The 72,089-nt window shown below is 38.9% G+C and overlaps 3 protein-coding genes across 3 annotated transcripts; all 3 read right to left on the bottom strand.

Annotated features, from left to right (window-relative positions):
- Nucleotides 1–13,936: 13,936 nt before the first annotated feature.
- LOC128736502 (nose resistant to fluoxetine protein 6-like) lies at nt 13,937–29,463 on the bottom strand. Its single transcript, XM_053830986.1, has 10 exons — nt 29,305–29,463; nt 26,728–27,027; nt 17,446–17,589; nt 15,758–15,932; nt 15,584–15,685; nt 15,327–15,520; nt 14,726–15,270; nt 14,519–14,663; nt 14,275–14,449; nt 13,937–14,211 (listed from the first exon to the last, which is right to left on the bottom strand). Exons 1-10 carry the CDS (start codon nt 29,461–29,463, stop codon nt 13,937–13,939), a joined length of 2,214 nt encoding a protein of 737 aa, XP_053686961.1.
- Nucleotides 29,464–51,346: 21,883 nt separating this feature from the next.
- LOC128736501 (zinc finger protein 391-like) lies at nt 51,347–54,215 on the bottom strand. Its single transcript, XM_053830985.1, has 6 exons — nt 54,115–54,215; nt 53,850–53,976; nt 52,352–53,239; nt 51,770–51,866; nt 51,549–51,716; nt 51,347–51,486 (listed from the first exon to the last, which is right to left on the bottom strand). The coding sequence occupies exons 1-6, from the start codon at nt 54,138–54,140 to the stop codon at nt 51,347–51,349; spliced, it is 1,446 nt and encodes a 481-aa protein (XP_053686960.1). The 5' UTR covers nt 54,141–54,215.
- A 2,831-nt stretch (nt 54,216–57,046) lies between these two features.
- On the bottom strand, nt 57,047–59,183 carry LOC128736499 (nose resistant to fluoxetine protein 6-like). The gene is made up of 6 exons (XM_053830984.1): nt 59,058–59,183; nt 58,848–58,991; nt 58,114–58,784; nt 57,886–58,054; nt 57,639–57,832; nt 57,047–57,572 (listed from the first exon to the last, which is right to left on the bottom strand). The coding sequence occupies exons 1-6, from the start codon at nt 59,181–59,183 to the stop codon at nt 57,047–57,049; spliced, it is 1,830 nt and encodes a 609-aa protein (XP_053686959.1).
- Nucleotides 59,184–72,089: the final 12,906 nt, after the last annotated feature.

Raw genomic sequence — 72,089 nt, 5'->3', positions numbered from 1 at the left:
TTCGGAGTTCGAAAACAGACACTGAGGAAGCCTGCAAGAATAAAGAATAAATATACGTAGTAGAATTAAATTCATAACGCCCACCCAGTACTGCCCTACGAATTCTTGCAATTGTAGAAAGACGGCGCAATAAAATCTGGAAGAGCACCTTGAAGGTGGCGTTGCCCAGCGTAATGCCGTGGTAATTATAGCAATCAGACCGATTGTCCTTTTTGTAGATGGGACAAAACGCGCTTTCCATCCACTCCTTCGGTAGTTTCTCCTCCTCCCAAATCCTTGAAATTATACAGTGAAGTGCCGTTGCTGGCGGTTCTTGGCCATTTTTGTAGAGTTCTGCCAGGAATAGGCCCTTTCCGCCGGCTCTATTATACTTCAGCTGATCGATTTCTCGCCGGATCTCTTCGAGATCGTGACCCGGCACACTATTATCGTTTGTTGTAACCCCTTCCGTTGTGTTTTCTTCTATAATATCGCCGTTGAGATGCTTATTGAAGAACTACTTCCACCTGTTGACCACCTCGTGCTCGTTTGTAACCAGGTTTTCCTCCTTCACCCTGCACATATCGGGCTGCGGTGTGTATCCCTTACAAGAGCAGTTCACCTACGCATAGAATTTACGCGTCTCATTAGCCCGGAACAGTTGTTCTAGGTCTTCACGATATCTATCTTCCACCAAGCATATTTATGCAAATTTTAATTTTGACCAGTTCCACGTGAAACAGATTTTTCTGTTTTACTTGTCTTCGACTCTGTCGCGGTCCAACGTAAATAATTTTTTATTAAAGGTGGAGAAGCGTTTGGTGAGGAAGAATGGTAGACTGGACGATATTGGGAAACTTCGATGTGGGACCAAAAATATTAGAGTAGGGTTGGAGTCCCACTCAGTAATTGACATACGCAATATAGTTTTGGCCCCACATCGAAGTTTCACCATATTATCCAGTTTACAATTATTCCTCACCGCACCTCTCTGCGCACCACCAAATGTGAACTGGGAGTGTGCCGTTAATACTTAAGATAGAGCAATACTTAGTTAAGCCATCTTATGGGTAATAATTGACTTTATAAATGCCCCATACATAATATTTTCGAATTTCGCTTGGTTGAGGTGTTACAGTTAAGGGGGCATAGTACTTTTTCAATTTAAAAAAATCGAAATTTTTTTTATTGATTATTTCGAAAGATTAACATTTTGACCATATGTGTTTCAAGTCATTTCGATGAATTCCAAAAATTGACAAAGTTACAGCTATTTGTACCGCGCATGTCTGGAGCGATTACACAGCGAATAAAAACTTCAACGTCGTTTTTCTCGAAACCAGGTTTTGAAAGTCGGTACCATAAATATCTCAAGAACGGCTGAAGCAATTCTCATGATTCTTTTTTTGTTTCAAAGCTAACAAAATTATCTAGTGTTTGACCCATCCTTTTTTCGATATTACAATTTTTGTATTTTTAAGAAATGTTTAAAGTCAATTTTTTCAGCTAAAAACCTTACTTTTATGTTTGAATGTCCGCCATTTTGTTATGCGTTCGAATTTTAAAAAAAGAATGGGTCAAACACGAGATAATTTAATATTCTTTCATGTCGTTTTGGAATTTTTCAATTCGGATAAGCCCCCCAGCGCCAATCCATGGTACCGCAAATCATGTTTTTTTCGAATGATCATGTTCAAGGAGCCGTAAGGGAGAGGGGAAGAGGTTCACATATGCAAAAAAAACTGCAAATATTAGTATAAAGTGCAATGTTTAGCAAGCAATAAACCCGAATCGATTCGCTTTTCGCGTTATCGAGAAAAAAATATTTGAAATAAGGCAAAAAATATGGTGTAAAAAGTACTATGCCCCCTTAAATAAGCTAAATAGGTGCACTGAGTGCCGGACAGCCCTGGCTTTGAATATGGAGAACAATTTCTTACATATTCTAGAACAAAAAAGTTTCTAATATTAATTAGCTTTCTACATTCAGCTGTTATTAGAGATATTTGAAATAGAGCCCTTCTTCATATATTATCCACGTGGTTATGAAATTTTCAATAACTAAAATACATTTGTCATTATTTGTCCGAATACACTTTATTGATTCTACCATTTGCTGATTGTCAAAAAATGGTGGATTTTTTCCGTGGAAAATGGTGGAATTTTTCAGTGAAATTTTTTTTCATTACTCAAAACTTATCCTTAGACAATACTTTGGAGCAATCTATACTTTTCGAGATACGATTTTTCAAACACAATTTCCACGAAAGTAAGTACCGTAAAACGGAGTAACATGGATCATCGGGGTAACATTGATCAGTTAGATCAGTCTCATAAAGAAGTGAAATAAATAACTTCTGCCAACTTTCCTGAAGCGATCAATGTAATTCCCGATGATAAAAGTGAATCTTAATATAGTATTGTGCCAATATCTGTGGAAGGTGCATGTTTCTTCCTATCAAAACCGTAGGCAACGTTCTGTATAAATAGTTCAAATTTTGTTATCACGTGGAATTGCTCAAATTTAAAAATTGCAGAAATGAGAGATAACCGTCGATCTTCTATGCGGCAGAAACTAGAGCAATCACACAAAAAACTATATTATCACTGAGTAAGTGTGTGGAATGCTAAAATCTGAAGAGCATAACAAAACTAGATACTCGCATTTTTATGTGCTAGATCGCAATATTAGTTTTGGTTAGATATTTAACGCATTAGTCGATAGTTTAAACAAAAAACGAAAGTGTACAATAATAGTTAAATAGTGGCTCTCACTTTTATTTAATCGAAACAAAACAAAATTTGAAAAATATTTCAACTGCTATATTTCTTTGGCATTTTTACCTTTGTTATACTATATAACAAAGGTTTAACAATTGGTCGAAAAACACGAAATTGATCCAAGGCCCGGAGGGCCGAGTCACATGTACCAATCGATAGGGTTCGACGAACTGAGCAATGTCTGTGTGTGTGTGTGTGTATGTATGTGTGTATGTGTGTATGTGTGTTCGCTCCGAATTTTCTATCGCCTGTTACTCGGAGATGGCTGAACCGATTCGACCGCTATTACTTTTGTTTGAAAGGTATTATTGCCTAGTATATCACTATTAAATGGTTTCGTGGTCTGACTTTTCGTTTGAAAGTTATAAGCAAAAATGTGAAAACTACGTGACACGGTTTTCTCCGGAACCACGCAACCAATTTTAACGATATTAGTACCAAACGAAAGCTCTTACTATTACTAAACATTTTGCTAAGTTTTATTGAATACGGACAAGCAGTTTAAAAGTTAGCCTTGAAAAACTTTTTTTGACTAGGTACAAATGAACGCCTGTTTCTCAGAGATGGCCAAACCTATTTACACGCTATTAGTTTCATTTGGCAGGTAATAGAGCCGAATAGATCACTATTGAATGGTTTTCTGATTGGACGTTTAATTTGAAAGTTATGAGCAATCGAATACACCACACCAAAATTAACAATAATTTATAATGATTTTAACCAAGATAATTTACCTAATTTCAATTATTTTAATATCAAACGAGAGGTTTTCACACTACGAATGTATATGCAAAATTACATAAGAATTGGTTTTACCGGTCAAAAGATATTGTTATTTGTAAATATTAACCCTCGAACACTCGCGCCAACTTTTATAACACGGTTACTTGCGCGCACAATAGCCCAAAACCAAAGAAAACGTGCGCACTAGAGTTTTGACTAGGAAAACTTGGTTTTAAGTTTATCAAACTTTTGGAAGAGTTTCTTAAAATTGAAAGCTCTATCGACTGGTAGAATTTGAATTTTGATTAATCCCCCTAAAAGTGAAATAAAAAAAATATTTTCCTTCAGTTTCAATACAACACATTGATGTGTTCTACAAACTTTTAGAGCATATTATTACAAGAAATTTTGCTGAAAACAGTAGCCTTCTATCTCTTCAGTGAAGGTAAAAAAATCTTATTTATTGTATATGAATTTGTGAAATCAGTTTTTCTATTCTAACTCTTCTTGTAATTGTTGTAGGACTTTTTCATGTATTACAAAGTTGTACAAATAATAAAAATACACAATTTTGCTGAATTTAGTATACCTCTATGTTTGCTTGTTTAGGAACTGCAGAACTTTAATTGTAAAAAATAACCTGATTTTGACCCCGAGTTACTCGATTACCAACAGACGGATACATCTTAAACATTTTACATTTGCTGGTAGTTTTGCTGCATACAGACACCATTTTTCCATATGAAGAAACGAGAGAAAATTCCAGTTGGGGTCAATTGCGGTACACCTCACATGCTACTTGCTTCGTTTCGGTCGGTTGTCGGTTTATGCTAATCTTGTTTCCTAACAATTTAAAGTATTAATGCATTGAATATTTCTGACATTTTGCTCATAACAAGTTTACTGAAGAATATACGTTAGTATATACGTAGTATACGATTTGTAACCTTATAACAATATGGCATTCAAAAACCTACACATGTTGTACAAAATACAACAGCGTGAGTAACCGAAAGTTAATAAAAATTGATGAAATTTATTCAAGAAAACTTTATTGTTGTGAATCAAATAGAATGGCATTACAGGAAATTATGCATAGTTCAAAAACTTATAAACTAGACCTTTACTACGCAATGCATATATTAACGAATAATATTTCGTCTTACAACTTACTTTTACTTGGACTTACCCTCATTAGTAACAACTTACTCAGCAATTTCATGAGAAAAGGAACTATCAAAATTTATAAGTGCTTCTATTTGGTTCAAATTTTGTAAACTTATTCAATTTCCAAAAATTTCATGTAAGCCAAACGTGTCGATTTCTATCTCAAATAGCAAGTAAGATCGTATAGCAAAGGTTCCTTTCACCACTAGGTGGATTAAATCAGGTTTTTCTAATAATATAGGATATGGGAGGGTATTTTCAGTACATTAAGCGATGGCATCTATTTTTTCGGCATATGGCCTAGTGCTAGTGGAAGAACAGGTGGTTTTGACGTTCTTTGAATAAAAAATTCTAGATTACTTACAGTCTTGAGGAAATAGTTATAACATATTAAAAATGTATGTCGGAAAAGTATTTTTATTGACGAAAGAAAAGGCAAATAGGCTGAATTTAGAAACCTGCTGAAAATACCCTCCCCTATCCTATAAACCGTTTATTTTACAACCTTTGCAGATTTGCGCATAAAGATTCTCCATTGTTTTGGTTACTCAAATCAACGTCCTAATTTTTTTATGAAAGTAGAAGCTAAGATTAAGCTATCTTAAGCCTGCTTCGAAGTTTTTCTCCTATCAAAGTACCAATGCTTCAGCAGTAGTCGACAAGGTTGTTCTATTACAAGGTAGGTAATCAACCCCAACATATAGGATGAAATCACAATACCGGTACAGAGTACTGCTATTCTCGGATAAGTAACTGTTACTGGCGTTGGTAGATAGTTAATCAAAAATCGAAACAAGGGAACATGAAGAACGTAGACGCTATACGATAGCTTGCCCAAAGTCACCATCAGTTGAGAACTCAAGATTCGCCGGAAGACACCTAAAATAGCACACAAAAAATAAGTTAACAATTTCTTGTATCATATACACTAGGTACCCACCTGGAGGGTTCAGAAAGCAATAGATGAAACAGAGACTGCCGGCAAGTATACCATGGTTGTTGTACAAAATGAAATACGCTGTGTTACGTAGTGAAGGAAGTGGTAAATCGTGTTGATAGAAATGGTTGGTTGTCCCAAGAACAAACATAACCAACAGTATTGTGCTTTGCTTCATCAGATGATAAAACTGCAATTAAAATCCAGTCAATCCCTTGTTCAATTTAAGATAGGAATAAGATTTCTTGCCTTTGAATCGTGAAGGTTGATTTGTTTGTTTTTAGATTGATGGTATAAATATCCAACAATAATTCCAGCTATTGCTCCGTTCATGTTGGTGTATCCAGTTGTATATATATGATTGAACCAGGCTTGGTAGTACATCATTAATCGAAAATCTCTGTAAAAATGTTTTAATTTTTTTTAAATAGTGACTTAAATATGTTTTAAGTGTTTTACGATAGCCTTATTGGGATCATTGATTCCAACTTTAAACGGTGAACAATTATTGCGGGAATAATTACGGCTACTATCGCCACCGTCCACAGAATGACATGAGTTTTCTTCGGATACTTCCAGATCGCTGCCAGCAACACCAGTGAGCCCAGGAACAACTGCTGATCGGCTGCCAGGTACCATCCGTGTAGAAAGCACGCTTCGGTCTCCGTATCGGGTAGGTTGTTCACGAAGAGCATATTCTTCCACCCGTGGCGTCGGCAAATGTATCGTTCGCCAGTCAGAATCAAATACCCCACGGGACTTAAAACTAGCCCTGGAAGACTATCGCTAACAATGGTGAGTAGCAAGTAAAAGTAGTAAACCGGAAGCAGTCGAATTAATCGGTTGACAATTTTTGAACGAAAATAGTCAGTATCGAATGCGGGCGTTTTTTGGAGGTCCTTAAGAAAATTGGCCATCTGCAACATACCGGTGATGACAAGGAAATTTTGAACACTAACGGGGGTTAGTGAAATAAGGATGCGTATGAACGGATTTTGTGCCATCTGAAATTAAAGTTAGGTTTGAAATAAATTTTAATTTTCAAAATAGACATTATAATAACCTCCTCGAGCCGGTCTGGGTTTCTTTGCGGTAGGACTGCACTTACCAAAAGGCAGTGAATGATTAAAGTGTAGAAGTTGATTAAAAACCGTAATCCATCGATGTAACTGAAATCTTGGTAGATTTCATTTTTTGGTTGTTCCAGGAGACGAACCCAATTTCGACGAACAGCAAAGGATGATACAACTAGGTTAACTGTTTTATATATAAAATTAAATAAATCGGTTGATTAAAAAAAAACTATTGAAGATTACCCTTTAAATCAGCATCTGTTGTTAACAGGTCAATCACACTAGAAACAAGCACGATAGCAATTAGTATGCAAACAATAGCAAGAAATGCAATCGTCCACCAGTCTAGGAAAATAAAAACTTTCAGCTGAAATTCAACGACCCGTGATTCCAATTAAAACACAATACCTCTGCTAACTGGTTGTTCCGATAAATCATCGTCAATGCAGTACTGAATACTGGAGTAGCCACGCTGTGTCAGGTTGTAATCACGCTGCAATCGATTGTTTACGCAAACGTTCATTAACGTAGCGTATTTCTTGTTCAGTTGCTCGATTCTGCTTTTCCAATAGTAAGCCGGATAGTTTTGCTACTCGATTTAGGATCAAAAATAAAAATAAAAATCATTTAATGATATTTCAATGTAGTATTCTTAGGAAATTTTGGGTATTGCCGTACTGGTTTAAGCGAAGAGATCTTGGAATTTCACTAAATTTTGTAATGGGTCATAGTTTATGGACTGATGAACGAAAACATTATTTTAAAAAAAATGAGGTCTCTTACTTCCTAAAAAGCTCCGAGGAAAATTTTCTGATTAATGAAAAATTTATAGCCTATTAACGAACATTTTTTCTTGTGAAAATGTAAATAAATTGTCGTAGTAATTCCAAAAAAAAACATTATTTATAAAAGTTTTTCACAAAAACTTTGTTTCTTAAACAATTTTATACATTGGGAAAATAAAAACATATGGTTAGATACTATATACTATGTATCTAACTATATGCATCCTTATTTCAAGCATACTATATTCAGATACTTCAAATTTAAAGGATTTCTCATGAACCTGGCTCCCTTCGACACACAGCAGCAGCGTACTTACCGGATAGTCAATCTCGAGCTTTGGTTGATATAACAGTCGTCGACTTTGTTTGCTTAATCCGGTAAATTCAAGCTCACAGTTTGCTATGCAAATACCCCAGTCCAGCTGACTGCGTCGGAAACCTGCCGCAATACGATTAAGATTCTGCCGGATTTTAGGTGCGGCGTTAATTGCTGTTAGTCTAACAGATTCCACTTCCCACACTGGCAAACACTTACTGCTAGGTCAGCTGCCTCGGGTTCTAAATGAACTCTTACACTGCAAAACGCCGTTTGACATTGCTCGTAACTGTCATACCGGAACAACGGAGGGATGATTGCAGAGTTGGATGTGTCGGATGAAGCAAATATCCATTTGGTTAATCCGACGGAAAATAGAAACACTACCAGTCGTAAGCGAATCATATTCAACCTTTCCCGGGGACTAGTTTGAATGTAACTGGGACTTTTCGATCAGTTCCACCAATCGCCTTAGAGCTGGTGTTAACTACTCTGTGCACCCTTTAATTAGTTGTTAAGTGGCTAAATACTTATCTCATGTAAAGGTACAGGTCGTTCAGTTGAGACTTAAATAATCTGAGATGTGAAGAGTTTATTAACATGTTTTCTAAAATAAGTTTCAATAATTTTATAAAATGCTAAAATAAATGCTAACATAAAACAACATCAATAAGTAGCTTATATTTCTAAGCAAGACTAGTTTGCCCGTATTACCGCTATTGACTGTCGTAGTTACAGTTGTGCACATTTCTATTGGCACTAGGGAATTACCATACACCTTGTTCGATATTCTATGGCTATGTCAGAGCACTATAAGTTGAGGGTTGGACTATCGAAACATGTTTCAATAGGTAGGTATTTGCATCTACGGGAGTAAAATTCATTCATTTTGTCACTTTTCAAGCTCAAATTTTAGCTGAATGACTTTTGCAGACCTCTGCACTGTTTAATGGCATAGAATGACGTGTGCTTAAGCCGTCTCTGTCATGTTCAATTAGTCGATCGGTCAGCTTGCTCATGTGCGAATTTCATATTTCCCTCGACTAAATTATACATTGTGCTTGGTATGCTAATCGTCGAACAGCACTTAGTAAAGCCCACGTTGTGCATAAGGTACTGCGTGATTTGATTTGATCATCAAGATTTAGTCGATATCGTTGAATTGATGCGAAAGCGCTTTTTTCACGTAATAGCAATCAATGAAAATTTTTTCTGTAGAAGAATAAAGTGATTGTACATTAGTCTTCATTCGTCTGATGAAAAAGAAACGACAGGATTGAGTCTTAATATGATAACAAATCACAGTGTTTTTGTAGAAATTGGTTATGTTTGGTACGCATCTGTTTGATGAGAAGACCATTGTTTTTTCTATCTCGCATAGCTTTTCAAAATGTCTAATGTAAGAATGAGAGACTTGCTTCAAAGTGCCTTTCTTCCGATTATTACGACGACGAAAACGCATTTCAATGCAAGATTTGTTAAGTATTCAAGTGTATTTGCATCTAGAGATAATAAGTTAAAGTGAGCAGAGGCGAGGAAAATCTCTTATTGTTACTTGGGACCTTTTGAAAACTTACCCGAGAAATATAGTAGGGCGTGACACACGACTAGATGAACGACCGTCGCGCCGTGCCATTAAATGGGTCACTTCCAAGGAAACAAGCGAACGGCTCCCGAAGAAGAACAATGCGATACCGAATGTACCAAGCAATGCACAGTAATACAAAAGGGTGAAAAGTGGAACTTTTTTTCTAGTGTATTTCGCATTCATTTTATCATTCATCGTTAGTTAGTCATCGCTTATTATCAGTGGTTGGAGAATTCGCGAAAAAGTGATCATTTGAATCGATTAACATCCCTCATGAACATATACTATTCGCCTGCCTCGCCGATAATGCACGCATCAGCTTTGAATTTTATCACGAACAGAACCTCAATGTGAACATCAGAATTCGTTCAAAAATTGAATATTGAACATTGAGTGTGTTCGATTTTTTGGATATAGAATGCACGGGGACGTCGGAAATTATTCAAAATAATATTACCACGAAAAGGGAATAGTTTAAAGTAGTGTTAGTGGCTTTACAAGCAGCAGAAAGCGTCAATTTGCACTTTTGCGTTGCTCACGATATTCGTATATTCAGCGATGCTACGAAGCGTGAGTGTATATTGCTCATTGTTATAGGCGAATTGAACCACTCGCGTAGCTGTTTTATCATGATAAAAACCGTTTGCCGATGCTCGGCGTATCTATTCATTTTGCGAGTTTTCCAACCTCTGTTTATTATAATAAGAATAAAAAATAACTTTTTGTGAAATTAGACATAGTTTCATAGTTGTAAATAATGCAAAAACAAGCAACTTTGCTGAAGAAATGACATTTTTATCACTATCGAGTACAGAGTTATAGAGCATTTTCTTTGAAACTTCTTTAAAAATTAGTTTTTCATATTAAGCTTATGTTAATTGCATTTTACAAGAATACATTGTTCTAGGCAATTATCGAAACAGTCAAAACAAACGCGTTTTAGAAAAAGGACGCAAATCTCTCGCAAAGTTATCGCATAATGAAGCTTTAAATTTCCATAGCTTCTCGAGCCTGTGAGGCAAAATGGGGAAAGTGGGTTATGAAATCAGTGCTTCACCATAAAGCTTAGGTCGAGTACTACAAACTTGTATATAGGTGCCCCTTGTCCCAACCACCAAAATGAGAGTACGGCAAGCATACGTTTTATGTGTTTGGCGTTCGCTGCAGGTTCGATATATGTCCACTTTTTTGTGTTAGTAGATAGATACATAGTTTCTTCGGCAAAGTTATAGAAAATATAAAGGCAAATAACTTTGCCAAAGAAACGACATTTCTATCTCTATCAACTGCAGAGCTATGGAACGTATTGTTTGAAAATTCCCCAAAAATAAGTTTTTCATACCTAGCATATGTAGTTTGCATTTTACAAAAATGTATGGTTCTAAACGATTAAGGCTTGTTCGCGACAAAATCTGGACACTTCAATTTTGCAATAAAACAAATTTGCTAGAAGTTTAATCCATGAAACAATTTTATATCATTTATGTGTGTATCGTTAATAATTATCAAACAAATTAACATTACTTATTTGGTCTGCATGAAAAATTGGCGAACTTTGGAGTTTGCTCTTGCCATGAGGGTCAGTACAGACTTGTTGGCAACCAATTTAGCTGCGTTTGTCCAAGATTTTCGAAATTTATCTATAGTTGTTGCTTGTTGTTTGTGCTGGGACAGCTCTCTCTCCCTTCTCCAAATCCGAATATCGCTCGATGGGGTGTAACTCTGGACAGTTAGGTGGATTCGCCTACTTCGGTACAATATGGACTCCATTAGCATCATACCATTCCAAAACAACTTTGGTATAGTGACAGGATGCCAAATCAGGCCAAAACAGCGAGGGTAATCATGGCTGTGTAGAAACGGTAACAATCGTTTCTGCAGGCATTCTTCACGGTATATTTCCTTGTTAACTGATCCCGTAGTGATGTAACTTTTGCTTGCTCGACCACAGCTGCATACTAAATATTTTTTGGGGAACTTGGCTTTCTTCTTTGTTCTAAAATGCTCTGCAACGCCATTCCGTTTCATGTCAATGTAAATAGATTTAGCCGGAAACTGTTTAAAGTTTTCTAGGACTTACGTTTCATGGTCCATTATAACGCATGGAAACTTCGTTAAATATTCGCGATAAAGCTTACGGGCGCGTGTTTTGGCCGTCGTATTTTGCTTGTCATTACGGTTTGGCACAGTCCTCACCTTGAAAGACTTCATGCCTTGTCGAATGTTGGCGACATTTTTATTTTACGAGCAATGGTACGTACAGAAAGATCTGGTCTCCTCCGTAATATTTGTTTTACCATCGCATCTTTGTGGTGGTTCCTCAGATCCGTTTTTGTTCCACTTGCTTTCTTCCTAGCTGTTGTCAAGCGAGTATCGATCGATTTTAAAACACTGTGAACAGTGTTTGGAGGAAATCCATGCTTTTTGGCAAGTTTTCTTAACGAGAGATCCGGATTTTCATTGCGACGGTACACAATTGCTTTTCGCACCTGCTCTTCTTTCGACGCCATTTTACGCTGAGCGCTTGTAATATAAACAAGTGTTATATTTTCAGAAAGAACAGACATACGTCTACCACTCTGAAAAATATTTCACTCATTGTTGATGTTTTTTCGAAGCTGTGTGTGTTTAGGGGTGTCAAATTTTGTCGCAAACAAGCCTTATTGAAGGGACTCAAAAAGTCAAAACACACATTTTTGCAGAAGATTGCAAATAGCTAGGGCCTTTCCTTTCTAAGTTAAACGACTCATTCAAGCTGAAAGTCGAGCCTGTTTTCCCTCCGCAAGATGCTTGTATCAAGGAGCATACGATACCGCACAAAGCTGATGATGTACAAAGCGCTAATCAGAACTATAACTTTGCTTACGGACACATGCCGAAAGGTGGTGCGGAACGGATTATTATTTTTGGCGGAGTACAAATGGAAAGCGGATAGGGGCGGAGGTGTATGAACTACGAGCTGCAGGCCCAACTTGGAGAGATTCCTATTGTACACAAAGTTGGGAGACTGCGGTGGGCTACCCACGTTGCAAGGATGCCAGACGACTATGCAGTGAAATCCGTTTTCTTCAAGAACCTCACCGGGACGGGGCGCAGAGTACTAGATAGCACGAGCAGGTCGCAGTCGATTTGCATATGCCGAGGCTTAACTCAATGAATTGGCGACGTGTAGCCCAGGACCGAGTACAGTGAAGCGGAATGCGGTAAGAACCACCTCGCCTCTATGTGGCTAGAAGAACAAAAAGTCCGTTTAAGTCCAATAAATTTCAAGTGATCAGAGCAACACTAAATTATAAATTACCAATACTAAAATACCGAAACAATACAATCGAAACCGAAATCATACAAATTGCTAATGCGATTCAGGTTCGTACGAACATGCCACTACAGAGATCCGTCATTTGCAAGCGGGCCACCTCTTAGTTGGGTTTCTCTAGAGTTATCAATGCATAGCCCGTTTTCGTCCCGATGATCTATTCTAATTTTTCTAGTCCGAATTGCAAATATCACATCCCAAGTAAGAATTCCAAGTTTTATTACGTTCGTATAGTGGTTTTCATGACCAATTTCATAAAACCTCTAATAAAACTATGAGCTTCACCAGAACTTTCTGATGACCGCTATAAAACTGCTTTCTGACCAAGTGGCTCACTGCACAGAATGTTTTCATAATAAAACCTCTATCCAGCTTTTTACGAGCCATAATGGCGGACGTGTTCGCAATATTTAAACAGCATTTTTGACATTTCCCTAATACATCGCACGTTTTCTTTCCGCGCGTTCACGGTAAAACTAAAGGAATGCACGGAAAGAACACGTGCGATGTATTGGGGAAATGTCAAAAATACTGTTCAAATATTACGAACACGTCCGCCATTATGGCTCGTAAAAAGCTGGATAACCTCTATCCAGCTATTTACGAACCATAATGGCGGACGTGTTCGTAATATTTGAACGGCATCTTTGACATTTCACTAATACATCGCACGTCTTATTTCCGCGCGTTCACGGTAAAACTAAAGGAATGTACGGAAAGAAAACGTGCGATGTATTAGGGAAATGTCAAAAATGCTGTTCAAATATTACGAACACGTCCGCCATTATGGCTCGTAAAAAGATGGATAAGAATCGCGCTCTGCTGAAAGCAGCAATAAAATCGGTTAAGCTTTCACTGCTTGACAGGCATCGCCATAATTTAAAAAAGCTTTTTGCTTTTCGCTCTGGTAAAAGCTAAATAAGTTCGCCAGCTTTGTGAACAGCAAAGTTAAAGTTTTACTGTCAGATTATTCTGATCGATTTGGTTTGTAGCGACCATAATAAAATATCCCATAGAATATTTAATAAATTTTAAGCAATTCCGTTGGTTTTCAGCATTTGCGCATTTAATTTAATCGTGCATATTGATATAAGTGGTGGTTAAAATCAACGCGCCACTGAAATTTTGCAAATTTGGAAAACTGGTTCTTTTAACAAAATAAATAATCATTAATTTAGTATTTGCCAAAGCTAATTTTTATTTTGAGGATAAATTTCATGTTCATGTTTGATGTCTTGATTTAATACTACTATTCAATTCAAACTAAAACACTAAGATGTCTTAACCTTTCTGCTGTCGGAGTACCAATGTTTTAGCAGAACACTAGAGGGCTGTTCTATCACAAGATAAGTCACAAGTCCTAGCATATAGGATGCAATAACTAACGCTACGGATAATATAGCTATGCTCGAATGCGAAATCTCAACCGGTATTCGAATGTAGTTCATCATTACCCTCAGCAAAGGAACATGAAGCACGTAGACGCAATAGGACAGCTTTCCAAGGCTGGTTAACAAACGGGAGCTCAAAATGCGCCGAAACACACCTAAAATATAAATTAAAGAATAAGTCTTAACGAAAACTATTTACTCCTGAAGCAATCATTCACCTGGAGGAGTTAGGAAGCAATGTAAAAAGTAAACACTGATGCCCAAAACTCCGTAGCTACGAAACAAGATAAAGTGAAGCGTGTTGAACACCGAAGGACGCGGTAATACGTTTTCGTAAAACAGCGGGATTGTTCCCAGTACTGCCAGGACAATAACGGACGTGGACAGCTTTAGCTGTCTGATAAACTAGAATACATTTTTTAAAATTAGAATAACGAGAGTCGTACCCTTTTCGAATCCTACCCTTCTTGGATTGAGTTTTCCTATTTTAGATTGATGATACAAATACCCAACAATCAGTCCAGCTGCTGTTGCATTCAAGTTGTTGTAGGCTGTTTGATAGATGTGATTGAACCAGGGCTGATAATAAAACAATAGCCGGATTTCTCTGCAAGAGCAACATATCAACTAAAGGACATTAAACAATAATAAACAATTCGGTAAACTTACGCGAGTTTAAAAGGAGGTAATGAGTTTACTCCCAAACAGTACGCGATGATCGCCGGAACTATTATCGAAGTCGTAGCCGTCATCCAAAGGATGACGTTGGTACTTTTTGGGAACTTCCAAATTAGGGCTAATAAAACTAACGAAAAAAGAAATAACTGCTGATCAGCAGCCAGATACCATCCATGGAGGAAACAAGATTCGTTTTCTAAATCTGGTAGGTTATTGATAAAAAGCAGATTTTTCCAGCCGTGACGTCGACAAATGTACCGCTCGGTAGTCATTGATAGGTATCCCGCGAATCTCATATTTAGCCCAGGAAGGTTATCACAGGCAATTGTGAACAGTAGAAAAAAATAGTAGACTGGAAGCAATCGAATGAACCGATTGACGATTTTTGATCGAAAATAGCTACTATCGTGCACCTTGTTCGCCTGAATATCCTTCATAAAGTTTGCCATCTGCAGCATTCCCGTTATGACGAAGAAACTTTGAACACTGACATGAGTTGATGCCAGAATGGGTAATGTAGTTGGATTTTGAAGTATCTAAAATGAGTACCAATTTAAGTAGTTGTCACCGAATTGTACGTAAACACTCATACCTTCTCCCCTTGTTCGGGATTACTTTGAGGAAGAATGGCACTCACTGACAAACAGTGAACTATCAACGTAAAAATGTTAATGAAGATTCGTAGTCCATCGATGTAGCCAAAATCTCGGTAGATTTCGTTATTCGGTTGTTCCAAAAGCCGTGCCCAATTTCGTCTAATAGCGAAGGATCTTACTAGCAGGTGATCTGAATTCATACAAAAAACTATCAACATAAGTGATCAGGTGTTTTAATAAAGGAAACCGTTACCCTTTAGACTACTATCAGCAACGAAAAGGTCAATTACACTAGTTATCAGAACAGTGCTGATTAAAATCAGCGTTACTGCCATAAATGCTTCCGTCCACCAGTCTAGGATTGCAAAAAATAGTTTGGAATGAGATTTAATAGACTACAATGATGTTGTATGACCGGCCACAATACCTCCTCTAGATTGTTGCTCAGATGGATCATTGTTCACACAGTACAGGATTTCCGAGGAGCCATGCTGAGTCAGATTGTAATCACGTTGTAACCGATTGTTGACACAGACGTTAATCAATGTGTCATATTTCTCACGAAATGGTACCGATTGTTCCTTCCATATCGTCAACATGTGCTAAGTGTGTGTCAATATGGTGAAAAAAATGAATGATTTAAAAAAAATTATTTCAGTCATTTTGAGAATTAGAAAATCATAAAGACGAAAGATGACCCAATTCATTAGTTTGTTTAATATTAATAATGTACTATATGTCAGGTTACGAAAACCGAAAAATGACTAGTTAACGATGAAAGAATCTTTTCCAGCATACTTTCGGCCACGTCGACTTTACAAATAAGTATCGTTTGTTTTATTTTTTACTTGAATTACCAAAAGTGAAGGGGTCAGGAAAGATCACTAACGACCGTCAGGTGGAAGCTGTTCTTTCACGAATACGTTAATGGCGAATTTGAAGAAGGAGGTGGAACGGAAGTTAACCTGAGAATACCCATGAAAGTTAGTAATGTCGCAGCACTACAAACGAGAAATCGGATCCGCCTCCCAGCAGAACTTTATAAACACGCCCGAGAAACGGTGGCAATGGCTCAACATTGAGTTATTTCCAACATTTTTGAGGAGAAGCTACCGGAGGAATGGATGGAAGGAGCAGTTTGTCCCTTCTACAAAAAGACTGGTCGGCTCGACTATTGTATGTATATCTAGTACCTTGCTCTCAAATCCTGTTAGGCCAGCTGTTACCGATAGTCTAAGTTTTCGTAGTGAATTATCAGGTGGGCTTCATGGGAGCTACGGACCAGATTATTATCATTCGACTGATATTGCAGAAACGTTGGGAGTTCAAAGTACTCACGCCTCACAACTTTATTCATTTCAACGCATCATACGATACAGTCGATTGAGACCAGTTATGGCGGCCGGTCAGGGTCAGCTTTACCTTGCACCAATCAAATAGTTTTCGTTACGGAAACTATTATCCCTACCTCCACGTGGTACGGGCCGGGACATAGCCGGGCCTTGGGTCGACCAAATGCCAATCTTTGATCGAGCCCTCGGTTGTGTGCAGACGAGGAAAGAGGGGCACTTAGCGTCTGAGGGTAGCGCAGGATGACAACCATTTTAAGAAGTTTGGATCTCATCTAAGAATCATCCAGAATCTTTCGGGATCAATTTCTACAATTAGTAAGCCAACATGAACGCGATAAATAAAAACAATGTTTACCAACTATTTATTGGTTCAGGTGTCAAATGTTATATTGCGATTAGCAAAAGAAAGAAACAGAGATGCATGAGAGAGTACTGTTGCTGTGCTGATTAAATTTATTGTCGCGCAAAGCTGAGCTGTTTACAAAATGTACAAAATGCGTTACAAAGTAATGACATCTGTTGTATTCAACAGGGAAACATTGATTGTTTCAAGCATACTCTCACGCATGGCGCATGATGTAACACTAGCGCCAACTTCTGTTCTTTTTTATCAGAAATAAGAGGTGGTGTCCTATCAATAGAACAAATAGTTTTTCATAGTAATTTCCTATAAGTACTATGTCCTGTCACAGAAGTTATAGGTACTTTTGAACGTACCTAATAAACATTACCTTGAAAAAATATATATTTAATTGTTACTTACCGAATAATCACTGTTGAGTTTTGGTTGATACAACTGTTGCCAGATTTCATGGGTGATATTGCCCAACTCCGTCTCGCAATCGGCAATGCAGATACCCCATTCTAAAAGATCACGCCTGAAGCCAGTCAAAATTTTATTCGATTCCTGCCAAAGTAAACAATTAATTTCCGAGTTAGTTTACATGCCATACTCACCACTACTGGCTTATCGGCTTCGGTGTTCAAATATATTGCCACACTGCAGAACGTCGAAGCACAACGGTCGTAATTGTCGAACCGAAACAACGGAGGAACTATAGCGGAATCCGATTGGTTCACTAAGCAACATGACCGCTCTATGCCTGTAGTCAACAACAAGAATACTAACCATCGCAGCGAAATCATTTTCCGCCCTGTCTAGCTTATCGCGAAATGGTGAAGCTTTCTCGGAGCTTGGCTTAAATCTGGCAGGACCGATTGCAGCAAATGTGGAAGTACGGAACGGGCAGTTGAGAAAAAACTTGTCGTAATTTAGTTTTCGTGACTAATGGTGATAAAAACAGATTAATGCTCTTGTTAATTTTTTTTCGCAGACAAATAAAACCGACACAGGGAAGGTCATTGTATGCAAATTTGTATAAGTTTAACAGCTGATGCGGAGCGAAATGAGACTTAGCACTATGCATTGCAACCGTCATGAGAAATCAGATGTTTTAGTGCGTCAATTACTACATGGTGTAATAATTCACCTATTAGTGCGAAGCTTGAGGCATTGGACTCTGGAGCTTTCCAATAGAATTAAAATATATGATTATAATACAAAGCGGTTATCAGTAACGGGACATTACAAAGAACTTGAAGTTGCGTTATACGGTAAACACATATTTTAATTCAATTATGCGAGTGAATGAAGCTATTCGATGCTTGAATCAGAATGTTCCTACATACTTAGAGATGATCGGGCACGAGTAATTTTATCTGAAACCCGTACGCGATGAGTTATCGGGCACGGGTCGGGTACGGGCATTGGGATTTAAGACACAGCGATCCTTCCAAATTGGGAGCAGAAGCGTGTTCGAATCTGGCTATAATTGGTTCCGATTATCACTTGTTTCGATACCCCATATTGGGTAAAGAGAAACAATACACAACTTCTTATGCGTTGTTTCAAGGACCCTTCCTTACCTAATCTTCCGCTTTTCCTACTTTACGCCTTGTCCTGTTCTGTTTGGATACTATTAACATCTTTGCTTCATTACTTTCTTCTACCATCCCCTCCTTCGATTGTAAAAAGACTACCGTTATAAAAAATTAATTATATGCCTAAACTTATTAAAGGTCAAGACAAAACCACGCCATTGGTCTATATCATACATATTGATTTTGTTGGTGCAATACGAATCCTCTTTTTTGGTTGAAAATAATGATTTACCTATTTCAATAAATTAGTGAATTGATATGCTAAGTAAAGTCCGTCACTAGTGAATATTTTTTTTACACCTTTTTGGCAGCAAATAAATTCCGCATCGGAGAAAAAGTTTTGTTATTTGAGCTTAAAAACAAATTTAGGTGGTTTTAATATCTTTCTTACAAGAGAAGCATTTTGCATCTTTCGAGATACATAGTCGGATGGCGCCAAGCCTAGTAAGTATAGCGCTTAGTTGTACATTCCGGCCATTTTTCTGTGATTGCTCGCTTATAATAAAACAAGGCTCTAGTTCTTGTGACACCTTTTGAGCCCCAATCCCAACGCTTTCAGCCGCTTGAAAAGGGTTATCTGTTTCACGTCTGGTTGCTTTCGTTAGCTCATCTTGCGTTGACTCATTGAGGGTCTGCACTTTTTTTCTTCCCAGCGCGCAATTTGTTCTTAATGTCATACGAAATTCAAATTTCAGCACGCAGGGTTTATTGTTAATTCCCATCGTAGTAAGGGAAGCCGCTTCAACTTTCATCATTTTTTGGATGGATTTTAACGAATAATCCAAAAGTTCTTGTGCTGATTTGACTCAAACACACTTACACTCCGATTCGTGCATTTTAATTTCACTAAAAAGCGATTATCATAAGCATTTTTTCAAATTTAGGCAACTTGGGGCAAACCAAACAACTTTGTTAGGAAAATATCATTTAATCTGTGGTTACTATATTCAGTAAAGCTGCTTATTTTTGCTATTTACCAAAGAAATTTAGACAACTACAAAGCAAGCAACTATTTGTTATTTTTTCGTGTGGTAATAATTGAATCAAACATTCCGTACGGAAAAGTGTAAGTCGTCACTCAATAGCATGTAAAAGTGTGCTCTCGAAACGTAAATTAATGTTTCTTGTGAGGTGCGTACTGGATAAGTAATCTTTAAAAAATTTCATTTCATCAGCATTCCATTCCAGCATTGGCCTATCTTTTAACCCATTTCATTTCATCTACGTACAGACGTTTACAGACTATTCATTTCCACACACGCGCAAGACGCGCATCTTATGAACCTGTTTTGTTCATGTCATGAACCTAGGAACATTTCGAATATGTGTGAATTCGTCATTTTGAAGACGAGTAAATTGGCTTGGCAGTTTCGACTAAAATGGTCCCATTTGGGTGCTGGAGGGAAGTAAGTTGCATATGAGCTATATTGCCAAAGCTACTGAGCAAGAGGAAACGTATCAAGTTTTTTCGCTTTTTTTGACGTAGGATTACGTCTTTGTTTACTAGACTGGGACTGGGTAGCACTTTGTGAAAACGATAGAAGTGTAACGTTTGAATGAAAGATTTCAAATGCTAATAACTACTAAACTACTGAACGAAACTGAACAATTTGACAGAGGGCGTAAGAGGGGAGGCTCCTATAATGAGACACAAATTTCCTCAAAACTCGAGAACTAATCAAGCAAATGGAATCACATTTGGCATGTGGGGGTTTCAGAAGGCAAAATTTTTTTCTATGGTAAATTGAGACCGCTTCCTTCTTTAGGAGGGGAGGGGGCTCCCAAACAAATAATATACAAATTTCCCCATAACTCGAGAACTAATCAAACAAAAAGAAACAAATTTGGCAGGTGGCGGGTTTTTTCTATGCTATACTGAGACACCTTCTCTTTTTAAGAGGGAGGGCTTCAATACGAACAATACCAAGTTCCTCATAACTAATCAAGCAAATGCCCAGATAGCACAAGATCGTAATAGAAAGTTCACATAAATCGTTTTCATGTCAATTTTACATTGAAATCGTATAATGATTAGAGTACCGCCAACCGGGGTGAGATTGTGCCACGGGGGTGAGATTGTGCCAAAAACCAAAAATGTTTATTTGTGAAAATTTATCATATCTATAGAAACTGGTGACCTAAATTCAAAATGATGATGAAAATAACATATTTATTCATAACTTAGAATGGAACACAGATAATATTAGCAAACTATTTAGCCTAAACAGGGTTTCAAAGTTCGCGATCAAAAATACTCGGAAATAACGCTTGTAAAAAATGTCCCCCATAAACCAATCCAAACAAGAAATCGCATCAACTTGCTATTTTGAAGGTATAATAATTATATTTTTCGAAACTTTGTACTTTTCGACCTTCAGGGGGTGAGATTGTGCCATGCCATAATGATCGGTCCAATTTGTGGATTGCACATATGCAACAAAAATACGTCAGTATACACCAGTACACTCACATCCTTTACTATTGAGCACAATATTTTGATAGATTAGATTCCATCATCCATTTTGGAGCAAACAGCATCATCATCTGGTGAATAATTTAAACTAATTTTTACTTTTTCTCAAGAAATTTCAGATGCTTTGAATAAACACTCTAATATTGGACGAATATATTATACCGTGTATAAACTGCCAATTTTAAGGAGGGGGAGGGGGTGGGATAGGCCATTCTGTCCTGCTGTATAACCAGATTGTAACAAAGCGTGTTATAAGTAACAGAACGAGATAGACTCTTGGTAGAACATTCTGTGTGTCGTAAGTTTTTCTATCACGTTTATAACAAAGATTGATAGAATTATCAACTTAAGCTACAATTCTGTAATATTTTTGTTAAAATCATCTGATAATGACCATCATAATCATCTGATAAGACGCCGAGATCACTAACTCGGTCCACCCTGCGTAATTCAATACCATCGATAGTGTAATCAAAGGTGATCGGGTTTTTGATGCGGTGAAAACTCATCACTTCACATTTGGCTATGCTTACAATGAGCCAGTTCCGTTTACACCAGTCAGTGAATAAATCAAGCAAATCTTGCAAGCGGCGGCAGTCGTCTATATTTCCTTTCGAAGCAAACAATTTCAGGTCATCGGCGTACACTAACTTGCAGCCAACTCCCAGCAGCAACGCAATATCGTTAAAGAAGAGCAAGAAAAGTAGAGGTCCCATGTTGCTTCCTTGAGGGACTCCAGACTTACTGTGAACGCATTCATATCACCGAGGTTCAGATTGAAAATGTTCAGATTCAGATTTAGGTCGTCACATTACGTAAGTAGGCGATTTCTCTATAGGTTATGTATGAGAATTAACGAATTTCCGTGTAACAAACAAGAATAATTTGAAGATTGTTGTAGCCCTCCAAACTGCTCAGCGGGAAGGGAAGGGAAGGGTAATGGTGCTAAAACGGATAGAAACGGGTGTGCGTCACGACTATTCCTCAATTCAATAAGTGTTTCCGTCGCAAACAGAAACCGCTGGAAACGAACCACTAAATAGGATAATATTACGATTAATAATGCTGTCAGAAACAAAATGATCGAGTTTATATTCGGGTCACCTCTCGGGAGAAAAATAAACGATCAGGACTGAAACTTCTTTCGAGTTCGCAAACGGAATTTAGAAGCAAGGTGGAGATAGAAATTTAGGACTATGATGCTGTTGGTAAAACTCTAGATTGTGTATACAACTTATCTGTTTATTTGCCCTTTCCCGACAATTTTGACTTAAATCTAGGCTACTTGCTTTTCTAAGGCTGGTGGAACGACCTTCTCCTCTCAACGACGACGACGGTTTTTCCACACACTACAATTTTGATGCTAATGTGGTCAAAGTGGCCTCGGTCACCGTAGCTTGACGGTACGGGGTATTGTTCTCGTCCCGCAATGAGGGAATCAACAGCTACGTAACCGAAAGCAAGGGTGTTCGAATTGCAGATAAATGTTGAACTAGCCGCAGGGAGGCTTTTGCGGCAGGTACGGTCAGCAGTAGACGCCGGATGGTATTGCGACTCGGCCTGTACCAAACGATCCAACGGCCAAGAACACCGATTCACTCGCTCTGCGCCGGATGCTGACGAACACGCAGGCTCACTGGGTACAGATGCTAGCGCTGTTGTTCTGCGCCTGTGAAATAGTCCAAGAATAAAAGGTCTCTCGAGGACCTTTTTCTTCCTTGTATATCGGTACTATTACTTTTATAATTCTTTTTATCGACGTTTGTTTCTTCGTTACGTGTTTGTGAATTGTTCACTTTTAGCTCTTTCTGTGGTTGTTATAGCTTAGCACTATTTTTGTTCTTTTAATTTCACACAACACAGGACATAATCTTCGTTTTATCTTATACTGACAATAATCAAATAGATATATATTTCTATAAAATAGTAAAACACAAAACGATACTCGCGCACGATTATCGTTTACTTTTCCAAACATCAAAAAATCTGTTTATCGAGCCTGAGCCTTTTGATAAGTTCGGTCAGTTAAAAATTGAATCTTTAAAAGTTTTTCAATTTTTAACAATCTTTTGTCCTGGCAACCATTATTTACTGTATAATACCCTATGGCTCTGAATACCTTGGTTGTGTTTCTCATCTGTGGGCAACCCTGTAGGGGGGACCCCTCCGTCTATCGGGAACGTGGAGGGTTATCCCACTTACAGAGGAATCTTCTGGTTGTATTTGAAAAGGCCTTCCCGAGAGAGTTATCCATCCGTCCCAGACGAGAGACGCCAGACGTGGAGGGATATAACTCACCCAGTCGATCGCATCACCGTTTCTCTGGCAGAAAATTGAGAAAACTTTCCGAAGTGAGCGACCCATCCGTCCCGGTCGCGATGCGACAGACTTGGAGGGATATCGCTCACCTCGTTGACTGCTAACTCAAACCTGTTGAACTATGCCAGAGAGAGCTTTCCTGAGTGAGTGACCCGTCCGCCCCTCGCAAAGCGAGAGACTTGGAGGGATATCACCCACTCAGTAGACAGATTACTCAGGTTGTTTTAGATATGACCGAACGAGCCTTCCCGTGTGAGTGACCGCTCCACCCGAAGGTTTGGAGTGCCATCAATCAAACAGTCGACAGCTTGCTCAGAGATGGACTTCGGGAATTTGGATTGGGAATTATGAGCAGATTGAAATAAGCATGGTAAATTGGCAGAGCTAATTTTATATATACTATGTAACCGAAGGTTACACTGTACCAACGATGTAAATAATATATAATGGACCTGGAATAATACTATATATTGAATTGGTCGTGTTATGCAGGGGGAGGATGTGGTATCCTGGTATTTATAGCGTATTAGAGGATTTGCCGGGGAAGGGTAATGTGTGTTAATGACACATTATTTGGGTAGCTATCGGTAGCGTGTAACTGGCACAGAAAGAAAGTGTCAAAGTCGGTGTGACAGCTCCCCGCGTAAATGGAATGAATAGTCAGTTTGTGTTGTATGGTGAACCGCAAGTCATCACAGTATGCAGTTTATTAACATGATATCATTATGTTTTATTTAGTTCCTGTACAAAATAATTGCACCACATCAGCTGATAAGTAACAACTTTGAGCTCTGTTTATGTTTATGTTTACGTTTAGAACCTGGAGAAGAAATAATGAATTCGTGTTGTTACTGCCAATATGGCGTGACTTGCAAGTGTTGCAAGTAATCCCATGTACGGGGTAACTTGCAACACCCCTATTTTCAGTTCTTTGGTTTTGTGTCATCCTTCGAAAGAAAAGAAAAAAAAACTAAACAAACAGCTCTTCCGTTTTATTACTTAAAACAGCCTTGCACCTTGAAATAGTTCGGTTGTTGTATTTCCCGTGTAATAAACAAATTCTACGCTAATCCTTTTTCACTGAACGTCCCCCTTGGTACCAATGTTTAAGCAGGGAACCGATGGGTTGTTCTATTCCAAGGTAGGTTATGAGTCCTAATAAGTAACACGCAATAACAAATGGTGGGCATAGTATAACGATATTGAAAAGCGAAACTTCTACTGGTGCTGAAACGTAGTTGAACATCAGTCGAAGTAAGGGAATATGAAGCACGTAGACGCTGTACGAAAGCTTGCCCAAGGCGGTAAGTAGCCGAGAGCTCAGAATGTGACGGAATGTGCCTGTAGATGTATATAATGAGAAAAAAATTCATTTTTATTTAACAATGATTACTCACCTGCCGAATTTAGGAAGCAATAGATAAAGCAAAAACTGGTTACTACAATGCCACAATTGTGGAGCAACACAAAGTGAAATGTGTTGACTAATGAAGGACGCGGTAATTCGTATTTGTAGAAAAACGGAACTGTTCCAAGTAAAAGCACGGCTATTATTAACGTAATTCGCTTCAGTGTTATATAAGTCTAAAATAATAATTGCAACATTAAAATATAAGATAAAACGCTAGTGTAGTTCGATCTAACTTTTGATTTAACAAGATTGATGTTTTTGGCTTTCGATTGATGATACAAATAGCCAACGATGGTTCCAGCTATTGTTGCGTGCATATTGGAGAATCCTGGCTGATAGATATAATTGAACCAAGCCTGGCAATAGTACAATATCCTAACCTCTCTGAAATTAGAATTTTAAGTTTTCAAAATGTAACCGAATCTTCTTGTCATACATACGAAAAATAGAACGGAATCATAGAATGTAACTCCAAGTGGTAAAGGATGGTCGCAGGAATGATAACTGATATCGTGACCGCCATCCAAAGTAGTAGTTTGGTTTTGTTTGGAAACTTCCAAATCAATGCATACAAAACCAATGAGCCAAGGAATAGCTGCTGGTCAGCTGCCAAATACCAACCAGTGATAAAGCAAAATTCAGTCTCCAAATCGGGTAGGTTATTCACGAAAAAGAGGTTCTTCCAACCATGATGTCGACAAATTAACCGTTCTGTGGTCATTGTTATATAGCCTAGAGGGCTTACTCGTACGCCTGGAAGACTATCGCAGACTATAGTGAACAGCAGATAAAAGGAATATACAGGGAGCAGTCGAATTAGTCGATTAATGATTTTTGATAGAAAATAGTTATAACCAAGATTGGCTTTCGTCTGGATGTCTTTCAGAAAGTTCGCTGTCTGCAGCATTCCGGTTATGACCAAAAAGCTTTGTACACTATATGGAGCAATTGCGATGAGAGTTAATGTAAAAGGTGTTTTGATGATCTGCAAATATTAGAAGGTTGAAGAATCAAATTGTTTGTTTTTATAGATATTTTGTTGATACCTGCTCAACCATTTGCGGGTTGCTTATTGGGATCATTATGGTGACCAACAGACAATGCATATATAGAGTGTAGATATTAATGACCAACCGTAGTCCATCGATATATTTGAAATCTTGGTAGAGTTCGTTATCTGGTTGCTCTAGCAGATGCGCCCAGTTTTTTCTAATGGCGAAGTGTTTCACGATAAGATTCTCTGAATTGGAAAGAATGATAAATGAGATCATGAGCTGATTTCACAAATTATTATATGTACCTTTCATACGGACATCAGCAGCAAACAAATCAATTGCACTTGAAATCAACACGGTTGCACACAAAGTAAAAACTATTGCAAGGAATGCCATTGACCACCAATCTATGATAACAAAAAAATATTGGCATTAAAATACTACGTAAACTGGGCTACAATACCAGCTCTAAATTGTTGATCCGATGAGTCATTAGTCAGACAGTACTGGATTTCAGTGTAGCCGCGCTGGGTCAGATTATAATCACGTTTCAATCGATGGTTGACACACACGTTCATTAATGTTGCATATTTCATATTAAACTGCCTTGTTTGTTCATCCATGTAGGAATCAAGCATCAGGTACTGTTTGATAAAAGTATCAAAGAATAGGATGAAGTATATTAAATGACTTAGAAAGCCATAAATAATTAACAATACTGTCAATAATTTATGAATCAAGAATCAAGTCTCATCTAAATAGAGTTAATACTGTCTAAGATATGATAGGATTAAGTTGTGGCTTCTAACAAATGCAATTAATTGTTACATATAGTCGTTTTTTTAATAACCGCAAAAGCGTACAAAGAATTTATTAAGAACAGAACAAATAAATAAATCTACTCACCGGATAGTTGATCGGAAACTTTGGATGGTACAACTGCTGCCGGCGTGTTTCGTTGACGCTGGCCAGCTCAGTTTCACAGTTCTGAACATAAATACCCCATTCCAAATAATCACGTCGAAAGTCCTCTAGGAGTCCGCGTTTGGATTTATATTCCTTTCGAGAGAGATAGTCAGCTTTCTCTAGTTCACTGCCATTTGATTGCAAATGTACTGCCACACTACAGTATACCGAAGGATACTGCTCGTATTTGTCGAGCCGAAATAATGGAGGTATGATAGCGGAGTTCTGTTGGCATATTGACTGTTTAATTTTACCAAGTAGGAAAAGAAATACTAACAGCTCCAAAGAAAATATTTCCTTCGGAAACATGTTATAAAGTAGACAACCTGGAAGCTCAGATAAAAGTTGACTAGTCTCAATCGAAGAACTCATCCGTTCAGAGGATAATCGGCGCTATTAGTTGTACGTAATTTGAGACAGGGTCAAGTCATCACCATAATGTAAATAGAGTAGAGTGACTACTAGAGTAGGGCAATCAGGGGACTTCTTCGATTATTTCAATAAATTTCTATATTTTTATTTGCAGCAAACTAGCTGTAGCCTGTGTACGCTGCCACGCGCACAACTGAAAGTGAATCGAAAAATTGGTTAATTGTTAGCAGTAGCCATAAGGTGTTATGCTCTAATCGAGTAATTTTTCTAGCACACTCACAGAATGATCTCATCTTCAGTTCGTTGGACTTTGACACGACTTTTACGCTCGTAATTTCAACGTATTTACTTTGTAAAATGCTGTTCTCTCTGTACTCTGGACAATCTTCTTAACTGTGAAGATCCAGACGAATTAGTCGGTTTCTTCAACCTATACGTATAGTTCATATAAGCAAATCCAAACCTAAATCCGCTTGTGATTTGCACGCTGATGAAATTAGTAATCATGTTTTCAATCCGGTGGAAGTCACAGCAGATGACAGACAACATGAACACCAAATAGTTTTAAGTTTTGACCGGAGCACTATTAGGAGGCCATCAATGCCATATGGAACAAATGATATAATGCAACCAGATGTAACAACTTGCCCAGTAAGATCATCAAAATAATTCTTCCGCCTGGTTGTGCATCAGATTACGCACATTACTTATCCTGGTGCGATCCATCTCCAATTTCAATTTCAGGTCTTGCTCCACTTGGTCTAACCAACTACCAGGCTGCGCACCTCTGCGTCTGGTGTCAACCGAATTCGAGGCGAACACCAGTTTAACGGGTTTGTTGTCCGGCATTCTCACAACATGTTCCGCCCATTGAACCCTTCCAGCTTCCAGCGCCTTTCTGGATACTGAGTTCACCAAAGAGCTACGACAGCTTCTGGTTCATCCTTCTCCTCTATATATACACCGTTCTCACACACCTCATCAAAGGTGGTGCTAGACGACGTTCGAAAAAGGCCAGTGCTTTCTAGTTCCCGTTGAGCATTGTCCACATTTCGTGCTCGTAGAGGACTACCGGTCCTGTTAGCGTTTTGTACATGATATATTTGGTATGGAGGTGGAGTTTTACCACACCTTAGGGTCTTGTGAAACCGTAGTGAGCGCGTGACTTCCGACTAGAGTACGTCTGCGTATTTCTCTGCTGCAGTTGTTACCCAACGTCATATCGACCCGAGGTATAAAAATGCGTCCATCTCCTCGGACTCATCTCCATCGATTACTACACTATGTTGCCTATGCGAACTCCATCGCGTTCGGTTCCTCCCGCTTGGTACTTGGTTTTAGACGTATTCACCACTAATGCTTAACAACCATCTGGAGCGTCCTTGCAACAATTTCCACGTTGTCAACGAAACAGATAAATTGGCTGGATTTATTGAAGATTGTGCACCGCAAGTTAAAACACGCACGTTTCGTAACACCATGTTTCAAACGGGCTTGATAACGCGCCCGATATCCTCACACAGCATTGTAAACCGTCCATCGTGACCGTAATAAAGTCATGCCAGCTTTCCGGGAAACCCGTTTTCGTCCATAATTTTCCATGGCTCTTCACGGTCGATAGTATACTATGGGTGTTTTTGAAATCTATGAATAACTGGTGCCTAGGGACTTGGTATTCGCGACACTTTTGAAAGTCTGTTCACAACACATAGATTTGGGGCCTTATTCTTACAGTCACCTCACCTAAATTTTTTAGGTGAAAGCACAATTTTCGATACTCGGAGTCACCTAGGTGACTTAGCTCACCTGGGTGACTGTACAAATCAAATGGGGAGCTGTTAGGTGAGGTGTGGGTTACTGACACAATTGCGCGCGTGAGAGAAGTGAGGTGACTGTGAGAATAGGACCCTTGGTCAGTTGTCGATCGCCGGTCCATAAAAACGGCTTGATAACTTCCCAATCTGCTTGCTAGCGGTGATAGACGACGAAAAGCGACCTGAGAAAACACTGGTGGCGTTGAGAATTGTGTTCGCTCAGTAGTTCCCCCAGTTCAAATTGTCATCCTTCTTGATATATTGGACATGTTACTACTCTGTTCTGTTCTGTGTCCTAGATCCTGACAATCAGCCATTGAAGGCAGGTTACCATCCTAGCCGGGACCATTTGGAAAAGCTCCGTTGGATTGCTTTCCTTGCCAGCTATCATGTTGTTCTTGAGCTGCTTGATGGCTTCGATCACTTCATCGATTGTGGGAGGTGACACATCACCATCGTTCGCCGTACTGATGTAATCATTCGCCTCCATATTCAGTCCATATGCTCATTTTAATGCAACTTGCACTCTTCGGTCACCTCACGTTCATCCGAAAAGATCCGTGCGACTTTATCCTGACACAATGCGGCTCACGATACAAAGTTTTTGCGGGATACGTTTCAGTTTCTTGTAGAGTTTACTAGTTTCTTAAGAACGATACAGCTGTTCCATTTCTTCGCATTCCATTTCATTCTTCCATGTGGCGCTTCTTATCCCAAAAAACTTGGATTGGTTTCTACGTTTCTGTCTATATCGTTCCACGTCTGCCCATCCTCGTCGAATAGGTTGTTTAAGGCGTCTTCCGCTGCACTGTTGATGGACTGCGTTTAGCTTTCCCTCACCCGGTAACGCTGCCTCAAGGCTTTGTGCGTACTCCGTAGCAACCCCAGGTAACTTAAGGTAATTTGAGTCCCAAATGTAGGTAACAACAGAAGGTCTCTGGCGTACTTTAAGCAGCAAAAAACAGTGATTAGAATCGATTTTTACACCACGATAGAATTTTCCAATGACCGGTCTAAATTTTTCTTCCAGGCCAGATTGAGCGTTGAAGTCTCCTATGACGACTTTGACGTCATTTCTTGGGCAGTTGACATATTATTGCCGCCGCTCAAGCTGCACGTAAAAAGTGCCCTTAACGTTCTCGTTACTTCCTAGGTGTGGGTATGCACGTTAATAATGTTGAGCGTTGAAGAAATGGCCTCTAACCCTCAAATTGCACATACGACTGTCGATTGACCTCCACCCAATTACGCGCTTCTGCAAATCACTCATCACGATAAACCCTGTACACAGCCCATGTGTATTGCCGCAGCTCTGGTAAATGGTATATCCATTCTTATACGAATGTACCGAAGACCCCTTCCAGCATCCTTTTTCGTTGCCTTGGCCTATGCCAATTGTTCCGGTCTGTTTTAACATTATTTGCTCCTTGTACTGGTATTTTTTTACGGATGGGTTGTAATGCCTACAGCACCGCCTGTGTCGAAGGAGGACCTACTGTTTAGCGTCTTGACATGAGGACGATAATCCTCTTCCCTGTCTGCATACGACCCGGGCTCCCGCCTGGTACCATGGGGATATAGGGATTACATACATCTTCAATTGAATTATGGCAACTTAAATGCTATGCCTATGGGCCCTATTTTCACAGTCACCTCACCTCACCTTACTTCTCTCACGCGCCCTATTCTCACAGCCACCTCACCTTACCTAACGGCTCGCCGCTTGATTTGTACAGTCACCCAGGTAAGCGGAGTCACCGAGGTGACTGTGAGGATCGCAAAAAATTTAGGTGAGGTGACTGTGAGAATAGGGCCCTATATAAGACCTTTGGAATCACCATCGATAAAAAACGGTACTGCGGTTCCATCACTGTTGGATTTTCCGAAAGTTACAGCCTCAATTTCGTAAACGACCGTTACGTCAATAGTTACCCAAGCAACAATGTGAGTTTTATTGTACTCTTATGGTGGTCTGCAGGACCAATTTTGGTCTTAAATGCCATCATAAGAGTGTAGCAAAACCCAAACTGTTGCTTGGGTACGGTCCGTAGAAGGGAAACATTGTTTTTCTCCTAGTCTCTCTTTTTAGTCTGGTGTAGATTATCTCCACCGACCCAAGGTTTGTAGTGATGATGTCTAGGTTGTCCGCAAAGGCTAGCAGTTGGTTACTTTTGCCAAAGATCGATCAACTAGTTTCGATGCCCGCTCACCGGGTCACACCCTCTCACACCCCAATAGTGATGTCCAACCGCTTGCTTCAACCCTATGCGTAGACTAAACTATCGAAGAACCGCTTCGACCTTTCATGACCAGCTTGCGCTCGTTTGTGACTCGTTCCTACACATATCAGGATTCGGTGTGTATCCTTTACAAATCCTTTTGTTCACCTTTTCATTGAACTTGCGCGTCTAGTTGTTTTAGCTTTTCACGATCTCTGTCCTCGTTCGGGCCTTTTTTACTACTTAGGATTATCGTCAACTCATTTCACGTTCGTCGATACTTCACCGAATTCTCCCTCGTGGCAATGCTTAGATAGATATTTCCTTTTTCTCTCCATCGCTTATTGGTATTCCTTATCAAACCAGTCATTTTGTGCACTCGAGGTTCTTCACCTAGCACCGCAGTTGTGGCCTCATTGACGGTCGATCATATGCTGCTCTATCCGTCGACAGTCGGCGGGTCGAAGCACCTAGCTCCATAGAAGAAACTAGAGCTTCATTCAGAAGGCGCGCGTAGTTCTCGGCAACTTGCGGTATGTTCAATTACCGAGGTGTTTAACCGAGGAAGGCGACTTTGTCAGGAGGTAGATAGCGCCGATAATTTTGAGCGCACATGTACTGCTACTAGGTAATAATGATCCGAGGCTATATCCGCGCCCCGTAGGGAGCGACTGTTAGTGATGTTCGAGAAAAATCGACCATCGATGAGAATATGGTCGATTTGGTTCAACATTTGTTGGTCAGGTGATTGCCAGGCGGCCCTGTGGATATCTTTGCGGGGAAAAAAAGTTGAAGAATCGCTGGTCGTTGTCGTTCGTATTAGTGTGCAGGTTACGGAGCCCGATCAGTGATCTATACAACGCTTCCCTACGGATATGGGCGTAACACCCAAGGCGTTCCTATCCCCGCAAACGATCCTGATGTCCCGTGCCAAACAACTACCGTACGCTGCCTCCAGCTGCGCGTAGAACGTATCCTCTTCGTCGTCGGGTCTATCTTCAGGTGGACAGTGCCTGTTTCCCCGAGGAAGTAAGGATAGGAGTTGCTGGATAAGAAGCTAAAGACTACTGTAGGGTCTATTTTATTGTTTCAGGTAGGCGAAACACCGATATTACGCACTATCCAGCCGTTCACCTACCTGTTCTCCATGATAGGAATTAGAACCAACCGGTCAGTGCGATAGGACCAACTAGCGCTCAGTTGGCGGATAGATAAGTCATGCCGCGGGAGTTCGACAGAAATCTGCGGCTACATGGATGCCGAATTTAGCCTGACTGCAGTTTCGTTGCAGTGCTCTTGCCTGTATTTGTTTCATACTTGATGGGAAAATTGCATAAGTGTTGTGGAAGGCCAGAAATACTTGATCAGCTCGCTGTGCAAGAAGGTGAAGAACGTCTAAATAGCTGCGTATGGTATCTAAAAGCAACGCAAAGCCTAGGTGCTACATTCCGTTAGCGAAACTTGACCTTCTGTTTTTATTCGACAGATTTCGCAGCCAGCTGTTAGAGTGCAGGACAATTGCAGGGCCAGTTGCTACGATCCTATTGACTCTAACAGCCTCTCCCAGTCGCGATTCGAACATACGACGACTGTCTTATTAGGCCAGCGTCATACCTCGGAGCCAACTGGGAGGCGTATGGTATCTAGTGATTCTAAATCTTGTTGATCACATTATGTTGGTCGATCAGCAAGCGCATTTGTCTAAACCGATGCTGGCTGTTTCAGGAGTTGATCGGTAAATTACCCATACCGTTGGAGATGCAGTGGTGGCCTGACAACTGGATATCCACTGAGAAGCTCCATCGTCGATGTCATCAACGGCCGATAGCAACAAAAATTCGTGAACGTAGGTGGAAATTGATCGGCCAAACCTTGAGGAAAGCAGCAAACGAGACCTGCCGAGAAGCACTCGACTGGAACCCGCAAGGACAGCGTAGGAGAGGTATACTCAAAGGCTCATGACGACGCAGCTTAGTCAATTGCATGCAGGCTGTGGACGAGAACCTGTCCTGGCGACAGGTAAAAGCTCAGGTAAACGCTGATTTCATCCATTTGTTCTGCCGGACCGGCGGACATGGAAACATAAGTAAGTAAGTTGAAGATGCAGTAGCCTTCCTCCGAGCAATGATTTGAATACGTCGACCTGGCGACATTCCATAGTTTCAGGTCGGATCCACTGAATCTGGCTTCTGAGTTATCCATTGAAGGGAATTCTGTACAAAACTACATCAAGCAGCCGATGGTCCTTGAACAAGGAGTTCAAAGTCGTGAAATCAATGTCGTATTCATACTCCGGAAAGAATAATCATCACCAACTGCTCCAGCTTTAAAAGTCCAGCTTTAGACATTGCAAGTCGTTGGAAGAACTGTGCTGTATACCGCGTCAGAAATGGTCGTGCGGAATGCGGAATGGATGGATGCCGCATACCCTGTCACATGCTGTTAGACAGTAGCCGGTGAGACGGTGTGACCATCGTGTGGCGGTTAAAGTTGCGCATTAAAACCTTTTGTTGAGCTGGAGAAGAAAGATCAGCACGCAAGACAAGATTTAAGCGTGAAATTCCAATAATATTTAATAAAATATTCTAGCTGGAACCAAAAATGCCTCTCTGGCCAAAAGTTTTTGGTTGATCTACATGCATCTCAAGCCCGAAAAAAATGACTTTCATTATGACTTTTAGAAACAGATAAGCAATGAAACAGGAACCCCATACATTATGCAATGCTGTAGTCCTTATAGGTTATGTCTTATGTACTTTTAATTAGCTTGCAGTTGAGTGCGTGGTTATGCAGAATAAAACTAATTAAGAAATGGGCCCTCCTCCCAGCCTAAAACATACAATATTAATATTGTGATAATAAAAAAGCACATTCTTCGAAAGTACGATGGCTATGGAAAATGACAAGTGACATTCTATCATCATTCGGAGGAAAAAAACACTAAAAATCCAGCTCTTTTGTTTTATTACTTAAATCTTTCAACAATCTTGAACCTTGAAGTATATCAGTTGATTTATTTCACGTATAAACAAATTCTACGCTAATCTCTTTTCATTGGCCGTCTATCTTGGTACCAATGTTTGAGCAGAGAACTGATGGGTTGTTCTATTCCAAGGTAGGTTATGAGTCCTAGTAAGTAACACGCAAACACACTTGCTAGGCATTGTATAACGATATTGAAAATCGAAACTTCTACTGGTGCTGAAACGTAGTTGAACATCAGTCGAGCTACGGGAATATGAAGCACGTAGACGCTGTATGAAAGCTTCCCCAAGGTAGTAAGCGACCGAGAGCTCAGAATGTGACGGAATGTACCTTTAGAACATCATGCACATAATTAGACAAAAAAATATTTTCATTATTTACAAAGATTACTAACCTGCAGAATTCAGAAAGCAATAGATAAAGCAAAGGCAGGCCACTAGAATGCCACAATTGTGGAACAACACAAAGTGAAATGTGTTGACTAATGAAGGACGCGGTAATTCTTCTTTGTACAAAAACGGAATTGTGCCGACTACAAACACGGCAATTATTAACGTAGCTCGCTTCAGCATTATATAAATCTAAAATAGTAATCGCATCATTAAAATGTTAGATAATCCACAAGTCTAATTCTATCTAACCTTAGATTTACCAAGATTGATATTTTTGGCTTTTGATTGATGATACAAATAACCAACAATGATTCCAGCTATTGTTGCGTTCATATTGGAGAATCCTGCCTGATAGATGTAATTGAACCACGGCTGCCAATAGAGCAAACGAGCCTTTCTATTATAATAATCTTAAGTTTTCAAACTGTGATTGAATCTTTTTGGCATACATACGAAAACTGAAGCGGAATCATAGAATGTAACTTCAAACGGTGAAGGATGGCCGCAGGAATGATAACTGATATCGTGACTGCCATCCAAAGTAGTTGTTTGGTTTTGTTTGGAAACTTCCAAATCAGTGCGTATAAAACCAACGAGCAAAGGAACAGCTGCTGGTCAGCTGCCAAATACCAACCAGTGATAAAGCAAGGTTCACTCTCTAAATCGGGCAGGTTATTCACGAAAATCAGGTTCTTCCAACCATGCCGTCGACAAATTAGCCGTTCTGTGGTCATTGTTATATAGCCTACAGGGGTTACTTGCACTCCTGGAAGAGTATCACAGACTATAGAGAACAGCAGAAAAAAGAAATAAACAGGAAGCAGTCGAATTAGCCGATTAATGATTTTTGACCGAAAATAATTATAATCAAAATTGGATTTCGTCTGGATGTCTTTCAGAAAGTTCGTTGTCTGTAGCATTCCGGTTATGATCAGGAAACTTTGTACGCTAAATGGAGTCATTGCGATGAAAGTTAATGTAAAAGGTTTTTTGAAGATCTGCAAATATTGGATAGTTTAAAAATCTAATCGTTTGTTCATCTATATATATTTTGTTGATACCTGCTCAACTAGTTCGGGATTGCTTACTGGAATCATTGAATTGCCCAATAGACAATGCACAAATAGAATGAAGGTATTATTGACGAACCGTAGTCCATCGATATATTTGAAATCTTGGTAGAGTTCGTTATTTGGATGCTCTAGCAAACGCCCCCAATTTTTTCTAATAGCGAAGTGTTTGAAGATAAGATTCTCTGAATTGATTAAAAAAGAATGATAAATGAGATCATGAGTTGATTTCTCAAATTATCTTATATACCTTTCAAACGGACATCAGCAGCAAATAAATCAATCGCACTTGAAATCAACACGGTTGCACACAAAGTAAAAACTATTGCAAGGAATGCCATTGACCACCAATCTATGACAACAACAAAATTATTGGAAATAAAATACCACGTAAAATGGGCTACAATACCAGCTCTAAATTGTTGATCCGATGAGTCGTTAGTCAGACAGTACTGGATTTCAGTGTAACCGCGCTGGGTCAGATTGTAATCATGTTTCAATCGATGGTTGACACACACATTCATTAATGTTGCATATTTCATGTTAAACTGCCTTGTTTGTTCATCCAAGTAGGGATCAGGCATCATGTACTATTTGGTAAAAGTATATAATAGAATATAATAGGATGAAGTTGCTTAAGTTTCTTAAAAATTCAAATAATTCAAAAAGCATATAAAGAATGTACGAAAAAATAAATAAAACTTTCTACTCACTCGATAGTTGATGGGAAACCTTGGATGGTACAACTGCTGCCGGCTTGTTTCATTGACGCTGGCCAGCTCAGTTTCACAGTTCCGAACATAAATACCCCACTCCAGATAATCACGTCGAAAGTCCTCTAGGATTCGTTCGGATTCCTGTTCATTTCGAGACGAATATTGAGTTTTCTCCAGATCCCTGATATTCGATTGTAAATGTACTGCCACGCTACAGAATACCGAAGGATATTGCTCGTATTTGTCGTACCGAAACAATGGAGGTATGATAGGGGAGTTGGGTTGGCATATCGACTGTTTGATGCAACCAACTAGGAAAAGAAATACTAACAATTGCAAGGAAAATATTTCCTTCGGAAACATGTTGTGGAATAGACAACCTGTAAGCTCGGATAAAAGTTGACTAGTCTCATTCGAAGAACTCATCCGTTCAGAGGATAAACGAATCTATTAGTTGTACGTAATTTGCGATAGGATCAAGTCATCATAGTAATGTAAATAAAGTAGAGCAATTATGGGACTTCCTCGATCATTTCAATAAATATCTATATTTTCATTTGTTCAATTTACAGCAAATTAGTTGTAGTCTGTGTTCGCTGCCACGTGTACAACTGAAAGTGAATCGAAGGACTAAGGTTCATTGTTCATTGCTAACAATCGTCATAAGGTGTTACGCTTTGATCAAGTGATTTTTCCAGTACTATCATCATAAGATGATCTCATTTTCAGTTCGCTGAACTTTGACATGACTTGTCCGTAGCTAATGCTCATTGTGACTATGAAAGTTTTAAAGTATTTTAAATGTACGGTATGTACGAACGCATAAACGTTAAGCATTTTCTCGGCTGCGCTGTCGGACGGTTTGACCATTTTGTTTGGCCCTTAAGGCCGCCCGGCAACCCAACCCATGTCGCTAGCTTAACAAGGGGGGTTGTGCAGTCTTCTTTTGTCCAGCGCCTCTATGGTTCAAAGGTACAAGTACCAGCGAGCCACATGCCCTGGCGGATGTTGTGATGGGCTCGAATCCGGTTATAAGGCTTCTTCGCGACACAATCTGGACACCTCAATTTTGCAATAAAACAAATTTGCTAGAAGTTTAATCCATGAAACAATTTTATATCATTTATGTGTGTATCGTTAATAATTATCAAACAAATTAACATTACTTATTTGGTCTGCATGAAAAATTAGCGAACTTTGGAGTTTACCCTTGCCATGAGGGTCAGTGCAGACTTGTTGGCAACCAATTTAGCTGCGTTTATCCAAGATTTTCCAAATCAGGCCAAAACAGCGAGGGTACATCATGGCTGTGTAGGAACGATAAAAATCGTTTCTGCAGGCATTCGTCACGGTATATTTCCGGTTAACAGTTCCCGTAGTGATGTAACTTTTGCTTGCTCGACCACAGCTGCATATGGCCTGCCATACAAAATATTTTTTGGGGAACTTGGCTTTCTTCTTTGTCCTAAAATGCTCTGCAACGCCATTCCGTTTCATGGCAGTGTAAAAAGATATACCAGGAAGCTGTTTAAAGTCTTCTAGGACATACGTTTCATCGTCCATCATAACGCGTGGAAACTTGGTTAAATATTCGCGATAAAGCATACGGGCGCGTGTTTTGGCCGTCGTATTTTGCTTATCATTACGATTTGGCACAGTCCTCATGTTGGCGCCATTTTTATTTTACGAGCAATGGTACGTACAGAAAGATCCGGTCTCCTCCGTGATATTTGTTTTACCTTCGCATCCTTGTGGTGGTTCCTCAGATCCGTTTTTGTTCCACTTCCCTTCTTCCTAGCAGTTGTCAAGCGAGAATCGAACGACTTTAAAACACTGTGAACAGTGCTTGGAGGAAATCCAAGCTTTTTGGCAAGTTTTCTTAACGAGAGATTCGGATTTTCATTGTGACCGTACACAATTGCTTTTCGTACCTGCTCTTCTTTCGACGCCATTTTACGCTGAGCGCTTGCAATATAAATAAATGTTATATTTTCAGAGAGAACAGACATACGTCTACCATTCTGCAAAATATTTCACTCATTGTTAATGTATTTCCGAAGCTCTGTGTTTAGGGGTGTCCAAATTTTGTCGCGAACAAGCCTTAATCTCAGATTATAGCTTGGTACGTCCCATGCACCTTCCAGCATTGGACAAAAGGTAGGAATCACAACGACAACTTGTTAAGCGTAGCTACCAATAACCCACCCCCCTCACCTTTCCACTCTTTTCCATCCATTCAAAATTCAAATAAGGCGTCTTGCGGTGAGCACGACCCAAGGAACAATTTTTGCTTATTAAACGTTTAACCGACAGCTTTTATTCAGCACATGCTGTATAGCTGCTTTTCAAGTATGTCTAAACACCTCTGTTCAATGCTTATACAGTTGGTTTTGGAGAATTTAAACAGCACAGTGCTGAATATGAGCGTGAAAGATGCGTTTGTATGACTGTTATGTAACGTATAGTAAAACGTTTATTCAGTACGTGTTTATATGTTTATTAAACTTCTGCTGATGACACTGAAGCTACGTTTATTTCACAGCAGTTCAACATTTAGACAAGCAAAAAGAAAAAAAATATGCAGGAAGTATTTTTATTTTATTTTGTGGGTTTCGTTATTTTCATGGCCATTTTTGTATTCATATATTCTAATTTAATAAGAGACTTTAGTTGAAATCACTGGTTGACTCAAAATTCATTAGGCCTGCCATATACTTTTTCATTCACCCGGATTCGAACTTACATCCTGTCGGTCGGAAGTCGTCAACGAACACATCTGAGATAATCTGACATATGATAGGCGCCGAGTTTTTAGCCGATGTAGATTTACCAGCTTAAGTTTGTCAAGCGTGGAACAAAAATTGGTTAAAATGCATTTAAGCGCTGAAGAGTAGTTTCTTAAATCATGTTTGGCATCTGCTGTACAAGCTTACTTTAGAAGTATTTATTCCGCACATGTTAAACATTTAATAAACTATTTCTACTAAAATAAAGCATTTCGCTTGTACCACCAGCATTACCAGCAACATAACACAGTCACAACGCAGAGGACTTTTTTCTCTTGAATATTGACGACGGTGAGAAATCCAGAATGTTCGGCTAGCGATTGTTCATTTAGTGATGTGATTAGTTAGCAGCAGCAGTTATTAGTTAACAGCAGAAGTGATTCGTGCTAGTACGGCAGAGGAGGAGTACTTTTGTCACCCCGTCATTAGTTTACGCAGATAGTCCTGAGCGTATTGCTGCTTTAAGTTGCTCGCTGTCTGCGCACATCTATTTGTCATCGGCTGGGATTTAGTTTTTTTTCATCCAAAAACAAAAAAGAGCAGCGGATGGCACGAGAAGCAATGGTGTTTTCGCGCACCGGCAGCGGGAGCTGGACACACGATTACGGCGCTACCAGCAGTGGTGGTATCGCCACTATGCCACCCGAGCATAACAATTCTGACGGTTTCAGCCCGATGAAATCCATCTCGCTGAGCAAATCCATTGTGAGTAACTCGCAAAGCGGCAAGCAAAGCTGGTTGTCTTTGGATAAGTTTGTTAAATTTATCGGTACGACGAGGGATAACGACACGCCGAGGGAAAAGATACACACCGTACAGACAACAACAAATAAAAGGATTGCCACGACCAGCAAAGATTTGCGGCGGCTAAAAGTGGTTATGCAAATGTTTTCTATTCTTAATATATAAAAAAAATAGAATAAAAATAAAGTGTACCTAATATAAATTTAAAGTATAAATTATAAAGTGTATAAAGTATAAAGTGTCATTCAAGTGTTATTGGCTGCCATCAAGCACCTTTTATTCCACACCTGCTCTTAGTGGTGCTACTGATACGTTTGTACGACGATTATTCGACACATATTCTACAATTCCTCTTAGCAATGCAGCTGATGCGTTTGGGCAACTTTCATTCCACTCTTATTCCACACTCACTCTCAGCAATGCTGCTGATACGTTTGCGCAACACTCATTCCACACTTATTCCACTTTTATTCCCCACCTTCTCGCAGAAATGCTGCGCAACATTTATTCCACTGTTATTCCACACTTGCTCTCGGCAATGCTGCAAATTCGTTTGTACAACATTTATTCCACTATTATTCCACTTTTATTCTGCACTTGCTCTCAGCAATGCTGCTGATACGTTTGCGCAACGCTCATTCCACGCGTATACCACTATTATTCCACACTTGATCTCCGTAATGTTGCTGATACGTTTGCGCAATGCTCATTCCACTCTTATTCCACTTTTACTCCACAATTGCTCTTGACTGACACGTTTGCACAACGTCTGTTCGACATGCATTTTCATGGTAGCCTTTAAGCGACCAATATTCCACACCTGCTCTTAGCCGTACTGCTGATACGTTTGCAATAACCTTTATTCGACTCTTATTCCGCACTTATATAACAACGTATAGATGTTGATTAGAAGCTATGAAAAATTAGGATATGACGTTTAAACAACAGACAATTCAGCATATTCGCTTATTCAGCACCGAATGCTTCCACACAACTCTTATTCCACACCTGCTTGTTTAGGTGCTGCCGTTTTGTTCCTTGGGGATATCTTTAGATTGAATCATCGAAAATCGAAAAGGAATCGGTGATAAAATATATTATCTATAGATTGATCGAAGGATTTATCCATATATTTTTTGACGAAAAGGCAACTTGTTAAACATAAAAATCGAATGGCAGCGCAATTTGATTGGTCACGTTACCCATCCGCAGAATACGTTCTATGAGAAGTCTAATTAGTTGCCTCTTACAAGAACCAATTATGTTTGGTGATAAAATCAAGGCGACAAATTGAAAAACAGCTTATGCACATGATTTTCAATTACACAAAATCAACGGAATTTAACAACGAAGTTTCTGCCTAATTTGACCGCCCAATTAACTTAGAGGTTCGATGCTGGTTTAACAAACCAGTCGTCGTATTTTCGTATCTTGGTTGGGTGGTGCTGCTGGAGTAAGTAGGATCATTGCACTAGTCCCGTAATCGTCCTGGCTTCTAATAACCGACAGCGAAGTTTGTCGATAAAGAATGGTCAACTCTTAATGACGTTTGTAATCCAAGGCTTGGTTGTTCTTGCCCAATTTATCTGGTCTAACTTTATTTCATTGCTTTGAAGAAGTGTTTAGCACAAAACATACTTTTTTTCTTAATTATATCATCGCTTACACTTTTCACTAGATAAACATTACTTTCTGGTGGCAATAGTTTTACTGCTTCAACAGCTGGTGCCGGAGAACGAAAAAGGGTGCCCCCAAGCCGGAACCAAAAAATACGATGAACATAGCCGTCAGCTTATACCGATTGTTAATGCTGAATGGAAGATTCTGCAAGTAAAAAAATAATTAAATGGAAGCGCCGTCTAAGAATTTTACCAATTTGAAAAATAGCCGAATAGAAAATAGTAGACTCTAGTCATTCCTATTATATAATGTAACATTTCTTACCTCGCCGGGAATTCCTCCGTGGGAGTGACCGTAGCGGACAATGTTGGTCATTCCGGTACGGGAAACAGTAGCAAGTCGCGAGAACATTTCTGGGCTGTAATAAACTTTATTACCGTTTAGAAATTATCTGTTTTTCTTAAGCAGCTGCTTGCGATATTCTCGTTCTCGCACGAACCAAAATCAAACGTGAAAAATATAATTTGACATTTCTTTGCGCAGTTGACAGTTTATTCACCACAACGGCAAATCGTAACGCAATAAGGTTTATAAACGGTATGAATTAATGTGCGTTATACTTTGGTGAATATATCATTTAGGGTAAAAGAGTCTACTTTTTTCATTCATTCTCGTCTCGCATCAACCTTCAAAGCAGTGACATCGGTTCAAGTTAAGTCTTGTCGTTTTGTTCGCGATCGCGTAGAATTTGAATTTCAACTGTGAACATTTTTGAAAAACGGACATTTCGGTTTCGTTGTGAAAAGTGGAGTGCAAGCGGATTGATTTAAGCTTTTTTTCGCGTTTAAAATATCTTTAAATAGTATAAGTTGTTTTTTTCTTTTTTTCTCTTTTAATATTTGATAGTAAAATTATATTTAGTTTAAATTCAGCCTAGTACAGTATCATATAAAATCTTAATTATTGGCGTAAGGTGTGATCAACATTTCGAAGTGCATGATAGATGATGAAATATCATTTCGAGGATTTGATGAAGCATCCTTACTAAGAGTTGCATCAAATCCTCAAAAAAATCTAGCAGCTAGCGGTAAAGTAGAATGCGGTGACTCTAAAATAGTCAAGGAAATGGCACGCCAAAAGAAATCAAAGGTAGGAGGATGACGCAACAATTAGACGAATTGAGCGATTCTTCTATGGAGGACGCTTCATTACAAGAGATGATGCAATACCAAGAAAATTTTCTCGACGTACTAGACTCGGGTAGTACTAAACCAAATCAAGACGCTAAACTCAAAAAGATGACGCAATACCCCAAAAAGTTGGGTGACGACTCAAGTAAGGTAAAACGGGTACACAAACAAAAACTTAAGAACCTAAACGATAATTCAGATACAAATAACAAACATAAAAACGAAAACACGCAATCACCAAAATCAAAGAGGACAAAGACCAACGACAAAGATATTTGGATCAAAAACACAACACACTCAATATTCTTCATTGAAAAGCAAAGTGCAGATCAAAAACCTTTACATCCAATGGAATTAGTTAAAATACTCAATAATATCGGAATTAAAGACTATAAAGAGTTAAAATCAGCAGGTCAAGGTAGATACAGAATCACGTTCAATCGTCCGAGAGACGCAGAAATGTTAATAAATTCTAAACTATTGACTGACGAATTCAAACACAAAGTAAATGTACCAAATATGCTTAAAGAGTCCATTGGCATCATTCGTAGAGTACCAATTTCGCTTACAGAAGAAGAAATACTTGATAATATTAAAACCGACAATAATCAAAAAGTTATAAAAATAGAAAGGATTAAAAGAATGACTAACGAGACACTTACACCTACAACTACCGTTAAAATCTTTGTCGAAGGTCAAAAATTACCTATTTTTGTTACAATTTTTGGAGTATACGCCAAAGTCGATAATTACATTTTCCCCCTCAAAATATGTACAAAATGTTGGAGATACGGTCATAAAATCAAAGCATGTAAGAGTACCACCCCAAGGAACAGTTTTTGCTTATTAAACGTTTAATCGACAGCTTTTATTCAGCACATGCTGTATAGCTGCTTTTCAAGTATGTCTAAACACATCTGTTCAATGCTTATACAGTTGGTTTTGGAGAATTTAAGCAGCACAGTGCTGAATATGGGCGTGGAAGATGCGTTTGTATGACTGTTAAGCAACGTTTAGTAAAATGTTTATTCAGTACGTATAGATATGTTTATTAAACTTCTGCTGATGACACTGAAGCTACGTTTATTCCACAGCAGTTCAACTTTTAGACAAGCAAAAAGAAAAAAAATATGCAGGAAGTATTTTTTTTTATTTTGTGGGTTTCGCTATTTTCATGGCCATTTTTGTATGCATATATTATAATTTAATAAGAGACTTTAGTAGAAAATCATTGGTTGACTCTAAATTGATCAAGCCTGCCATATACTTTTTTTATTCACCCGGGTTCGAACTTACATCCTATCGGTCGGAAGCCGTCAACGAACACATCTGAGATAATCTGACATATGACAGGCGCCGAGTTTTCAGCCGATGTAGATTTACCAGCTTAAGTTTGTCAAGTGTGGAACAAAAATTGGTTAAAATACATTTAAGCGCTGAAGAGTAGTTTCTTAAATCATGTTTGGCATCTGCTTTACAAGATTACTTTAGAAGCATTTATTCCGCACATTTAATAAACTATCTGTACTAACATAAAGCATTTCGCTTGTACCACCAGCAACATAACACAGTCGCAACGCAGAGGACTTTTTTCTTTTGAATATTGACGACGGTGAGCGGTGCTACTGAATAAAATTAACTGGAAACCAGAAATCCAGAATGTTCGGTTAGCGATTGTTCATTTAGTTAGCAGTGATGTGACTAGCAGCAGCAGTGATTCGTGATGTGATTAGTTAGCAGCAGGAGTGATTCGTGTTAGTACCGCAGAGGAGGAATACTTTTGTCACCCCGTCATTAGTTTACGCAGATAGTCCTGAGCTTCCAGAAAACAAAAAAGAGCAGCGGATGGCACGAGAAGCAGTGGTGTTTTCGCGCACCGGCAGCGGGAGCAGTGGTGGTATCGCCACTATGTCACCCGATCATAACAATTCTGGCGGCTTTAGCCCGACGGAATTCATCTCGCTGAGTAAATCCATTGTGAGTAACTCGCAAAGCGTCAAGCAGCCGGCTGCTTTTGGATATAAGTTTGTTAAAGTTAAATTTCGGTACGACGAGGGACAACGACACACCGAGGGAAAAGATACACACCGTACAGGCAACACTTAAAAGGATTTCCACGACCAGCAAAGATTTGCGGCGGCTAAAAGTGGTTATGCAAATGTTTTCTATTCTTAATGTACAAAAAAAAAAATAAAATAAAAATAAAGTGTACCTAACATAAATTTAAAGCATAAATTATAAAGTGTAAAGTATAAAGTGTCATTCAAGTTATTGGTGTTATTGGCTGCCATCAAGCACCTTTTATTCCACACCTGCTCTGGTGGTGCTACTGATACGTTTGTACGACGATTATTCGACACATATTCCACAATTCCTCTTAGCAATGCAGCTGATGCATTTGGGCAACTTTCATTCCACTCTTATTCCACACTCGCTCTCAGCAATGCTGCTGATAAGTTTGCGCAACGCTCATTCCACACTTATTCCACTTTTATTCCACACCTTCTCGCAGTAATGCTGCGCAACATTTATTCCACTGTTATTCCACACTTGCTTTCAGCAATGCTGCAAATTCGTTTGTACAACATTTATTCCACTGTTATTCCACTTTTATTCTGCACTTGCTCTCAGCAGTGCTGCTGATACATTTGCGCAACGCTCATTCCACACTTATTCCACTATTATTCCACATTTGATCTCCGTAATGCTGCTGTTACGTTTGCGCAATGCTCATTCCACTCTTATTCCACTTTTACTCCACAATTGCCCTTGACTGACACGTTTGCACAACGTCTATTCGACATGCATTTTCATGGTAGCTTTTAGGCGACCATTATTCCACACCTGCTCTTAGCCGTACTGCCGATACGTTTGCATAACGTTTATTCGACTCTTATTCCGCATTTATATAACAACGTATAGATGTTGATTAGAAGCTAGAAAAAATATAGGTTATGACGTTTAAACAACAGACAATTCAGCAAATTCGCTTATTCAGCACCGAATGCTATCAAACAACTCTTATTCCACACCTGCTTGTTTAGGTGCTGCCGTTTTGTTCCTTGGGACTTCTCGCTGCGAAAACTGCTCTGCCGAACATGACAGTAATGGCTGTTTGGCACCCGCGAAATGTTATCATTGCAATGATTCACATAAGATTACGGACAAAAATTGCCCTGAACGAATTCGCCAAGATAAAATACGTTACCTTATGGCCGAAGAAAAATTAACCTTTCTCGAAGCAGCCTTCCGTTTTCCTAGAAACAATTCTGTACAGTATAGACTTAACTCATCCAAAGATTTTCCAAACCTTCCGACATCCAGTAACAGCAACCCCCCTTCAAGCATAATTAACCAACATGAACTACCTGACAATAGACTACCCAATCAAACAGCAAACCTGAAACAATATGAAATCAATAAAATCATCCAAACAGTTAAAAGCGAACTATTACAGCAACTAAATATTGACACACTAATAAATAAAATGAAATCAATACAAAACGCAATAATTAATCATGCAAATCAACACAAAACAAAGAAAAACTCAATAGATACTGATATATTGTTAATTAATATAAGCGATCAAATTAAAGCTATAATAGAACCGGAAGTTAAAATACCCGCGACTACATCAGAAACAGCTCCCTCAACATGAATAATTACAGAGCACTCAAACTTATACAACACAATATAACTAGTCTCAGACCGCCGGACACACGAAAAGCACTAAATCACTTCCTAAACACCAATCATATTGACATAGCTCTTTTACAAGAAATCTGGCTTAAGCCTACTGAACAATATAAATTCCCAGGTTACAAATTACAAAAATTTCTCAGACCATCAGGATATGGTGGTGTTGGCATTATTATCAAAGATGATATACAATTCGAAGAATTTGTTATTCCAAAATTAAACCCAATAGAAGTAGTGGCCATAAAAACTTTAAATACACAAGTAGAGTTAGTCATCATTTCAATATACATACCACCACCGCCTATCCGAAACCAAGACATTAAAGAACCAATTATCAAACTACTAGATATCATAGAGAAAGCCAACAAACACACAATTCTAGCAGGTGACTTTAACGCGCATAACCCCATTTGGAACCCCAAGCATCCTAGCTGTCCTCGAGGAGAGATGATAGCTAAATTATTAGACGACACTAACTTGATTATAATGAACGATGGTAGTCCAACCTTAATCAAAGCACCCAATACAAATCCGTCCGTAATTGACCTTACTTTAATATCTAGCGACCTAGCTTACAAAGTTGATTGGAACGTAATTGACGAAGAAATATGTAGCAATCACAAAATAATCCAATTTGAAATTCAAAACACTGCTAAGGTACATCACACACAAAAAACATTTAACAAAAGAAAAGCAATAGAAAAAATAAACGAATTATCACCACGGGTAATAGAAACTCAATATGATATTTTACCTGTTTTAAAACAGGAGATCGACAGTTGCAAATTTGTAGTTAAAAATAAAAAATACATCCCAAAACCATGGTGGACAGAAGAAATAAGCGACCAATGGAAGCAAAAAAACAAATATCTCACTGCTTATTTTCGAAACCAAACGGTTGAAAACTATTTACAATTTAAAAAATCTCGCGCGAAACTGAAACAGATGATTCGACAACAATCTAGAATCAGTTGGTTGAAACTAGTAGACACTATAAATCCAGATATGGATCAAAAACAATTATGGAACACCATTAGAAGAATCAGTGGGGGTTTTCCACCAAAAAACAATTTATTATTACTCAATGATAGAACTATGGCCATAGAGTTCATTGACAATAATTTCCCACAGATAAATAACCCGATACAATTCACTCCAATAGTAACAACAGAAAAAATAAAAATCTCATACGAAGAAATTCAAAAATTGCTGCGTTCTAAAAAAGACCATTCCTCCCCAGGTATAGACGGAATATCCTTCTTCATACTTAAAAATATTAACAGTCACCTGATCATCAAAATTGTTGAAATTATTAACATAGTAGCAAACAATGGGTTAATACCAGATGAATGGAGAAATATCAAACTCATACCGATACTAAAACCAGCAAAAAATCCCAACATTACAGCGTCATACAGGCCACTAGCTATGCTATGTGTAATAATCAAATTAATAAATTTTTCAGTCAAATGCAGGTTATCAGATCACCTTGAAAAAGAAAAACTAATTCCACTATATTCATTTGGATTCAAAAAGAAAATTTCTTCGATCAATTGTGTTAACACCCTCATATCTCACGTTCAGCAATCCAAAAGAGAAGGAGAAATAATTGTAGCAACATTCCTAGATTTATCAAAAGCGTTCGACAATGTCGATATAAACATATTACTAGAAACCCTTATTGACGCTAATATACCAGCACCACTAACTAATTGGATATATTACTACTTGAAACAGCGGAATATAATTCTAGAAATGAATGATGGTGAATCAATAACAAGAAGAACTAACAAAGGTATACCGCAAGGTTGCCCGCTCTCGCCCATTTTGTTCAATCTTTACACCAAAAACATTCATTCCCTTGCAAATAATAATAACGTACTTATTCAATATGCTGATGATTTTACGGTACTAGTTAGAAGCAAAAGTTTACATTCTGCTTATCAAGAAATGAACCTTTTCTTAACAGAAATTACAAATTTTTTACATAATTTGAAAATGGTAATTAATCCAGACAAGTGCGCCACAATGGTCTTTACCAATAAATTCCAACCAAACACTAACATCTCAATAAATGGAACGCAGATTGAAAACAAACCATTCCACAAATTTCTTGGAATCTTCGTAGATTACAAACTAAACTATAATAAACACGTTGAAACAATAGTTGCTAAGAGTAAAAGTAAAATAAACATACTTAAGATGTTAGGTAAAAAGAAAAACGGAGTGCACCCAAAAACAATGTTAAAAATTTCAAAAAGTATAGTCCAGCCCCACCTGGACTACGGACTAACAATCATTTCAGCTACATCCAAATCATCATTTGCTAAATTAGAAACCGTACAACACCTATACATTAGAATTGCAATGCGTTACTTAAAATCAACTCCTAATCACGTTATATTATCAGAGACAGGCGAACTTCCACTAAAAGATAGGGCTGAATACCTTGCGTTCAAAGAAATTACAAAAGCTTTTTTCTATCACAATACTCCTGTTACAAAAATAATATCTGAATTTATTCAATGTGAAGAAATCAATAAGCATAGTTCATACTTAGAAAGAATAGTAAGTTTAAATAACTATCATATTCTGCAAATGGGCAGGTACATTGAGCTTCTTAAAAGTAGTAAAATTAAAATTGTGTCTGAAATTAAAGGACTAACTAAAACAAAGCTAAACATTGATATACAAAAACAAATGGTAACAGCAATGCTGAATACAAAATATGCAAACAACTTCTGTATTTATACAGACGGATCTAAAATCGAAGACAGATCAGGATATGGAATATACATTGTCCAAGATAAAATATCATACAGTGGCCGACTAAAAAGCCAGTTTACCATCATGAATGCAGAATTGATAGGGATATTAGAAGTAATTAACTACATTATTAAATTACAAATTCAAAATGCGGTGATCTTCACTGACTCAAAAAGTGCTACAGAATTGATTAAAAATACCACATCTTCAGATAACTACATCGTCAGTGAAATATACCATAATGTTTACCACTCCAACATAAAAAAGATAATCATACAATGGATACCAGGACACATCAAACTTACAGGGAATGACAGAGCCGACTATGCAGCTAAACAAGGTACAACTAGACAACAAATAGAAGACTATGCCATAACTAAAGACGATTTACTACTGAGCGTGAAAAATGAAATAAAATGTATTTGGGATCAACGATATAAAACCATGTCCGAAGAGAAAGGGAACTACCACTATAAAATACTACAAGACGTTAAATTAAAACCATGGTTTCATAAAATTAACTTACCATCTAACTATATCATAACGATATCAAGATTACGAACTGGACATACAGCAACCAAAGATAGACTATTTAAATGGGGACTAGTGCCAAACGATCAATGTGATATATGCAAAGTAACGGAAAATGTTGTTCACATCTTATACCAGTGCCGCAAATACACTATTATCAGAAATAAATTCCCAGTAATTGACAATAAAATTGAACTTCAAACATTATTATCCAATAATAAAATAGATGAGATTAAACAACTAGCAGAATTCGTAAAAGAAATTAAAATTTCCATATAAACAGCTTAAATTTTTCCTTTGTAATCTCACTGCCCGCTGCTGAAATGAAAGCATTTCAAAAATACCCGTCTGACAATCGTATAATTATACCTGTGACTATTAACTGTCACACTGACAAGACTTGGCTGAAATGGACCAGATCGGTCTGCGCCAAACAGCGAGAAGAGAAAAAAAAAGAGTATTTTCGGTTTAGAACAATCCTCTGTGATCGATAGATGTAAAGATCTTGCCCGTGAGCTCTAAAAGCAATTTTAAACAGTTTAGGGTAACCAACGTATTTTGGACCCCATCAGCAGCTGTACATAATTTGGACACTTACAGCAAAATCAAACGGAAGTGTCCAAATTATGTACAGCTGCTGATGGGGTCCAAAATAGGTTGGTTACCCTATACGGGCCAGCGTGCATTTTTTGTAACAGTTAACCAATTCGTAGCTAACATGCTCAAAATGTTGCATAATTTATGGCTTACCCAACAAACATTTTGTTGGACGAGAACCTTTTTCAACTGTTAAATTTGGATAAAATTTTCAAACAATCATATAAAAGCTTTGCAAAAGGGTTGATAATGCGACTTTTTGAAAACTAGGGTAAGGAACCTATTTTGGTTCCCATTTGCAAATCTTTAAATAAAATTACAGCAAAATCAGTTGAAAATATCCAAATTGTGTACAGCTGTACATGAGGTCCAAAATAGGTTGGTTACCCTAAATAGAGAAATAGCAGACAGGGTGATCTATCTATTTTAGCATAAGCATAAGCATAGGATACCGCCCGTGTGCTGCTATTCCGTTATTGACCAGGACCGATGAGACAGGATGATCTACATATTTTGGAGATTTACGAACAATCAATCAATAGAGCTTTCTGACAGCTCAAGCACCCACACTAGCGAACACGAAATACGCGTGTATATACATGATGTTTACCTCATTTTGGGGAATAGCTGATGCTGGAGGAACAAACCGAAAAATAGCGATTACTAGTTGCGTTTCTCCGTTTGCCACATTGCAGAGCACATATTTCGCTCAAATTTTTCATCCTGTTCTAAATTCAAGCACATATTTTGAAAATTTGCTGGTATTTGAGCCAGCGGAAGACGAAATTCATTCTGTACCTTGGTGACAAAGGAATGCATCTCTTTTGTTTACTGTTGTTGTTTGCCTCATTTTCAAGCCCCAATACACACATAACTGGAAAGGTCTATTGTCCAAAATAAAGTACGCACTGTCCAAGTTAGTATTGGTTGGATAAAGGTTGCACTCATGATTCGAAATAGCACATGATAATAAAATTTTGAATTAGATAATGTTCAAAAACTGTATCCCATTATTTTATTTATATATTTAATAATTTATATGAAGTCAATAATTATTTTCAATTCACTTCCTGAACGGGCATTGGTTGGCTACTGGTTCTACTTTTAACGTCGCCAATGTGCGTCTTGAGATGTTCCCTAATTCCAATTTGACAGTTGAAGGCGTGATAACAAACATGACAGATATAAGGTCGATGACCTAAAAACAAAACAAAAAACATTTCAATGGTCAGAGAGGCTATCAGTGTATGAATTCTAAACCTGTATGCACCCGAACGTGCCGTTGTAGATGATGGATGTCTACAAAACTTTTAGCACAATGCTCGCACGTAAACGCTCGCTCATCAGAATGTAATCTCTGATGATTCTTTAGATTGGAAGTGCTATTAAAAGCTTTATTGCACTTTATACATTTGTAAGGTTTTTCGCCTGAAAAAAAATGTGTTAACGTCAGCTTACGTATACAACAAAGCCATTATTACCTGTATGTACACGAATATGTTTCTTAAGATTGCCCTCTTGGTTGAATGTTTTGGGGCATTTATCGCATTGGAATAATCCCTGGGGGCCATGCACTTTCTGCGTTAAAAACAATAATTTATCAAAGGCTCATCCAAAATACACCATACTCTTAAATGAGTTTACCGGTAAATTGGTTGAATTTAGTTAAAACTACTCAAAACACCCACAAAGTGTACAATCTCAAATTTTGAGTAGTTTTTTTACCAAAAAATTCGTAGTGAGAACTTGAAAGTGCGTTATTTGTAATAGAAAATAATTCCATTATCGGTAGTAAGTAGCGAAAATTGGTTGAATTTTTAACCAAAATTTGAGTTTGTACACTTTAAGGACATTTTAAGTAGTTTCAACCAAGGTGAGTTAAAATAGGTGATCTAGTTTTCACAGTTTGTAGAACAGAAGTGCGCGGAACGATTGGTTAGCAACCATCGACGTTGTTTATACATTCAACGGTTTCCGCTTTGAAAATTTCGGTTTCAACCTAGCTTTAGCTAAATCCGACCTATTTACGGGTAGAATCATTTAAGAGTGCATCATAAACTTGCCATATGGGATTTCAAATGTGGAGCACAGTAAAACGACCTATCACATAAATTGCAGGAGAACGGTTTTTCACCCAGATGCTTTCGAATGTGGTACTTCAGGTTGTTGCCTTGAACGAACATTCGATCACAGTACGGACATTTGTGCTGCTTATCTATTTTATGTTGTCTCATGTGTTCTCGCATGTATGTCACCACTCTACCACATATCTTACACTCTTCCGGAATCTTTTGATCTTTACCCTCAACGCGTGGTTTTGGCGGCCGGCCGCGACGTTTCCCAGATTTTGTCAATGTTGGCTTGCGTACTTCCTTTCGCTTCTTTAAAGGCTTTTCATCTTCTGAACTACTGCTGCCGAATTTCTCGTCATTTGCATCGTCGAAATCATCACCTCCTTCCCATTCGAAGTCACTGGATTCTTCACCGGAAGCGGGTTTCGGAGGAGGTTTCTCTTTAGCTTTACGGCTTATTCGTGTTTTCGGCACGTTTTCCTTTTCATTTTCCTTGATTTCTTCGATCAGAAAAGTATTTTCAACCACTACAACTTCTGTTTTCTGAGGCGTTTCTTCTGCATTTTTCCTAGATTTTCGTGTAACCCTTTCCTTCTTTTTCTTGTCTTCTTTAACTGGAGGTTCGTCTTTTGATTTAGCCGACTCTTCATCGAGTCGAACCTCGAGTTTGGCGGAAAGATCTTCAAATATATCAGTTTCCTGTTCGCCGAACGCCATCGGGTCCTGAAAACTGAACGGATCATATTCCAACCCTTCCTGGTCGGTTTCGTTCTTAATGACAAACTCAACTACTTTGGGTTTGGCGTTTTCATCGAATGCATCGATCCGTTGCCGGCAGGTTACGCAAATCGGCGAAATTAGACCGCATACTGGTGTTACCTGTGAATAACGGTGCATAATTAGTTCTACCATGAAACCCCGCTAATATGAATGATAGCCCGTTCGGGTAATCTATCCGAGTTCATTTTCAATTAAGTAGCTCTAGCGAACTTGCTAATTGAATCCGAGTTGAAACGGGATTTTTTGTGCTCATTTGTTCCTATCTGACAGATAAAATTCATCAAATTCCATCCAGGATTGAATAAACATATTCGTTAATAATCGAGCACATGTGCAAACGCTCGAGTTAGATGGTTTTCGCATCAGCAGAATCGGCTAACATTTTATTCATTTCATCTCAACATGTGCGTAGGGGAGTAACACGTTCGTCGTTCTGACTTTGACCTTTATTATGGTGCAGGTCAGATGGCCAACGAAATTTTAAACTAGCCTTTTTAATAACAAGATGCTGGCTAGCAAAAGTGAAGAAATTCGATTTTTTTAGCGCGTTCAATTTAAAAGTCTGATAAATGAATTAGGTTCAAGTAACCACCTTGTAATATATCGTCCCTGCTTTCACATTCACACCATTTATAACTCCTATATACCTTACAGCGTAACGCGTAAATAAATGCCTGATCTATCCATACTGCAGGTTGCGCTTCCTTACCTCAACTCGGGTGCATTTATAGATTTTATTGAGCATTTTAGTGTCGTTTGCATCGCAGAATATCGATTCCATATCTCCCTCTGAAGAGCTGCATATTTTGCACGCTTTTTCCGTTTTCACGAAAGGGCTACAAACAAATTTAAACTATTTAATTGCGGAAGGAAATAAGGGTTTCATACAAGAGCTCTGGTCTTATCATCAGGAAGATTTCAAAATGCGAAATACATGCATGCGGTATTTTCGCTAATACTTCACATGTACTCACCTATCGACATCAGTTAATCCAGCCATCGCACCGGTTTTCCTTATATTCTAATGAAAATTAGAGTTTTCTTCACAGAATTTCCTCCTTCGCTGCACTTTGCTTTGATCACTTTTGTTTTGACATTTCTTTTGCGACAGAAACGTAACGCCTGGCTGTGAGTGGTGAATATAGATGCCAACGGTTAGGTATAGAATTGTTCCCATGTTTATGCCTGGATTTGGGTCTCGGTTAAATATTACGTAACCAGCAGGGGGTGGGGGTTCGGAAAAAATAAACTATTTATATCATATATATAAATTTACAGAAAAACTTATTACCTGAAATTTGTAACCTAAATTTAAATAAGTTACTGTAACGTAATCATCGGCAGAGCGATCGAGCATGAATACAGCTGTATAAGTTACACGTTACGGGTGTGGGTGGAGGTGTAAGAAACAATAATTGTTACAATTTCAATTGTTACAAGGGGGTGGGGGGTTCGCGAAAATGGCGCTTTTGGCGTTACGTAATGTATGAACGGATCCTTATTCAAATTCAATATATACACTGAGAAAACTTTTCGTATATTTTCTATGTGTTTCACACATATTTTTTTGTGCCCAGTGCCCATGTGCCCAGTAAATGAATTTTATGTGCCAAACAGTTACCATTTATGTGTTTTTAAAATTTACCTTTAAATTTTGCACATACTATTTATATGCATATAATTTTCATGTGTACTTCTGGGCGGATTGTGTTTATATGTGGCACATTATAATCTAAATTTATTTAATCATTTGTCTATATACAGACATTTTGCGTGCTGCCTGGCTGTTTCATGAGTAGACCACTGAACAAGGTAGTCCCAGAAGGGAGAATCAAAAGGGAGGGAAATTTCAGCGAGAGGATTGGTGTGAAAACAACGTGTACGTGAGCTTGAGCGCTCCATGGGAAGGAATGGATGGGATGCTATTGCTATGGACTAAGTGAAATGAGCGAGAATGGAGAACTTTTGTCGAGTTTTATGGCATGAACATGGAGAAAGGAGGGTCCCCAGATAACACAAAATCGTAATAGAAAGTTCACATTAAATCGTTTTCATGTCAATTTCATATTGGAGTTGTATAATGATTAGAGTATGTCAAATAGAAGTGAACAATAAGTTGTTTTGCAGTCGTGCGTATCTTCATATACAATTCATGACTGTGAATTATAAAGCAGGATAGACAATTGCAATATTTGATTATATCTATATTATATATTCAGGAGTATTTAGTTGCGTGTTATAAAAACTGCGCAAAATAGAATTACAAATAGTTGTCAAAATTTTCGCACGCACTTTGGTACATATATGCTCTTATATGGCGTGAAATATAACTTTTTCGTTCAGATATGATTTCGTATACCTCAGTTGCAATCGAGATATACAAACCAAATGGTTTACTGGGATCGCGCTTCCCCCGTTTTTCAAGCAGAAGTATAAGCACTACTGGTACTCAAGTCCGCCAAATGAGTGTCCAAATTAGTTTGGGAGTGCAGCACAGCATTGAGGGAACGCTCCCGCTAAAACAAAGTTTTATTACTTTGGGTGCCCGGTCACTGCGGAATCGAGGGCAATGAATTTGCTGAAAACCTAGCAAAACAAGGATCAGCTCAGCAATTTATTGGTCCTGAACCGCGTCTGGGTACCTTCACATCCGCCGTAACATGCGAATTGATGACATGGGAAAAGCTAGAAATAGTATCCCGTTGGAATCAAACACAGGGTTGTAGCAAAAACATTCCATCAAGAAGACTGGCATCTCTTGCTCGTGCCCATACAAATGGCAAGCAACAGAATCAACAGCGCACCCCTCCCGACAAAAGTTCAAGCTGTGTGTACATATATTGGTGGGAAAAGAAGTGTGCGAGCGTGGCAATGCATTGCATACGTGTTTGTGTACATCTATATTGTGATTTACACACACTAGTATGTGTTAGTTCAACTTTAACTCGGTAGATAGCATTGCTGTTACTGTCTGCCGACTTTTGGCAGAGTTGCCAGTCTTCTTGATGGAATGTTTTTGGTTGTAGACAAGCTAAACAGTACCCTGCAGTAGCTAAAAAACTACTCCATTTAACTCGTAGTGAACTACGCACGATCACGGGACTCCTAACAGGACACAGGCCAACTCTTTATCATTTAAAGAACATCGGCAAGGTATCATCCGACACCTGCCGCTTTTGTAACTCTGAACCTGAATAAGTTCAGCGCATCTGCTCTGCTATTGCGGAGCTCTTGCATTATCAAGGCACAACTTCTTAGGAAGTTTCCTTCTTACTCCATAGCAGGTATGGAGCCTAAATCCCAAAACGGTCATTGGCTTTATAAACCATATCGTACCGAATTGGGGCACAGGATTACAACTATTCCACTCAACTCCATCAAAGGGTACGAGCGATCCGTAAACTGTGTACAGCAATCGGGGCCTGCCACAAAAGACGATCATTAAGACTATCGCAGTGGCCTTTTAGCCCAATGCCCTTGGCATACAAAAAAAAAGAGTGGTGCATAAGGAGAAAACTAAAAACAACGTTGATGGCTAGATATTTATTACATTTATTCGTCATCTTTCGTCATCATGTAGTTTTTCCTTTTTTGTATTCGTTAAATCCTTCGGCATCAATCCGCTTTTTTGAAAAACTACCTGAAACCATATATATTTTGATGTAATATAACATAGTATTGATTAAAGAATAGTTTCGTCCATTGTTTACCTTGAAGGCGCTTTATTGTGGCGGCTGTTGGAATCTCGATTGCGATACAAAGAAATAGGCCAAATCCATATGAAAGAGCTATGCCTACCACGAGAGCTTTTAACTGAAAGTAAAGTAGATAGTGACAGACAGAATGTAGATTTGTTGTTCGTATTCGATAAAAATCTTTAATTTGGGTAAGAATGAGTAATGGTCATTATAGATCAGCCGTGTTAAGCGCGTTCGTAGAAATACTCACAAAATTCTGCAAATTCAGGACAAATCCAAACCCTTCGACATGGATAAAACAATACCGCAATGCATTGAACTGTGCCAAATAAACACAGAATGACAGTCGTCCGATTGCCAGCACTATCGGATGTCGGAGAACAGCCGGTATTCTACTGCTACCGTCGATTGCCCAATACAGTAACCCAACTCCGCACATGGTTCCAAAACAGTTACGATGAACTGATGCGTATATTGCCATCCAAAGTGATGGCTGCTTTGGTTTGATGTCGTAAAAGACGGTCGCCGGAACGGAGAGCAGAATCACCATCAGTGGAGCAATCCACCTCACGTGCCGATAGGCTACAAGCTTCGCTAGCATTTTCGGATCCTTTCGAACTTTGTGGTACACTAAACCAGCGATTATACCGGAGAAATAACTGGACGTGTGGGGATGTGCGACGACATAATCTCGCAGCAACCACTCGTAGTGTAGTAGCATGAACCGGAGGTGCCTGCAAGAAGATTAGAGCATGATCACCTAAAGAAATGTTTAAATAAATGCTATAACTTTTTAATACTTGAAATTGAGCAGAATAACTCCAACGAAGTTGTACTTGTAATTGTTTACCATCGGGACTACGATTGAAATTGATATCATTGCGGCTACAACTACTTTTGTTGACTTTGGAAACCTCCAAAGCAGCATCATTATAATCATGCCAACGATAAAGAACTGAAAATCTGAAGCCATTGACCATGTTTGTTGCATACACTACAAAGAAAGGAATTTATTATATTGAGGAGTTTCATATACGTAATATTTACCGGTTCGTTGAATTTGTAGTAGTTGTTAATGAACAAAAAGTTCGACCAACCGTGTTGTTTGCAAAATTGCATTTCTACATCCACCATGCGGTGGGTGGTCGGTCCATTACCCAGCCGATCAAACCACGAGACTTGATACAGCCACATGATGAAGTATATCGGTAGCATTCTAGAGTAAAAATTCTTTAGTTTTTTTAACGGATATTAATTTAACTCAGTCGCACCTACCTCACATAACGATGAAATACTCCAAGAAAAAAGTAATGCCATCGGAACTTGGTACCCGTTTCGATCAAATCCAGGAATCGAACCGCGAGCAACATCCCCCCGATGGTGAAAAATGTGTGCACCAGAAAAGGAAACACTGCCGATGCCATCCTTACGACGGCATTACCGTACAAGTCTTCCAGTACCCTGGGGTTAGTCATAGGACTTGCCCCGAATGACATAAACGTGTGAACAATGGTGATTATGGCTACCGATACAACACGGATGGATTCGATGAAAGCCAAATCCTGTTGCAGTTTGGTTTTCGGTTTTGCCAGCAACGTTCGCAGGCTACGTTTGAGAGAAAATTCCATCCATATGTCGTTTTCTGGTTGCTTTGAATTGATTTCAATTGCGACGTCGTTGTTGTTTAGGTTAGGTACAATCCGATCGTCGCGAAATGTCGCGCGGATCACCAGGATCACAATTGCACCAAGTAGTATAGCAAACAATACATGAAGCGCTGTGATGGGTTTGATAAGTTCCGCTGGGGTCATGCAGTGCTCTATTTCCGAATAACTGGAAAGGTTGTAACCTTGGCGTAATCGATAGTTTAAGCATATGTTGACAAGTTTTCCATAGTTTCGTTTGTACTCGTCCATGCCGGGGATATAAGTAGCATTGTAAATGTACTGATCGTGCACAACAAATGAGCAAGATCGAAATCGTTGTTACGTTATTGTAAATCCACTTACCGGTGGTTCCACGTCAATTCTCCGCTGGTCGTAAAGTCTTCGTTGATCATCTGTTAAGCCTTCTACTAGTTCGGTGCACGTTTTCAAACAGAATCCGCGATCTAATACGTTATGTTGGTATTGAGTGTCCTGTTTTGAGTATTTCTGTGGATATTTTTTGGGGGTTTTAGAGCGTAGTACTAGGGACGATTCTGTATTATGTTTACTCACTTCAATAGTCGCCCATAGCTTAGATGAGCTATCAGGTACGATGACACTTCTAGCGACACAGTACACATTGTTGGGGTTTTCGGAAAGGCACTTCAGTTTATCCTCAAAATAATATAATGCTGGCATACTGTCATAATCCTGCTCTAAATAGAAAATCGAAAAAAAACATTGACTTGTAATTTCAAAAATTATTACAATAAGGGTTCGACGTGATAACTCACACCATTGATCAAAGACGATTCAGATATACCCGGGTTGACATAATAAAAAGATTAGTCAGATGATAATTAAAGTTCATTGGATCGAAATGTAGAGTAGTTCAAATGGAATTCTAATTGGTCACATTTCCAAATTAGAGAGTAAATTTGTCAGATTAAATCGATGTATGTTGCTTGTATCAATTCGCATGTAACGGTGAATATAGTTCTTTGTTGAGACATTTTAGTTTTAGATGCTTAAAGCCGGGCTATCTCGTACTGTTTCAAGAGCTTGTCTGGACCGAGTGAAGCCTCGGCTGCTCGTCGCCAATTCCACAAATATCTCGACACTTCGATCTGCTCTGTTCTGATTAGCGTTTAGTACACTGGCAGCGTATCCTTGATCAATACGTCTTGAGGAGGGCATAAATGACCCAGTTTCCAACTTAAATGCATCGTGGAATCTCTTTACTCGTGTTGTCGCCTGCGCGCGCGATGGTAATCAAATATACCAAATATATGAACTAGTAATTACCACTTAGTTTAAACCACTTCAAGTTCCTCGCCGTCACTAGTCGCTGCCCGTGGGAGATGAACGTTGTTTTTTTTGTTTTGCACGTCTCGACACACGCAAGTCGGCTTCAACCTGGTCGAACCATCTAGCACGTTGGGCCACTCTTGGTGCCGGACGGGTTCTTGAGGAGATCGCATTGCATAGTCGTTCGACGTCCTTACGACGTGGTCGGTTGCCCGTGGCCTCCCAACTAGTGTCTGCAGCTCGAAGTTCATACGCCTGCGCCACTCTCTACTTTCCATTTGTACTCCACGAAAAATTGACCGCAGCACCTTTCGTTCAAATATTGTCGTATTTGAACGAAAGGTGCTGCACGGATGTTTTCCGTAAGCACAGTTACAGTTTCAAGTCCGTAGAGGACTACCAGTCTGATTATCGTTTTGGACATCGCCAGCTTTATGCGGTGGCATTGCTCCTTGATCACATCGTCTTACTTAGGGATAACTAGATCCGACTTTTAGCTTGAATGCCGATTCATCAACCACTTCACTTCATCGTCGTTAATAGTCGCGACAGAGGGAAGCCAACACTGTTTTCTCTGGAGCAAGATTTGGTTTTTGACGCATTGATTTGTAACCCAATCCTCCTAGTCTTTGTTCTAGTCTCCGTTTTTAGTATTTTTTAGTCTGACTCCCATGAAGTCCACTTGAGACGGTCCTACGAAGTCTTTTAGGGATGAACGACGCAACCAGATTCTTGTTGGCGATATTGCTCAGCATAATGCCGCGGTGTAGTTAGCGGTGTAGTTAACCAGATCGTCATCGAGGATTTCAATTCCGACCGAATTTCCGGTCGATCAAGAGGTGGAATACAAATCAGGGATTAGATAGTTCAGCGCAACCTGCTGACGAATGAAATGGACCTAGGATTTAGCCACTTGATGCCTCCATGAACATGGCCCTACGTGGCATCCTCTTTCAGTATAAACTCCTCCACAAGTGCACGAGATTAGAACGAAACGCGTTTTGATCAACTACCGGCACGTTGACTTGGACCACTACCTAGTTATGAATGCGCCTAAAATTTTCCGTTATGAACACCATTCGGTTCCAACGTCAGCCTTGGTTAAGTCTCGCATGACTGAAGCAGCCTTACGTTTCCGAAAACTACGCGCATTCGCTCGTAGCTGTGCTGGCGAAAATTGACGTGCAATAGAGAGCGGGTGCGTGCCACGGAATCAGCGGGAAAACTGATATAACGATGAATGTAGAAGAGTGATAAATGAGGACGACAAAGCTGCACCGACGGCAAGCTACACAGTGCTACAGGTTAAAGCTTGAAAAGACATAGACAGTGAACACAAGTCTCAGGGAAGGAAAAGCGCTACCTGGATCGTTTTCAGGAAATGTGATAGGTTGGCCAGTAACTGATAGCATCCTACAAATGTTTTGTACCGTAGGCCGAAATGGGTCGAGATAAGAATGACAGTATTCTGATGGACGCTTGTGAAGTGGCCGAAAGGTGGAAGCGACACTACGATGAACATCTAAATGACGCTCAGGCGAAGTATCATGTCGGCGGGGAAAGCAATTTCGACTGCGCGACAAACGTGGAAGAAGTGCCAGCCCCAACGATAAGCAAGGTTGAGGAGGCCGTCAAGAAGCTGAAGGACAGTAAATTGGCTGGGAAAGATGCCAACGAAGCGGAGCTTGATCAAATGGGACTGAAAAGCTGGTCACTTGTCTGCATCGGCTGATTATTAGAATGAACTGCCTCCGGAAGAGTAGAAGGATGGGGTTATCTGCTCGATCTACTAGAAGGCTGGCCAGCTGGACTGTGAGAACAATTCTGACCTGATTTTGAATGGGTTGATTCACTTTACGTCTCCTGTTTTACGCTTATCACAACGACGCAAATACACTTGAATGCATTTTTTCGCATGAAATGCTAGCTGGCGTCATAAGCTAGCCAACTGTTAAGAAAAATTGGATTGACATGCTTTTAAGCAGGCGTTATAAACGCAAGAAAGGAGACATGAAGAGAATCTCTCATTTGCAGTTAGGATCTATTAAAATATCAGGCGAGAATTGTGTGATCACCATTCTCAATGCCGTCTATAGTGTGCTATCACAAATCAATTTCCGCCAAGTATGTATCACCAATTATGAAAACATTTGTTAGAGTTTGTCAAGCCGGCTTTGTTGAAAAATGGAGAACGACGGATCGAATATTTACACTGCGGCAGATCCTTTAAAAAGGCGTTGAATACGCATCATTTGGTCGATGACTTTCAAATGGATTGTCAAGGTCATTCGACTTAGCGATGAGTTCGAGGTGGTTAACGAATTTGTGTACTAATTTGGCTCACTGGTGACCACGGAAATGACACCAACCCTGAGATTCCAACGCAGAGGTCGTGCTTGTTATAAGTTTTACAAGCACCTGCGGTCGAACAGACTAAGCCCCGTATAAAGTGTACCAAGACGAGTGTACGAGACGCTCATTAGACCGGTTGTTCGCTACGGATATGAAATGTAGAAAGCGTTCGAGGAGGATTTGACCTATGAATTCGGCAAGCGCTATTGTGAACGCAGTATTCAAAAGGTATGAAAAGCTAGATGGATATGAAAGGCAGGGCATGTCGCAAAAATGCCGGACAGTTACCCTGCGATGATGGTGTTTACTTCATGTAGTAAGAACAAGATGACCAGGAGCGTAGTGAGCGAAATAGTTAGATCAGCTGGAGTACACAGTCACAGTGCCACAGTGCAATAGGAATTAGAGAGCGGCAGCCCGCAACCGAGGGAATTGGAGAAATTTTGGTCATTAGGCTATGTTTTAGGACGAAAACCCAAATAAATTAAATGAACGTGCGAAGGGGGCGTGTGTTGGTGTTGTTCGAGAAAAATGGCCCATCGATGAGAATATGGTCGATTTGGTTCAATGATCTCCAGGTGGACTTGTGGAAGAAAGAGCTTCTGACCATCAAGCCTCGCGAAATTATCGACCATTATTGTTCGTGTCAGTGTTATGGGGCCATGTCACTCGAATAAACTGGAAATCAACCATGTAAATCAAAATTTTTTATTGAGTGTGCTGGTAATGCGGAATGCTCGTGAAAATGTACGCGACAACTCCATTTACAAGGCAAGTAGATAGGTTGATATCAAACTGATATTTTGCTGCGATTTTATCTACTTTTTGCATTGCTTAACTAATTTTATTTCATATAAGAATCAACGATACAGCAATTCTAGACGAAATAAGCAAATTTCGCTGATTAGTTTATTGTCCGGTCATAGAGGACAAGTTTGTGCCCGGAGATAGAGGACACTACACAGTTTAAAAAAATTAGGTTTTTGACCGAAATCAACCTGGACCGTCATAGCCCTGATGTGGATCTTGATGTACCGTGCGCGAAAAGTTGTCCGTTGTTTCCGACTGCGTGTAAAGTCTGGCTTCGTGCTACGATCCTACTTACTCTAGCTGCACCATCCAGCTAAGTTTCGAACATACGACTGGCTTCTTAGACCAGCATCGTACCTCGAATCTAACTGACCGGACATCCTGCATTCTATAATGTTCCTAGCTCATTGGAGAGTCCATCGCTCTGGTAAAATTGAGTCTTGTCACCACAGATCCTCCACACTTTCTGGCCTTACTAGGACTACGTTACCGAGTCTTGTGTTTGCTTGCCATTAGCGTTCGAGACAACTCATTCCGTAGTTATGTCGCCGTGTTTACAATTGCACTGACAATAATCAAAAAGCATAAGAAATCTGCTTTCCAACTATTCAACTAATGCCGTTCCGTTCCATTAGAACATGTTTTGTCTTATTTCCTGAGCTGCAATTGTCCTAGCATAAACATTGTTTCACAGATTGTCGAACCATGTTACAACTATGCCGTCCGTGCTTGGGTAGTTGAGAAATCGTGGAAAAAATGACTCCAAACAAGATTTCAACTAAATTTGCCAACCCAAAAAAATATTAATCAAGCGCACGTTTGTCTACATCAGCACCTACATTGAACAAACTGATCTTTGTGCTAGTAAAACACCAAAAAATAAGTCCTAACATGGCATTTTTATATTTTTTAATATCGCTCACTTAAAAATCAATAGTTTTCTTTATTAAAGTCTATGCGTAGAAGATTTTGCGATTGATTAAAAACTGAATTATTAGTACATTGATAATTTATACAGTAACATAGCTGAATGAAAACCATATTAAAAAATTCGAGTCACCATGTTTTCTAGAAAATTTCATTTAAAATTTATTGATTTTTCCAGGCATCATTTTTTCTTAAAATTTACAATTCATGAACCAAACATTGTACAACAAACATTTGTAATGAAAATCTAAGCCAGTACCAAAGAAACATTTTTGTTGTATAGTAGCTTATTCATCTATTGTACAGTTAATTCCCGTGGTACATGTGTTTGATAAGCAATTATACAACAAAAATGTTACTTGGGTATTCTCAGCAATCCAGGAAAAATCTTGCTTACAAAAAGTTTTTCACTACATTTTCAACTTCGATAAAAATTTGAAAAGCCATTTTTTGCAACTGGATATATTTTTATTTTTTGTTTGTTTATAAAATCCTAATTTCATGGTATTAAAAGAATTCCATAATAGATTTTATTCGTTTTTGAGTTATGGACGAAAAATTAACGACGCCGCATAAACGGTCGCTTATTTTTTTGTCCATAATTCAGAAATGAAACGCAAACCCTATTGTGGCATTTTTATCACAAAAAGCTAACCTATAAACTAAGCTATAGAACAAAGAATCAATTAACAAGAAAAATATATTTTGAATGTTTTACATGCATGACATATTTAGCGCGCAAAACTCTGTCATGAGAAATATTTCCATGCTCCAAACGAGTTTTTTGTTCATAGAAAAATTTATCATTAGGAGTCGCATTCTCTTTCCTGACCAGTAGAAGAATAATATGCTTATGATATGTCCTTATACTAATTAGAAATCAATCGCCATATTTTCATAATGATATTTTTGGAAAAAGCGACATAATATCACACAGTGATGGATACTATGTAGTATGATAATTGAGATTTAAACTAAGTGACGTGATGTGAACATCATCACAGCAACATCGGAATAATGTTGAATCGAATTCGCTCGGGCTCGAAAAGGAATCGAATTAATGCAAATTATTCTAAAGGTCACATTGCTATCTTCTGAAGATTTCTGCTAGTGGTTACAAATAGTGCTACATTATGAAGAGTAGTATTATGATATTAGTGGCTATAATAATGATTTGTTGTTTTTAAAGTTAAGATAATGGGCACTAATTTATTTCAAACTGCGAAAACCAGTCAAACCAGGACATGTAAAATCATCATTTAAATATTGAAATCCCTTTTGAGCATTCTATTTAAGCAAAAAAAAAATTTTATTTCAAAACGACAAACTATATGTATAATTTCATTCCTAAATTGAAGACACAATAAAAATCATATTAAGTTCGGATATTTAATAGTGCATCCAAATGTAGAGATGCTATTGGAAGGTAATTTTCCTTTATTCTATTCAAAAAAGCGTTATTTTTTTGTAGGTAGGAACTACAGGAAAATCTAAGCACTTATGAAACTGTACCAATTCACACTGGGATGCTTGTCACATGAAAGCAAAGCAAAGCATGTACATGACTTCACGACGGCCTTCACTGCTGCACTCGAAGTACTCTACTTAGTGCCTCAGTTGCTCATGTACACAGTGTGGTAGCAGCGGCCAAGGTCAAGTTAAGGAGTTCAGTCGATTTTCAAGCACCATGCGTAAACACTATTTACATTGCAACGCTTACGTCGTAAGTAGGTACACTAGTTCACAAAATGCATTGAGTATTCGATCGAAATACACTCACTTTCACTCTCACTACCGCGTCCTTCAGGAGGAAAACAAAGTTGCACCAGCAACACTATAATCGTTGCTTTCAGTAGCCACTCGACCAGCTGGATGCTCGACATGTTGAAAGGATGTGCCGCGCGGCGGAATTTTCGAAAACAGCAAACCGATCGCCGCGGCCGGTCAAAACAAATTGATGCGGCGTTGTCGATCGGAGATGAACGCGACAAAGAATCGGTACTTGACTCGAGCCGTTTCGTGTTTTTTTGTTCCCAAAATCCAACTTCAGGCAAACCGGTTGCTCGGACATAGCTCATATAGTAAATGTTTATCCAACTTTAAAAGGAAAAATGAGAATTCAGCTTTCTGTTGCTCTGACTAGTATAGCATTATCTCTGCATCCAATACTTTGAAAAATTGGTTGAAATTAGCTACGAGATAAAGTCCATTCAAATCCTTCAATCAAAAACGATACTATCGTTTCTAGTAGGAACCTCAACAAACCGGTGAACCGGTTTGGCAAAGTTCAGTACATTTTGGTACGGTTGTTTGTTACGGTTTTTGAAATGATATTGCAAAAAGTTGCTTGGTCTAAATAAACCCCCATCGAGAGAGCAAAGCCGTTTTTTGACTTCAAAAAATAGCATTTTTTTCATTTGTTATTACGAAATATTAACAATGAAAAATGTGTAGGGTGGCTGATCCTCTTCGTTATAGCTAAACACGTTCCATACTTTATTTCAAGTTTTTCAAGGAATAATATGTGCAACAGATCAATTTTTGAAACGAAATGAATGGTACGCTTGTTGCCTGTACATATACACCCATTTAGGAAGACAAAATATTTCGGAACTTACATTTTTTAGTGAAGCAATTTTTTATGTTCCATCGTGAGTTCGTCAAACGGAAACTGCATTTCGTCATTTGTAAGATTTCTTTCGTCTGTCATGGACAGACAGCAAACGTTTTCGTTATCGTCTTCGTTAAGTCATGTGAGCGAGCTTTTCAACCTCCACAAAAGAGTGCAAGTATAGGTATATCTTAATAGTACGTTCCCTCGTTAGTACGTACCCTCGATAGTACGTACCTTCGATAATACATACATTTTGCTTTGATAGTACGTATCCTCGATAATACATACATTTTGCCTCGATAATACGTAAATTTTCCAGCAACACTTTACTTGTTTCATTCCAAGCCTCACAAAGGGCAAATTCATTGATTAATTCAAAATTAAAATAACTGCTATACTAAATCAATACCTCTAAAATGTATATTTATTCAATAGTGTATGCAAATTTGCAAATTTCATGCAATATTAAGCGTAATACAACAATGCTTTAAAACCTAAAATTGTGATTCGATAGTGCGTACATTTCGATAATACGTACACTAAACGAAGCAAAGGTGTACGTACTATCGAGGTATACCTGTAGTTTAAATTGCACACAGCTCAAAATTTCAAATAGTTACTCCGAGTAGATTCTCTTTGTTATACTCAAAACAAGTTGGTTTTGTTTTTTATTTAGATTAAAAAATAGTGAAAATAGTAGTTTTCTTACATTACCTTTTCGTCGATAACGAAGAGACAATTAATATTAATGTCAAGTACGTTTGAACGTAGGGTATGTTGCTGCTTCGTCGCAATTGCCTATTCCCGTCCTATCCAACACAAATTATTAAAAATATCAGTGATTTTTATGACACACAATGCAAAATTATTTATTCCCTTATATTTTAGTTTGTTTCCTTTCATACGTGATCAATCAAAGTGAGCTGAGATCTATTTAAATGCTTTTTTTTCATTAAAGAATTCCTAGCAGTCAAATTTCCAACGTTTTTTTGTGCGACGGAGAAGAAAATGACGACTAATCGTTTCAATTTCCGTCATTCATGAAATGAAAATAACTCACACAACGCATTGTTGTTATTCTGCAGCCGGGAAAACTTGCATAACCTACATAAATTTTGCAGAATAACATTTGTCATGCTGTCCTACACAAATACATGCGCGCTAGCTTCGTAAACATTATTGTGATTTTTAGTTCGGACGATGAAATGTTTATGGACGGATTTTAAAACGGTACGACGAATTTAAGATATAAAGTCAGTTGCGTAATTTCAATCAAATGTTTTATTAATCGCTTTTTAGTAAATTCAAAAGGCGCGGATCGGAAGGTAAGTGGTTTTGAATCAAGTCAGCAGCAGAGCTCTTGGAGTATTCATTAAATCCACCTAAGAAATGATGAAAATTAAAATGGCTTTCCTTACTACGACGGGAATTAGAAATAAGCCCTAATTGGTAATAATGCTGGTTTTTCGTCTAGAAAATTCTGCTTGACTGCGGTAGAGCCAAAAGAGTAAAATCGAATCAAACTTTTCATGCCAACCGTTATTTCAGTCGCGAAGTTTCTGTCTACAACATTTGAGTCATCTGCGATGCCTCGAAGTTGGCTACTTTTGCTACAAATCGTGCCCTTAGTTTCGATTCTCTATCAAGTGATATTAAAAGTGAAAAGTGATATATTTTTGTAAGATTATAGTCACTTTAACACGTTTAGGTCATTCGTGACTTCTACGGGGTTGGGATTTGAACCCGGGTCCTCGGCGTGATAGGCGTGAATGCTAACCAATACAAAGGACTGACCCCACAGAAAAAGTGATAATAAAAAGCATGCAGGATAAGCCACCCTCTCTTTTATGGACTACTAATCTGGACTCTTATGGTATTTTGATCTATTGTGATATCCTTCAGGTGCGTTTTCTTTATTCCGCAAATTGGTATTGAATGAGCTGCTTATTATCTGCGTGTGACTGTCGGTGTTTTTTATCCTTTTTCTCCTTTATGTTTGTTATTATTTTTCAACCAGTCTTGCTCTCCGCATCTCCACACCAGGAAGTGCACAGATTAATTATAATGTGCCCTTGGATAAGACTATAAGAGACTTTATGACGCACATCGAGCACATCGAGTCCCGGTGTATGTGTGTGTCAGCCACGTATCCAGGGAGGAAGGGGGATTTGCCCTCCCCACCCAGAAATTTTTTTGACTTACATTTAAAAAAAATTGTGCAGAATAACAATACGCCGAAAGATTCTCTGGGTCTCTCCAAGGCAAACCGCTGAGGGCACTACGGATAAATCGTCTCTGGAAGTGTTCGATTCTTAGAATCCAGGTGAGCTGCTGTGGTTAGGACGGACTAATGCACAGTATAACGATTTAAAGCAGTGAGGGTCCTTAAAATCTCTTCTGATTTCGGAGATCAATTCTAGCTGTCATGATGGTTTGGAAATAATAGTAGAACGAGAAGCGTTAAAGATAACTTCAGAGTCGAGTAAAATGCCGAGCTTACTAACTGTCCATTTATACTGTAGTCAAAGATGACAGGGTTTTGGGTGCGATGGGACGTTATTACCTCACATTTTGCTGTGCTCACTATCAAGTAGCGGAACTGGCATTAATTCACAAAGGCATCTAATAATCCTTGGAGCCGGCGACAATCGTCGATGAAGCGCACGGTGAGAAACAATTTAAGATCGTCAGCATAGATAAGTACGTATCCGGTTTCTAGTAGCATAACTACATCGTTGAAGAATAATATAAACATCAAGGGCCCCATATTACATCCTTGAGGAACCCCAGACTTATTTGTATACACAGATGAAACAGTAGATTCTAACTTGACTTGCAAGACTCAATCGCGTAAATATGATTCAAGCCAAGCCAAGTTAGTCTAAAGCTCCCAAACGATGCAGTTTTCCTAGAAGGATGCGATGATCGATCCGGTCGAAAGCAGCTTTTATGTCAGTGTAAACTAAGTCGATTTGAGCATTTTCTTCAAATTGCGTGATGCAGAAGGAGGTAAAGTCGAGCAGGTTGGTGGAAACCGATCGGACAGGTATGATCCCGTGCTGATAGGCTGATAAATGTGTGTAACGCCCTCCAGAGGTGCGTGAAACTCTTTGGTTTGAAACTTCTTATACAAAAAAAATGGCTTGCCCCCCCCAAACGAAAATCCTGACCACTCACTGGTGTGTGTGTGTGTGTGTGTGTGTGTGTGTGTGTGTGTGTGTGTGTGTGTGTGTGTGTGTGTGTGTGTGTGTGTGTGTGTGTGTGTGTGTGTGTGTGTGTGTGTGTGTGTGTGTGTGTGTGTGTGTGTGTGTGTGTGTGTGTGTGTGTGTGTGTGTGTGTGTGTGTGTGTGTGTGTGTGTGTGTGTGTGTGTGTGTGTGTGTGTGTGTGTGTGTGTGTGTGTGTGTGTGTGTGTGTGTGTGTGTGTGTGTGTGTGTGTGTGTGTGTGTGTGTGTGTGTGTGTGTGTGTGTGTGTGTGTCTGTGTGTGTGTGTGTCTGTGTGTGTGTGTGTCTGTGTGTGTGTGTGTCTGTGTGTGTGTGTGTCTGTGTGTGTGTGTGTCTGTGTGTGTGTGTGTCTGTGTGTGTGTGTGTCTGTGTGTGTGTACGGGAGGCACTACCACGTGGTGTATAAATCGCACTGCTCCGGATTTACGGACGGATATGCTATTATACGGACGGAGATGATACTGATGGGGTGAGGTTACACTCGCGACACATCGATTTTCATACTGTACCCAATCCGATCACACCGGTTTCTACCGGAATTCACTTTAGGACCTCCTCAATTACGATATACAGACTTTTAGAATTTAGCACACGGGTTTGGGTGGAGTTTTACGGTCGCGCACTCGTTTCACGACAAACTGGTGCCCGGGTTACTTCACGACAATCGACGGCTACGCGGATAACACTCGGAATGGTGGATCGACGTTTAATTTTGTTCTCACTTTCAATCGGTTGACCACATGGGATCATGGAATAGCATCGAACAGCCGAGACACGTCTGATCGCTTCGACTCTCACACCAAAAAGCCCCGACTGCGCGTGACGTTGTTCGTCTGTCAGCGTGTTAGCCGTGATTCTCAATGCGGGTGTTCGGGGAGAGGTTTCATTCCTATGAAATAGAACAACGGTCGGTGGTTTCTATAGTAGACGGTGGAATCCCCCAACTTGGATAACAGATTGCGGTACACAACTTCTTAAGCATTGCTTCATAATTATGATCCTCCCTTACCCCCTCATCTTGCGCTCTTTTCCCTTCAAGCCTGGTCTCAATCTGTTAAATTTGTCGATTCATCGAAAAAAGTCGATAGACTCCTTCTTTCATTACTTTCTTCTACCGTTCCCTCCGTAAATTATAAAATCTACCGTCATAAAAACTTAATTACATACAGTCTTAGTGTCTGTTCGCTGGTGAATAAAAAAAAACATTTCGATCTGATGGAGGCTGCAGTACGCCAGCGGAAAATAGGAAAGGATGAAGAATATTCCTTACCAAAGTACATCGCAGATTGAAGATATTATGGTTTTGTTAGCTACTGCTGTACTAATTTCATGGATTCAAACTTCGCACTTTTGACCTGTGGTATTCGCACTTTTACCCCGCTGATGGATGGGGCAAAAGTGCGATTTGGCACTTGATCGGAAATATGGAGAATTTATGTTGCATAACACTATTACCACCTATTACACTATATGATGTATAGTTCAATGTGAAAATTGATGACAACTTCAAACATCGTACTTATGCCCAGCCCTACTCTACAAGAAGTGTGAGTGGGCAATAATATTGTGACTTTCTTCTTCCCAGCCACTTATTTTCGCTCTGGGAATTCTTTTGTTCTGATTTGTTTTTAACACTTTTATCCAACACTGTTGTCAATATTGGGATAAATATAATTTTCTTTCAGCGATTTGTAACTTTAAAAGGGCAAAACCCGTCATGAGCGGTTTAATAATAACAATTATACGCAAAGTTACAGATTTCATCTAAATCTAAAATTGTTTTAGCTTCATCCCAATTCCAGCTAAACTTCGTTTCTATTTAGATTTAGATTTAGATTTATCTTAATTTCCAAAACTTTTTGTTTATATTTGACAGACTTCGCAGCTGTTAGAGTATAGAACAACTTCGGCGCTAATGATACGCTATTGTCTCTAACAGTTCTCCCAATTGAGGATTAATTTACTTATTGTATTTATTTTTTACTTTCTTTTAATTGGACAAAGTTTTATTAAATATTCATGCTGGATTGTACTACATAGCTGGTCCCAGTCCGTAGTTTGGCAGCGATTTATGCAAAAATCGATTAAAACAAATCCACTCAAGCACGCGGTCAATGCTGCTGACCTAATCAGCTGCTGTCTGGGTCGTGTCAATGTCGTCTCTTTGGTTGTACCTACAAGGTCACCACTAAGTTACAACGTTGCGGGAGTATCAAGTAATTTGTTTTTTTTTTTTTTTATTTTTGCGTTATAGGTAAGGGTGACAAGGTGAAACCAATGAGTAGTGAACTGGTTTCGCGTAACTCTTTGTTGGTCTCTTTTAGGTGAACTTGCATAACGATTAAATCTGTGTGAAGCTTCTTACACAATT

The sequence above is a fragment of the Sabethes cyaneus genome, chromosome 2 (genome assembly GCF_943734655.1).
Source record: "Sabethes cyaneus chromosome 2, idSabCyanKW18_F2, whole genome shotgun sequence".
In the NCBI taxonomy this organism is placed as follows: domain Eukaryota; kingdom Metazoa; phylum Arthropoda; class Insecta; order Diptera; family Culicidae; genus Sabethes; species Sabethes cyaneus.
The sequence above is the reverse complement of the archived record's forward strand: the minus strand, read 5'-3'. Positions and strand labels throughout refer to the sequence as shown.

What these genes read in the sequence shown, in the direction of transcription:
- LOC128736502 (XM_053830986.1), bottom strand. Translation starts at nt 29,463, where the DNA reads ATGGAGGCGAATGATTACATCAGTACGGCGAACGATGGTGATGTGTCA. An exon ending in AGTTTCCGATCAACTATCCG is followed by an intron (nt 17,590 to 26,727) that starts GTGAGTAGATTT and finishes TTACTTTGGCAG; the next exon opens with GAATCGAATAAAATTTTGAC. An exon ending in GAAAACTCAATCCAAGAAGG is followed by an intron (nt 14,450 to 14,518) that starts GTAGGATTCGAA and finishes TTTATCAGACAG; the next exon opens with CTAAAGCTGTCCACGTCCGT.
- LOC128736501 (XM_053830985.1), bottom strand. Translation starts at nt 54,140, where the DNA reads ATGGCTGGATTAACTGATGTCGATAG. An exon ending in GGATTAACTGATGTCGATAG is followed by an intron (nt 53,977 to 54,114) that starts GTGAGTACATGT and finishes ATTTGTTTGTAG; the next exon opens with CCCTTTCGTGAAAACGGAAA. An exon ending in ATAAATGCACCCGAGTTGAG is followed by an intron (nt 53,240 to 53,849) that starts GTAAGGAAGCGC and finishes CGTTATTCACAG; the next exon opens with GTAACACCAGTATGCGGTCT.
- LOC128736499 (XM_053830984.1), bottom strand. Translation starts at nt 59,183, where the DNA reads ATGCCAGCATTATATTATTTTGAGGATAAACTGAAGTGCCTTTCCGAA. An exon ending in AGCTATGGGCGACTATTGAA is followed by an intron (nt 58,992 to 59,057) that starts GTGAGTAAACAT and finishes AAATATCCACAG; the next exon opens with AAATACTCAAAACAGGACAC. An exon ending in GTATTTCATCGTTATGTGAG is followed by an intron (nt 58,055 to 58,113) that starts GTAGGTGCGACT and finishes TTTTTACTCTAG; the next exon opens with AATGCTACCGATATACTTCA.